General features: G+C 39.1%; 3 protein-coding genes across 3 annotated transcripts; 1 reads left to right on the top strand and 2 right to left on the bottom strand.

The window, feature by feature from the left end:
- Window positions 1-2023: 2023 nt before the first annotated feature.
- Window positions 2024-4217, bottom strand: snai2 (snail family zinc finger 2). The gene is made up of 3 exons (XM_063885177.1): window positions 4012-4217; window positions 3302-3823; window positions 2024-2933 (listed from the first exon to the last, which is right to left on the bottom strand). Exons 1-3 carry the CDS (start codon window positions 4088-4090, stop codon window positions 2752-2754), a joined length of 783 nt encoding a protein of 260 aa, XP_063741247.1. The 5' UTR covers window positions 4091-4217; the 3' UTR covers window positions 2024-2751.
- A 4156-nt stretch (window positions 4218-8373) lies between these two features.
- On the top strand, window positions 8374-44474 carry sntg1 (syntrophin, gamma 1). Its single transcript, XM_063886663.1, has 19 exons — window positions 8374-8817; window positions 16915-17158; window positions 17828-17877; window positions 19594-19728; window positions 21082-21138; window positions 21323-21380; window positions 21468-21511; window positions 21907-21948; window positions 22217-22319; window positions 22949-23031; window positions 23303-23433; window positions 25027-25156; window positions 28904-28942; window positions 37697-37813; window positions 38968-39039; window positions 39592-39744; window positions 39922-40014; window positions 42416-42526; window positions 42663-44474. The coding sequence occupies exons 3-19, from the start codon at window positions 17851-17853 to the stop codon at window positions 42843-42845; spliced, it is 1578 nt and encodes a 525-aa protein (XP_063742733.1). The 5' UTR covers window positions 8374-8817; window positions 16915-17158; window positions 17828-17850; the 3' UTR covers window positions 42846-44474.
- A 3310-nt stretch (window positions 44475-47784) lies between these two features.
- pcmtd1 (protein-L-isoaspartate (D-aspartate) O-methyltransferase domain containing 1) lies at window positions 47785-60081 on the bottom strand. The gene is made up of 6 exons (XM_063885962.1): window positions 59862-60081; window positions 54038-54494; window positions 52929-53031; window positions 52535-52706; window positions 50744-50867; window positions 47785-50419 (listed from the first exon to the last, which is right to left on the bottom strand). Exons 2-6 carry the CDS (start codon window positions 54342-54344, stop codon window positions 50043-50045), a joined length of 1083 nt encoding a protein of 360 aa, XP_063742032.1. The 5' UTR covers window positions 54345-54494; window positions 59862-60081; the 3' UTR covers window positions 47785-50042.
- Window positions 60082-64059: the final 3978 nt, after the last annotated feature.

The following is a 64059-nucleotide window of genomic DNA, read 5'->3' on the forward strand; positions in this document are numbered from 1 at the left end:
CTATTTATTTAAAATCCTGGTAAGCAAAAAAGGAAAAACATTCTCTGTTTGTAGCTTTTTAAGAGTGAGTATTTTTTGGTCTTATAGGAAACAATGATACAGAACTATGTTGTTGCTTTTACCAAGTTTAACAGATTGTTTTAGCCTCTGATTCCTGTGTGTTTTTTGTCTTTGTTGTGATTTAGTATGTTTTCTTTGAGTGATGGTATCTGTCCGTGTTTTTACCTCATATGAGATATCATAAATGAATGGGCCCTTGTTGAAAACAATCAGCAGATTTACCAATAGGGAAATTACTTACTACTAAATTGCTGCTCTAATTTTCACTGAAGATGATAAATGACTTAATTTAGGTCTAAAGAATATTTCATTTTAGTTGAGTTTTGGGAAATAGCTAGTCAATTCTCCCTTTATCTTGGCTGTTGCAAAAGTCATATTTTCTCCCAAATGAATATGATAAATGAATTTATTCAGGCCTCAAAAATGTTTATTCTAGTTCACTCATGGGAATGAACGATTTAATCTTATCTTCACAACATTTCATCTGAGAGAATCTTTTTTAATCGAATTGCTTTCAAACACCCACAGGCTCTTTACCTGCGTTTAGTGTGAACAACATTCACAACTTAAACACAACAGTGTCACTATTAACAGCTTCCATACCTCACAAATATTTGTTCTCACATTCTTTAACACATCCTCTGATATACATACGCTTTAAAGAACAATAAGTTGCTCCTCACTTCCCCTCCCCTTCTCCTCCTACTATCATCACAACGATTAAATCAAATATTCATGTTGGAGGGGAAAGCATTTAACATGTTGTTGTTATCTGAGAAATCAGTCATGCAGCTAATTGTTCTTGTAAAAGGGGAAATACTGCAAGATTGTGAACCTAATTGGCATAGTAGATCCTCTCTGACACTGGTATGATAAAGAGTTGCCTATGGAATAAGAGTTATAAGCCAGAAAGGAAAAAATGCCTCACTATCTAGCAGTATTGGAGTTTTGAGTGCCCTCTTGATGGCACTTTGCTTTTATGTGGCAAATGATCTGAATAATAGAAACTGCTTCCTGTAATGTTTCCATATTATGTCATGGCTGAGGCGTATGCAGCATCAGTGGACCTGGGGTTTGTATCCTCCTGGTTGCACCTGCTTTCCAGAGAGGTTGTTGAAGAGCCCTGGAGCCACCTGGCCCGACACAGATCGCAGCGGCGAGCACCTGGAATATCTTGAGGATGACTCACAGCGAAGAAAATGTACCTACAGGGGAGATCAGCCCATCGCAGTGAGAAAAACAAGTGTCTATTTGTCAGATCACATCTTCTGGGTCAGCGACTTTTGGGCATAAGGGCAAAATGGAACACACTCTGGGCTTTGTTAGAAAGACTTTGACTGTATCCCTTAAGGCCTTTGAACTTTTTTGTACTCTAATCTCTTTCTGCTGCAAGTAGACAGCATATGGAAAAAGACAACAAAATGTAGCCTGAGGAAGTCTATTTAATCCTTCATGGCAAGCATCCCAGAAATTCAAGGGAGGTTGTCAAGGAGGTTGCTTTTTGTGAAACATATTAAAATCTAGATATCTGAGTTTCTTGTGCTCATTCTTATTATATACGTTGATGACACGATATTAAGATTATTTTTCAGAGAAGATTGACACCCTCACCTTTAAACTTTATACACACTTAGGTAAAGAAAGTCATGGGCCCTCAAAGGGTGTAACAAGTGAGTGCAGATCAATATAGCCAGTATGTGTTAGATTTCAAGATTGTTTGATGTCTGGACAGGTTCACAGGGAACAGGTTCAGGCCTGATTCAGTGCTGAGTCACCTCTCTGCTCGCTTTTACATCTCCATAACATGAGATGGTGCAAGCTAGATTAAATATCATTTACTTTTGTGTAAATTATTCCATTTGACGCGTGAGACCATCAATGAATGCTGCTGAGTGCTGCTGAAAGAGCTGCTCAAACAGGAAAATGATTCACAGAGGAAAAGCAACTTGAAAGATGCCAGAAATTATACAAAATGTCATGAAACTTTATTTCTTAAAGTGTCATGAAAATGTGAAAATCATTCAGCATCACAGTTTTTACTGCAAATATACAATCATCTCAGTCATACTTACATTCAATATATAAAAATATAACAGGAAACTGTTGAATAATACATATTATTGCCAAGTAAAAAATTGAGGCACTTGAGAAAATTGTTTTGGTATTTGAGTGCTGGCAAACTGTTTCTGTGCAAAAGTTATTATAGTAATTTCACCTTTTAAAAACCGAGTTTGCACTTGTTCCCTAAGTAACAATGGCTTCAGTATTCCTCTAGTTACATGTATACTGTCATTCATAATGCGCCTTTTGGTATCGTTTGTGTGGTGCGTACAAAAAAAGTGGAGGACTGCATAACAGCCATTGAAAGACATTGGTACAAAACACTGAAGATAACATAGTGAAGGCATATAAAACATTCTAGACATGCAGGAAAGTGCATGAATAGCACAGGTAGGCGAGTACATGACATGACAGAGCTCTGCACCGATTGCAATCACAAACACTGCTCGAGACGGAAAGCACGTGAGCACAAAGCTATTTCTCACTTTGAAATGAAATGGACCGCTCTTGGGAAAAAGAAAGTCTGCATATTTGGGAACAAACCCCCTTTCGTTGGATTCCCTGACAGTTCTCCTGGAAATGTAAAGAAGAGCTTTTTTTCTCTTTCTGGTGTTTGAAAAGTATCCCAGTTCAGTGTGCTACACAACAACCAGATTCCTCATGCTTGTGCAGAAGAGACATCCTGGAGAAGGTTTTGGAGCAGTTCTTGCATTGGTATTTTTTCACATCCGAATGGGTCTGCAGGTGAGCCCTGAGATTGGACCTGTCAGCAAAAGCCCTGTTGCAGTGAGGGCAGGAGAACGGCTTCTCTCCTGTCAGGGGGGAAATGAGAAAGAAGACATTGTCAAAGATAGGCCACAGACTTATGTGAATAAAAATGTTACAGAAGGAATATTGGTCTGTTATTTCTGACTAGTTCTAACCCTGCATTTTCAAGATAAGCACTATATTCTGTTGCTTTTTGTAACACAACATTTGTCAGGAGAAAAAGCTAAATTTCTCACAAAAAGGAAGGAAGTAAAGTAGACTTTTCACAGCAATTCCAGCCCCACTACAAAACTGTAGTGAGCTGTGAAACATGCTTTAAAGGCTGTTCAATCATGTACAAGGTGAAATACAAATAGGCTGCAAAAGCCCCAACAAACACAGAAGGCCTCTCTGTTGTTGCCCATCCACTCACCGGTGTGCGTCCTGATGTGTCCTTGGAGCAGCCACGGTCTTGAGAAAGCTTTCCCGCAAATTTTGCAAACGCAGGGCAAAGTGTGAGTCCTTATGTGCATTTTGAGAGCTCCCAGGCTCACATACTCCTTTTCGCAGTATTTACAACTGAAAGATTTCCTCGTTTGGGCGTCGCAGTGCAGCTGTTTATGCTTGAGCAGTCCAGAGTACGTGGAGTAGGACTTGCTGCACAAACTACATTGGAATTTCTCTGCCTCCACTCCGTGAGGATCTGTCAGTTTGGGCAGCATCTGCTCGTCTTCATCACTCCTCGGGCTTTCAGAGCCGCTGTGGTCTTTAGAGGAGGTGTCGGAGAGCGATGAGGGGTATCCGGAGATGGGGGAGAGGTCACTCGGGAGTGGAGAGAGCGGTAAACTGCTGGTAGTCCACACGGTGATGGGGCTGTACGCTGCGGGACTCAGGATCTCCGGATGGGGGATGACAGGCAGAGGAAGGCCCCGGTAGATGTGCGGCGTGATGAACACTGAAAATAAAGAAAGTAAAATGAGTGATCATGTGTGTGATGTCATCGCTTGAGGAGTGAGGAGCAGAGATTTAAAGTTGGCGATACGTTTTAAAACTTTTGCAAAGTAAAAAAAACAACAACAACAAAACAGCGACTACGTGTCGGAAACATAAAAACACTTTTAAAGTTATACTTTGAAACTTTACCTGTTGGGCTTTCCAGCTCACTATAATTTGGCTTCTTTGCAGAGTTTATGTGTTTCTTGACCAGAAAAGAGCGTGGCATCTTGGAAAACAAGTGGACAAGTTTTGACAAACTTTTTTCTTGGAGAATAAAGCGGCAAGTTTACTGTGATACGGAAATCCTTATTGCTTAAGTCCAGTGGAGTGTCATGGTGCGGCGCTGCGCTCTTGGAAACAGTGCAGTGAGTAGCTGTAAAGTGCTGTAAATACTCCCCATCAGGTGCATGGGAGGAGCCATACCCTCCGTTTACATATACTGGGAACTCAAACCAATTAAATCTCGCTATTACCACGGAGCTTAAAAATGCGATTTTAGCCTATAGCAGCACGTGAACCACCCAAGGGGCTGGGTTAGTGCCATTTACTCAGTCAGACAGGTGCCTTGTGCCTTGTACACTTGTGTCTGTTGCAAGAATTGTGCATGGCATCATACTAGGCAGCAGAGCAAATCACCAAAATTAAACGTTTTTGAACCGTTTTTTTTAACAAACGTCCTACAACTACAGAGATGAAAGAATGAAATGCAAAGAAAGGAAAGGAATAAGAGCCACAGGGAGAGATAGTCACGATTATTTATAAATGCCATTGCTAATGCAATCACTGCACAGAGTGTGCATGGTGCTACTGATGATTGTTGTGTTACAAACCTCTGGGGACTTGATTATCCTATGGGTGGCGTATTAAAATTGGAGAATTCTTCTACCAACACCAGCACCCCTCATAAGGATGATAACGACACCATTTATCATCTTTTAAACACAGCATTTTTATACAATTTAATTGGGCAGACAAATTCGTTGCTTCATGCTCAAACCAACAACTGGACCAACCTGCATGATGCTATCCACATTGTCATTCTGGGGCTTTTCCAGAGGATGGCCCTTCTTTATGCATTTGCGTGTGGAGAAAGCCACACATTTCCTTGCCAATAATGCAATAAGGCAGCCCTCATGAAATGTAAATTTAAGAGTAGTTTCCTTTCAAGGTCAGACATGATACCATAATCGAATTTATCTCAGCTTCTGCTTCTGCTGCTGAACTTAACAAGCAGAGGCAAACTTAGCAGTCTACGCCCCCTTGTGTTCAACTCAGTTCTTTTGGGAGGGGTGGGAGTTGAACCTCCAAAAGTAACAAGGCAGTAGAAAAAAAAACACACAAAGGCAAAGGCTTAGCCATGGTGATATTGAAAAGCAGCTCTTGATTGGCTAGGTCAGCAGATATGAAAAGCTCCTTATGTCTAGGGCAAGCCTTAAGTTAATTGTGAACTGCTTATCTTATCTAGAAAACATAATTGCAGATCATGAATAGTTTCCCTTTGTGCCTGCTTGGATTATAAAGGGAAGGGAAGGTTATCTGTGCATAATAACTCCTGGCTACTGTCACACATTCAGCATGCTGTACGGCAAGTAGGATGTGAGAGGAGGTGTTTGGTGGTGATCCAGCAGAACATATTGTGCACCGTGAACGATAATGCTTTGACATCAATATTGGCCTCCAACAAAACCATATCCGAGAGAAGCAGACCATGCATGGCCAGGTAAAGAAATGCCTCTGTGCAGTTTTCATGCTTCAGTACTGTTCTCTGCATTCAGAGCAAGTTGATGCTTTCCTACTGACGGTAATGAAGGGGGAGTGAAAGCACAGCGTGCCGACTCAAATCATATCAGCAATTCTGAGGCTGTAGTTTGTGAACTCGAAAATTAATTAACAGAGAGGAATCCGTGTATTCTTTGGCCCTGCATTGTGTCATACAAGGATGGCAACATGCTTTTAATTTCTGGTCAAGCAGGTAAGAGGATACGATTGCTTTTTTGAGAGGCACCAGCTGCTGCTAAATGGAACATCCAGGTGTTATACACTAGACAGTTCAGACATCCTAATCTTCATTTATGTTCAAGCTGATGAGTTTAAGATGATGTTTTCTAGAATTTAAATGGGTTATCTAATAATAACATCTTCTTTTAACAAACATTATGAAGAAACGTTAACGTCCAAAATGACAGTGTTGATGAACAACTGGACAAAGAAATGATTTTGTATTATGTTAATTGTTTGTTTTCTTTTTATTCCTGATATTGTAATCCTGTTTATCTTGTCTAGAGTTTTTTGAAGCTGTCTTTGCATAAGCTAATTCGCCCCCTACCTCTCCTGCACAGGCTTTTGTTTACCTTGAACCCACATACACCTGAGTATATGGAGGCGTAACTGTGTTTATGTGCGTTTTAATATGAATACAATGAGTAGTGTATCTGTGCAGTGCAGGAGATTTCATGCCCCCCCAAAAATGGTTTAAAATCCAATGTGTTTTTAATCAATTACAATAAATATTCCATAGAAAGTAAGCAACATGATGTCTACCAAGAATTTAAACTAAAAACTCAGCTCAACATGCAGCCTTTATACTCACCTCTAACACTGTGGGTGTAGTCTGATCAGATTTTCACGACAGCCTTGGCCGCTGTTATCCCATTTTGATTCAAATGTTTCTAATTTTTAATTGGGGCTTCACCTTTTTCTAACTGAGCCTTAACTACTACTAAACAAGTGAAAAAAGCTAAAACACCAACATGGAAATGTCTCATGTGAAACATCCAAAAATTAATCAAATTTGGCAGATCCTTTTTTAGTAATTTCTCATTTTGAAAAATGTATTGAGAAAATGTGTTTTGCAGGGATGCACCAATCCAACATTTTTGGTTTCTGATGCAGATTTCTCCACTCATGGTGTGCCAAAAATAGGAACTGATTTTTTTGCAAAATGTAAAAATCTGTATAGCATTTGGAAGTCATTTAAATCATTTTTATGTTAAAGGCTATCTTAAAGCAGCCCCTCACTTAAAGCAAGAGACTATGGCAATCTACATCTATTTGCATCTGTACCATGTAAAGTTGCCTTTTAATGCCTCAATTGCACATTCAAGCATCCATTCCAGAAACATGTTATATAAAAACAAATGTTTTCATATGAGCAACCACCTGGGAAGATTTAATGGCGATACAATATAAGTTAAACATTTAAGCAAATTCACCTGGGATTTCTATATTAAAGTATCTAATAGCAAAAACATAGCAATATAGCATCAGATCTGTATAGGTCAGATTTGTCAAAGATACAATAAAGTCAACTGTTAGACTCTACCAAGGCCTCTGGTGACACCTGAGGGCTAGTAGAGCCATAATCTGGGTGTGAATTAGCTTTGGTGTTCTGATGGATCACAGTTAAGTCATTAGGATGGACACGGATGGAAAGCCTCACGTGGAATTACAATTGTTATACTTTATGTGATTGAGCTCTTCCATTAAATCATACCAGCAGATAAGCCTGTGCACGGGCTGCAGGACCAACAGGAAGCAGCATGCAGAGCTGCAGGTTTCCACCATTCCTGAAGCCCCCCTTTCAGAGTGAAAGACTTGATGTACATTGGGTTCCACACTTGAATGTTGCACTATGCCTTCAGGCTGTCAGTGACGTGCTGCTCAGGTTAGTATGGGAGCATGAAACGTCAGAAGAGTAACCGTGCATCAAACAGCAGGTCTTCAGCTGGCGTAATGACAGCATGGAAACTAAGGCGCACCTGGTCAACTCGCACAGCTGCTCACGCATTGGCCTTAGGTGAAGAGTCCAAATACTAGATTGCATATGTACAGTGGGTTTTCTGAGTCATATATTCATTCAACCAAGTTTTTATATATTAATATTTGGTTTTGTTTTTTAAATATTTGTCTTTATATGTTCTCATTAAACTTACTCCTTATGTTAATATTGGCACCACCAAAGTGTGCGTGTGTGTGTGTGTGTGTGTGTGTGTGTGTATGTGTGTGTGTGTGTGTGTGTGTGTGTGTGTGTGTGTGTGTGTGTGTGTGTGTGTGTGTGTGTGTGTGTGTGTGTGTGTGTGTGTGTGTGTGTGTGTGTGTGTTTATTAATAAAACACACTGAGTCATGAGAGGCTGACTGCTTAAGTTGAGAACATCCACAACCTGCTTTATTTACTCTCGTAAATGCAGTTTAGCTGAAGGAAGTTGTAATATGCTTCCACACAATTCACACACTTGCCTTTAATGTTAAAATAACTTTGAAGTGTTGGCGTTGAAAGACATTAAATATTATTTTTCTTTTCTCTTTTGCTGCAGATCTCAACTGTAAACGGGCAAAACCTTGGGATGACTCTCGAGTGAGTACACACATACGCACGCACACGTTCAGGACCGCAGTGCAAGCAAATGTAATTGGCTGAAAAAGGAGAAACGCTTTGTGAGATGTTTGTGCTCTGGTTTAATGCGAGAGAGAGCTTCAGACGTCACTGGAAACAGTCAAAAAGTAGAAGCATTTAATATTTATGGATCCGGAGTTGTGCGGGTGCCTTGGGTAAACGAAGTCGATTGACGCGCGCGTTAAACCAGCCGCATGTGATTTCCAGCTTCAGTCATTTTGGCAGCACGATGCGAGAGGGAGACCAACACGGAGCTGTGAAACTGGACCCTCTGCCAGAGATGTCGACGGAGAGGAATCCCTGAAACCGCCGCTGCCCAGGAAATATGGACTAATGTTCTTTTCTGCGGGCTGTTTTTCTCTCGGTTTTTTTGCACATCGCTACAGAGTATAGTGGACCAGGATGCCGTGTGGGCGATGCTGCCACAAGGGATACATTGTGATTTCGCAGAGATGTTTTAGCATCCGTTGCATAAATTAAAATTAAGAAAAGCCTGACACGAGGGACTGTGGCTCAAAGGGATCTAATAAGACATTACCACCTGTTACTAGAAAATCAGGTAAGCCTCTCAGACCTTTTTCTGGCTTTTACATTTTGCACTGCCTCATGATGTAGTGCACGACGAACGTAGGTAGGTAATTATTATGCCAAACACCCATGAAACGAAACATTAATCTCTTTACATTGTACTTTTTTGAGATGTAATCTGGTGTAATGCTGCACACCAAGATTTATGTACTAATCACCATATGATCCGATGCATTAAAAGCATCCCATCCTGTATTAGGCACATTTTGGGTGAAGGGCTACACTGAGCTGATCACTTCACTAATAATGGGCCCCTTGATGAAACACCTTTTCATTATTTTGTGATTTGAAGGGAGTATCTGGTCTTGCAGAAACCTTCACATTGCCTCAGTGCAGGTACATGAGCACCCGCAGTTCCTCCAGCCAGTGCAGTGGCAGCAGACCTCTTTTTATCCATAGTGCTGTTTAGCAGCATTAAGTACTCTCCCTGCACTGGATTCCAGTAATAGGCTACTTGCCCCCCCCTTCTTTCTTTTAGAAAATAGGGCACATTTATATTTTAAACGTGACTAAACTATTAAAAAAATGCTCATCTTCTTCTTGGAAAAAGCTCCAAGGCCACGTCCATCTGTGATAAACCTGAGAGGTATTTCAGCACAGCCTGCTGCTGCTGCTCCAGTGTGCTTTATTAGACTTGCAGAAAGCTCCTGAATGTATGTTGCCTCTTTAAATGCAAACTGCTGTGGCAGGGTGTACATAGGCAGGCGTTTTTTCCTCATTATGGGCTGCAAGATGACAGACAATCAGTACAGTTTGTATCTAAGAAGCCTGCTGAGATGGAGAAATCTGACTTTACATCAATGATTTCTCTACTCGTACAAGCATATTGAGAGAGCTTAGCCGGTCCATTGGTGGTCATAGGTCAGGAACAATCTGTCTGATGTTGGAGGTCTCACTTCCTACCAGAGGGAAAGACTTTGACATGTCATTGACAATTTTATGCCCTAGCACACGCATCCCATCCCCCCTCCTTCTGCTTGTGTCCTAAATCAAAAAGCAGTTTGGCCAAGTGACAGAGGTACACTGGCAGAAAATCAGGCCTGAGTAAAAGGGTGTCAGTCATGTCCGGTCAATATGTCAAGCGGTGGGTACAGAGTGCCAGGGATAACTTGTTTGAATCCTCCATACAGTGTTGCAGTCTAGATCTGCGGGTAATTGGGGGGGAAAAAAAACAGATTGTCACAAAGTTTTCCCCAGCTAGGGCATGAACTTAAACTGGCATCGATCATGATCTGGAAACAATGTCTACACTGCATAACAAAGAGTTCCTCCACACTTTATCTTCTCTACTTAAGTAATCAATACTCTGCTGATCCTCCTGCAACTGAATCCCATCGGCCTGTTTAAGAATCCGGATTAGTTAAACGTCTTGAAGTGGGAAAGCTTTTCCTAAGGCGATACTGGAAGCATTGGATGTACACATGACATCAATTATGTATGTTAACACATTTGCAATGCTGTTACACTCCCCTAGCATCACCCAGCAGCTTGATATGTAACAGAGTGGTAATGAATACTCAAGGGTGACACTTTCCGTATTTTGAGTGATGCATAAATTCATTTTACTATTGTCATGTGGCTTTATTCACTGACCTATTTTGATCACAAAAAAGACTGCTTTACAGAAAATGATGCGCAAAAAAACTTGACAGGAGCTGTCAGGAAAAAAGGAGGAAAAGTAGCAATGAGATTAGGGGAAGCATAAGACAAAAACTAAAACAGGATGCTGAATATTTTTATGAATTTAAAGAAAGCAGTCTACAAAACAGAGCAATCTTTTTTCTTTTTTTTTTGCATTTTCCTGCAGCGATTGTTCTATCTAGAGGGCAGCTGGGAGAGCCAGTATGTCACTGTAAGGCTGGACATCTTCATTACAATCTAGCCCCAGAGCCCCGTGGCAGAAAGGAAAATGCATCACACCTGATGTTGCTGTGGGGCTTTTATAGCAACTGTTTGGTCAACCATCCATACAAAGTGCTCCAGATGTTGAATCCACACAGGAGTAGCCATATGCTTTTTTTTTTTATTGCGATGTGATGTACGAGTAGCACAGATAAACCCAAACTGCCATTTATCTTTATAGAGAGTGCAGGAAAGAAATATTAGGGGTCTGTGCCACAAAGTCACTGACTGTCATGCAACAAGAAAACCATTAGTCTGTCTTAGCAGAGACTGATGGCTAATGAAGCGAATGCACACCAAAGTCTCATGGGGCGGGGAAGACAGAAGACACAACTCTCATTTATATGCGCCTCATATACCAGCCCATCTGATTTAGAGGTTCAGCACTGCAACACAGACCAACGCACTGAGAGCTACACGCAAGTGATAACTGCCCCTAAGTAAAGCAATAAGGGATGAGATTACACACTATAATTTATGATACTAGTAATCTGATTAACATACAACTGGAAAAACCCCTCAGAGATAACATGTATACATCCAGCACTGCATGTATGTTCATTCCTTAATGCTTTGCAACGTATACAGGTTTGGACAATTTCAGGTCACATTGATTAATGTCGATAGTCTGCTTGTTCGTTAAACCCCCCTGATTCGACGGCACACTACAGAAGTCACTCAGCCCTGATGGCAGGCAGGCTTCCTCTGTAAATTACATTGTTGTGTTTCTATGGAAAATTTGCGATTCATTCAACCTGTAAATTGTAAAACAGCCCTGAGCAGCAATTACAATTTTTGCTCCTGATTGCAGAACAACCCGTATGGTGCTATAGATTCAGTTCACTATAGCAGTTTTGAAGCATTCGTTAAGCATTTATGCAGAGCTGAAACAATTAGTAGACCTACATAAATGTAAATGCTTACTATTTTAATACATTTGAAATAGTTGTTTAAACACTGCATGGATGCTGTATACTTATAGATTACAGCTTCTCAAAGATGAGGATTTGCTGCTTTTTTTTCATTTTATATCACAATACGGTCAATATGTTTGTGTCTTCAAACTAGTACCAACATGTACATGTTATGTCATACCTTGCAGCTTGAAATGATTATCATTTAATCATGCCTACTTTCAAGGAAATTATGTAAACACACCATCTTCATTAGTTTCTAACTGCAGCTTTTATCTTTAATAACATTTACTACTATTTAAGGTTCATGTGATCTACAGAACTTAATTTATACCCCCAAGACATTCATTTGTTTCGTATCACTCAATGTGAATTCATAAATAATTTCCCGGGGCAATTTTGATATATTATTTCTATATTATGTTCTATATTTCCCTGCTTTATATTTAATAAGTGGGCAGCTGTGTCCCTCGACTGTGTTGCTTCATTTTAACGTAGCTTAGCCTTCAGCAATATGCTGAGCTTTTTAATCCTTTCATGTACTCTTCACACAGCATGGGGCCATTTCCCGGCCCCAAAGTCTTCCCCTTGTTGGTTTAAATACCAACCTCCCTATATATTGTAACATATAATTATAATTAGCAGTGAATTATGTGATTCAATGTAGTATAAAGGGTGCATGTTGAACTTAATTGGACCCACATGAAAAGTAAAATGCTTGACTTGCCCAGTCTATTCGTATGTTAAAGAAAAAAGAAGATTGTAATCCAATTAGGATTCAAGTTATTGTCAAACATGCTGCAGGACTAGTTTCTTCTAGCTTTAGTTAAATATCTATTTTTGCTTCATGATGTCAAGTGATTTAATGTTTTGTGACATGATTCCCTTTGATTTAAATTGGCAATCCTCTGATATTTGGTGGCTCCTTGTTGCCAAAAACATACGTCATAGTCATGAAGGTCAAGATCTCAGTCTATAAATGTGTCTGTCATTAATTTACTCCTCTGCCTATCATTCATGACCATCTGGCCTGGAGAGCTCCTCCAGCCTAGGGACCCTTTTCTGTCATTGAGTAAACTGACAACCTCTGACTAAGTGATATGTTTTATGGATATGTCATATTTTATTCCATGCATAACATTTACAGTACAGATTAACCAATATAATGTAACATTTACCCAACTAGAAATCCAAATAAGGAGTCTGAGGAAAGCGAGCGATTTGGATAATTTGGAGCAGATTATTTCCTGTGAATAATGAATCAGGGAATAATTTTTCTCTTATTTTATGAACTTTTAATGCAATTCTCTCTCTGTATTTTTAATATTCATACTGAATAGGCCTACTGTTTGAGTGTTATCTTCTTCCTGATGCTTAGCCGTTGTTGTCTTAGTTCTATAGATGTTTTGATGGCTTACTTTCTAATGCAAGAAGAGGCTGTTTAGCAGAGAGGAAAGGATTGGGTATAAGATATGTTCCTTTCCTAACCATGCGCTTATGAGTTTTGAAAATGTTGTACTCTGTACTAGTAATCTTAACAGATTTCCTCAGTTTTCTAAGAAAAGCTGTCTTTAACCCCTCTAAGTCATGAAGTCATCACGACCATCTGTGAAACCTTGGCAACCCCTCATCTAGTTTTTGCTGGTGCTCAGATCTTGACTTTCTTATCGACTGTATTTTTATACAAAAGCTGATGAAGAATTGAAAACATTATGAGATACTCTTTCTGTCTTCCTATATTGATTCATTTTAACTGAAGCTGATAGAAATGAGAAAGAAGAAGCACCTCTAGCGGCATGCAAAGCTGCCTTGTTACAAGCTCTGTACATACAAAACTGTTCAAACAGCTGCCTCTTTACACGAGGTGAGCACAGCAGGAGTGGGACTGACAAATGAGTTTATTCATTTGTCAGGTGAGGAGGAACCTGCAAACCATACTCCTTTTTTAACACTCCAGGCCATGTACAGCTGAAATGAACAGCAACAGAGAATTGATCGCAAATAATTTTGATAATCAAAGGGAGGAAAAAGCATTTTTTTGACAAACGCGCAAAGCAGTCCGTTATTCCATTAACTTAAATCTAAGGGTTTGATGCTTTTAATGTGACTTTAAAATTGTTAAGTTTCAGACTGTTTGTTATATATAACAGAATATTTGAAGATGCCTCACTGGGCTGTTTCGATGGACATTTTTATCCCCTAGATCTCATGCCGAATAATGAGATTAGAAAATAAAATGCGGATTAATGAATAATGATATTATTATCGTTTGAGTGTGTATAATTGCTACAATCAATTGTTTCAGCTTCTTAAGTGAAAATATTTCCTGCTTTTATATGTCAGTAAATTGTGTATCTTTGAAGCATTGGTCAGATGAAAAAGGCAATCTGTCCTTGTCACCTCGGGCTCTGGGAATATAGTATCAACATTTTTCACCATTTTCCCGACATGTTATAGCTGAAACCCTCAACGGATTATAGGGAATCGTTGTCACATTAATCAGTGATGAAAGCAGTTGTTAGCTGCAGCCCAAAGACCAAGTGTTGAATAGTAAAAGCATACCTTTTTTTGGCCACTCATTTATCAGTGAATAGGTCGTATTTTATTCCCCTGAGGCAAAAGATTACTTCACCTGCACTTTAATAAAAAAATCAATTTCAACCCATTTTTACAATGCACCTGCTGTACCTAAAGCAAACACAAAACATAAGCTCCCAAGTTTGAAACACAACACTCGAAGAACACTCTTTTTAAAAAAAGATTTTATCAGGGCAACCAGTGCTTTTATTAAAGTGATATTGTTGAAAGGGGGAGACAGAGGGGATGATACACAGGAAATGGGGCCAGGCTGGATTTGAACCTGAAAACTAAAATAACTATGGATATTTAAAAAAAAACATAAAAACAATTATATTGTCACAGCAAATGAACAAACCAATTACATTCTTCAACCTTAACGAAAAAGGTGCAAAACAATTAAGTACTTCAATCAGATTGAGATAACAATTATTTCTTAGCTTTTTAAATCGAGATATGTCTTCATAACTGAAAATACGAAAGAAAAGAAGCCCTAGCATCTTCAAAAATGTACCCACAAGTTTGTCTTCAGAGGTCATTTGTTGGAAGGTAAAACATTGCAATAATTTATCAAAAAATTACTTAAGTGTTGGAGTGTCCTCTCAAGATAGCAACATACATAAAAAGATAAGTAATCATAATTAGTGTCCTTTAACGCGTGTTTTCTACATAGATTTGTAAAAGATACAGACCACACACAGGAAAGTGTGCACTGACTAGACCGGCAACACCACTGGTTGTGTTTTCTAACATAAGCTGAACAGGTCCTGTGAAACTTTGTCAGTGTAGCGCTGTTGATTATGAGCAGGACTCTTTTGGGGAAACCATAACATTTAAGTAACCTAATATCTGCTATCATCCATCTCACAATTCAAAAGCTGCACTCCCTGGCACCATATGCTCCAGGTCATAGAACAAGTGAACAGTACAGTAAGTGAAACCTATCTCAATTTTTTCGGGTAGTAAAACTACATTTGCATGAGCACTCTGCACCTGCGCTCACAAACAGCCATCCATCATCCTGAACGGGCCGCAGCTGTCCTCCGGATCTAAGAGATGGAGATGTGACATTAGAATCTCCACATCATCCAGGCAATCTGATCCTCTCTCTCTCTGTTTCTCTGCCATTGTGTCAAACACAAGAGCTTTATTTGAAAAACATTGCGCTGCAAATTGTTAGGATTGGAAATATCTGATGGCATGGTTGTGGAAGGAGTTGCGCTGACTCGACTTAAAAGGCACAAAAGGTTCGGCCAATTTAATCTGGATTCTCACACAATAAAAAATAAGAGGAAGTGCTGGCGCCTGACAGGATGTTCAGGAGGGCACCTGCTAAGACAAAGTGTTCATATCACAGCGGCAGACACATTTTTCAGCTGACCACGTGAAGACATTCATTTGTAAAAGCAGCTCCACAAATGATGTCAGGATTTCTCTCACATCCATTACAGAGCTGACTCATCTCCGGTCCGACAGCCCGGTGAGGAGAGTGTGGCGGCAGGTGGAGAAAATTGTGATCTTATATCTCATATTGGATTTTCAAGTCAATAAAACTTCTAACATAGATATAGAATAGGTAAAAAATACATGGAAACACTCCACATATATTTTTAAATGCATATAAATAATAGCTTTCTCAGTAGTACCGCACACTTTTTTTTCCGCATACATGATCATATAAATAATACACAACCTAATAGGGATGTCAGGGAACTATCTAGAAACCATCTATCTTAGTATGGATCATTACATACAGGAGTCTTTGCCAATGAGTTGATTGATTGGTCCGTGGTTTAATATATAAATGTCAGATAATTGTTAGAAAAAAAAGGTGACGTCTTCAGGTTGCTTGTTTTGTCTGAACTACAGTTCTGACCCTAATTATAGTAAATCAGAGACATAAAGCAGATTATAATAGGAAGCTGGACAGATTTATGGCATTTTTCTCTGTAAAACGACAATAATCATAAACATTATCTATCTGTCGATCAGGATCCAATCAATTGGCCCCTTGTTTTGAGCTTTTCCATCAAAACACTACTGTTACTGTAATCAGTAGTCAATGGTTAATGCATGAAATAAAGCCTGAATCGAATATACTTTTATACGTTTTTTATTCCTAAAGCACAACGATCATAGTGGCAACGCTGAACAAAAAGGTGGCTTTGAGCCAACAATGCTCGCTAACGAAGACGACTTCTCAAGGGGGTGCTTTGGAATTTAATAAACACTTTAAAGGAGTCATTTGTGCCCGGCATACATAAATTGAAGAATATGACTTAATTGCATTTGACATTCAAGCAAACAAATCCACAGGTTTGTACGTGTGAGGTGTTGGAGAGGATGCTTCAACATAGCTGAATAATGGGATTTAGTGTTTCCAGATTTCCTTTGAATCCCCTTTTTTTTAACATGGTTTTTATTTAGGAATCAAGCTGGGATTCTGATTCAACATGCAGTCGTGTTATTGACATCACTGATATCTTTGTGGTTGATAACAGTAGATTGCTTCAGTCACAGTCAGAGGCATTCAAACAAAAAAAAATCAGCTCTTATTTTCAGCTTCATTTGAAGACATTTGTTCTTTTATTGCAATGAACAGTATCTCCTCTCCTGCAAATGGGTCTACTATCAGAGTGAAACCTAAAAACTGCATCCTCCTCCTGTTACTGCAGCTCGGACACCCATCAGGGATTGCCAGGAGTGAAACCTCACTACACGATCGCCTCATTCTGCTCTTCAGCTCCTGCTCCTCTACTCCCACGGCTGACCAGGAGCGGTGTCAGCGCTGCTCTCCAACCACCCGAGTCTGACAGCCATGATTCGGGAAGGCCCTCTGCTTCGACTCAGATCAGAGATCAGCTCAACGCTTGATGGCTAGATCTCACCGTACAAAGCACTGGGGGCCTTTCTGCTGAGGTACATCTCCGACTCCCTCTGCAGCACAGGTTCTTTAATTCAAGTGGAGCCATTTTTGCTCGCTCTGTTGATGTTGAGTCAAGTGTCAGTCTTGTCTGATTAAAACTGAGTGGAACCGGTTTATGTAAATGAGGCTCCCTCATAACATTTCCTCTAGACTGTATACATGTGTGTCTGTGTGCATAGAGCAAGCCGGAAGTCTAAAAACAATGTGCCATTTATTGGTAGTGTCAGTGTTTTCTTCTAAAACAATAAGACCCAGGTTGTGGTTGGATTTACTGTGTTATTGTCTCGTACTGTGGTCCAGATTTATGATCTCTATGACAAGGCATCAGATATGGCACACAGTTCATTTCTGCTGGCGCTGGATTGGATATTAAAACATTTAATAGGATACCTGGGATCTCACCTTTTCTAATAAATTATTCATTAAATCTTAATGGTCTCAGATTCCCCCTGAGATTGCTTAATATTCTTTTTTATACAGTTAAGTTAAATTTGAAAAGGCATACATCTGAAAACTCTGTATAAGAAAGGCAGATGATGAAAATAAGCATCCTGCTAATAAATAATGCCAGAGGAAATTGGCTTCACTTTCTTTGCTGCTGTGAGTGTTCGGTCATGTCATTAAGCAACAGTCTAACTCAATCTTATTTTTCTCTATTGCAGTATCCCTCACTGCGTAGTAGCACATGGATTTCAAGACTTCAAATGAAGAGGTTGGTGTGATTCAATCAATTGAACGTTTTGACAGTAAATTGAGTATGATTATAGAAACAGCCCTGGCATAACATCCCTGAAGCATGCGGCTAGAGCGCAAATGTAACAATTGAAGAATTGAAAGGAGGTGTACTTTTAAAACATTCATTGTTACATCTGCACAAATAACCAAATTGCATCATAAAACCTTAGAAAAAATGTAAATCAAAGTAAAAGACCGGCAAATCGATCGTAGGAAGAACAGTTCACACTACATGATGAACATGCAAAGAGAAAACATGGTTTAGATAGTAAATTTCATCCAAGTATTTCAGGACTGAAACAACAAATGTGGCCAGAAATAAAGGATGAAATATACTCAAGATATCTTGCTGTTAAGGAAAAAGATGTTGCTGCTGCTCATCAGTTTCCGTTTCTGAAACTCGAAAAATAATCTGCCGTGTTTGTTTTGTTGAGCATTCAGGTCAGCTGTTTGTTTCCTTAAGTTTGTTTTTTCTGTTTGCGATAAGGACGATTTCTTACGATAAGGAAAGCCCTATATGAGGATGTATTCAAGGGAATATCCTAAGCAAATGACTTTTTTTCTAGGGAGAGAAATAGGAAATACATAATCATGTGCACGCTTTCAGATCCACAATTTAGATAATAATAGAAGGGCTGATTGGTGGGGAGAGTAAAAGATTAACATTCAATAGGATCACAGCTAAGGTCAATTATGTACTAAACTAGCGAGACAAAAGGTCAAACAACACTGAGTCACGTGAGCCCTTTCCGACCCAGCAATATACAGTTATGGCATTGCTGCCCTCATTTTGCTCCCATAATGACTCTCACACACACTTACTGTACTCCAAATCATGTGAATTAATGCGCCGCTCATTTCATTTCTCACGCTGCAGCTGCAGGCCGAGGCTCATTTCTTCACATTGTTCATTATGGTCGAAAGATAATATTCTCAGTGAACATACTTTAATGCAAGTTTCACCTGCAGAGATACTACGTCTAAGAATAGCGACCGTGCAAACGTCTTCTCTTGTTAAGTGATGAGCGCTGTATCCCAGGTGACAGGGATGCTGACACTGGTGTGTCTTATTTCTATTAGTAGTCTTGTCAGGTGAAGGTGCTTCTTTCATTTAGACCTTTTTAAGTCAAGGACAGGACAGACATTGCAATTAGCCAGGGAGGAGGAGGCATATGCAGAATGCACATTTATTCGGATTAGCATGATTTAAATGGATCACTTGAAACAGTCACAGTCCTCTTGCTTGTATGAAGCAGTGAAATTCAAATGTGGAGGGTGAGCTCGGTTCCAGCCACTTAATTTCAAAGGTTCTTAATATGCCATCAGCCTTATATGTAGAACAAATGAGGATATCATTTCCTCTGTGTGTGTATACAAAGCACATGACTCATGAAAAAGCTGCTTCTCAGAGGGTCTTCTCATTATTTGAAACATAAATCAGTAATTGTCCTATGCTTTTTTCCTTTTTTTAAATGTACTTGGAGTGCTGAATATGGTTATTTGTTCCAGCATTACCATTAAAAAGGAAAGTAGTATGAAAAAGAAAGAGACAAACATCGTCCTAACTCTGTATCCTGATTTTGATGTTGATCCTGCAGCGAGTATTCGGAACAACATTTAATTTCATGGCCAGTTAATTTAGTCGTGGAGGGATGATGAATGATTTTATGTCTCTGACTGTTTTGTTTCCCAGACAAAGACTGGGATTTATTTGATGCAAGAAGGTAATGAGGAGCCGTTTAATATTCGACTACACTTGGCCAAAGATATTCTGACCATTCAAGAACAAGATGTCATCTGTGTGTCGGGAGAACCTTTTTATTCAAGTGTAAGTATCCTTATCAGAATAACTAAATGTACCATCATATACATTGAGAGCAGTTACATTTGCTGTACAACACATGAAGGTTATGTCACAGAGATACTGAGAGACACTCTGAATGACTGCTTTTATGATAGATGTACATCAGTTAATCTGTTCCTCGTAAATCAATGTAGCTATTAAATAGTGATTAACCTACTGGATCATGGTGTATTATATTCAAGCCACACTTTTCTTCACATGAATAAATTCTCTGAAAAAAAGCACAAAAAAAACAAAAGCATTATTCATTCAGTTACATGTTGCCGGGTAAAGCTTCAAAGGTAAATGGAGTGTTCTCTCAAACATTATTACTAATTTACGTAAAGCGCAATGACATGCTACGGTAATAAAACCTTAAAACATGTTAGGAAGTAGTAATGTAGACGTACAACCAATTCACACCTCTACATTTAAAAGACAGCCATGCTGTTTGCACCATATGTGTTGAAAGGCACTGTCAGGCATCAAATTCCCCAATGTTCAAACAACATGTTTATACCCGTGCCACAGACCTGAGACAATTAAAAATGTTTAATCTTTCAAAATGTGCAAAACAAAGATGTGTCTTTTAGATAAACAATGTATCGGCCCATATCCCTAGATCCATAGAGTTCAGTGGAAGTAAGACCAAGGAATATTGGACAAAAAGAAGGCAAAATGTCCGATCCAAGCTGTACAAAAGTCTTGATATTTTGGTACAGCACCTTTAAATGTCTCTCATTAACACATTCTACTATTTCGTCAGCACCCAAACTGAAACGTGTTAATTAGTGCTTCAGAGGTGCTTTTAAGTAGATTTGTTTTCCTTTTTTTGTCATAGCCATGCAAGCTTCTTTTTCAGTCTTTATGTTAAGCTAAGCTATCCTGAGGATGGCTCCAGTTTCTTATTTAATGCTTAGACAGTACACTGTTATCTTCTAATGTATTCCTTGACAAGTAAGGAAAAGAAAGCGTACTCGCTTAAATTGTATTCTTCTTTAATAATTAATTTATGTAAATTCTGCTCCTAATCATTCATTTTTGCAAACAAACGTTTGTAGTTAAAGAAAACATTTAATTATCAAAGCCTCCTACTTTATGCATAATTATAATTGGGAGAATAAGTTACTAGTTATTGTTATTTTCTAAATGAACCTCACTGAAGCAAATAAGGATGCATCACTTATTTTTATTGGTTTTCTCTTGCACTATTTTATTTCTTTTGATTGAAATTGATTTCTAATAAATCCAAACGTTCCCTCTTGTTTTGTTGTAAGAGCTCCCACAGCTTCAGCATCGTCTGTACTGATTTCTGCTCTCTAACTGAATCTTTTCCAGGAGAGGACTGTAACGATTAGGAGGCAGACAATTGGAGGGTTCGGCCTGAGCATCAAGGTAATTTAGATCATAGTTGATTGGGCTGCTTCTCCTGACTGCTTTAAATTAAGTCTGAACAAGGCTTATTGATCATTTTCTTGTCAAACTGCACTAACAATGTTAGCTAAGGGAACTGCTGTGGGTGTCTTTAACTCATTCTGTGTTTGTGATACCTCTTTGTAATTTAATCTTATCTCCTTAGGGTGGAGCAGAGCATAAAATCCCTGTTGTGATATCAAAAATATCAAAAGAACAAAAAGGTACATTGTCTTTTTCAGAAAGTTTTTCAACCTTGTTCATTTCCTCCCCCCATAGTTTGTTCTCACAAGGTCATTTTTTATTTCCAGCTGAACTCTCTGGGCTGCTTTTCATCGGTGACGGCATCCTTCAGGTAAAATGCCGAATGTCTTGTTTACCCATCTCATCCTACTCAAAATAACACATACTGTCTCTTCAATAATTCATGTGCCACTCCACAGAACTGCATGCCTATAGGTAAATGTCACACCTCACGTCCTTCATTTATTACATGTATTCCTGCAGATAAATAAATAAATCTCACATCTCATCTCCCTCAGCTCGTCTGATGCAGAGCGAACATTCACAAGCCAGCCGTCAACACTCTGTATTAATGGCAACATTGAATGTGACTCTCTTGTTTACAGTTTTCGGCGCATATGCCGTAACAGTTATTGTGCTCGCCTCATTAATCATTTTGAAGTTAGTGCTAGATTGATGCAATGCCAGCGGTATTGTTTAGGGTAACCCTGTTATTGTTGTTTTCAGATAAATGGAATAAACGTTAGAAGTTATCGCCACGAGGAAGTGGTAAGCTGTCATCTCATATCTCATATTTTTCTTCCTCTGCAACTTTCAACGGCTTATCTTGTCTTACTTTTGTATCTTCTTGACATGTAACGCCAAGTGTTCTTGTATTAAATGAACCTACAAGAGATATGTGTGTAAATCTGTTATCTTGGAAGTCAATTCTTAGTGAGAAGTTAGCACACCATTTTTCATCACAGCAAGCCTCCACAAAACCTCAGAAATTACTGCGCCTGCAACAAAAATATCTGTGTTTTTCTCTTCCTTGCAGGTCCAGGTTTTGAGAAATGCTGGTGAAGAAGTGACTCTAAACGTGTCTTTCCTTAAGAAGACTCCTGCCTTTCTCAAACTACCCCTGTGTGAGGATTGCACATGTAAGAAACCTCTACGCACACTCTTTAATTAAAGTATAGGCCTATAATCACCATAACCGCAGTGCAAAATAATTAACCAAGAGTATTTATAGCTGGTATTCATTTCAGTCAAGGATTGGTTGTCCTGGTGACAATAAACTCAGGGATGAAAAGGCACTTCGAGACCAAGAAATGTTAAATATAGTTGCCTCCCGATTACAGAATTGGGGGTTTCAACTAAATAAAGATGCCATTCTGCTAAAGAGAGGGTGGGGAAAAGAGAGAAACGGACATATCTCCAGCTTCACAAAAGATTTCTGAAGACTAAACTGAAAGAATTGACGTTGCTCATTGTTGTGCAATTGATTGCTCTTGCATGGGAAAGCTTCAGCCCCGGCCTTTAGACATGAAAGCTTTCATAAAATCCTTTCATATGCGTATATAGGCCGGGTTGACTGGCCGTCCAACCAGTCAACTGAATACAAATTGGCACAGAGCAGAAGCCCACACGGAAGGAGAACAAAGCAACCCACTTTTGTTGTTATCTGTGATTCACTGCAGTTGGAAACCTTGAAATAGATGTAGCTCTAACTGTGTCTGATTTATTGATTTTTTTTTGGTGTGTTTGTGTGTCCCTGCTGTACATTTAGGCATCCCCAGCGACCAGAGTAGTGGGACTTCCTCTCCTCTGTGCGATAGCGGCCTGCACTTAAACTATCATCCTAACAACACGGTACTTTTTTTATTAGCCAACTCTTGACTGACTGATTCTATAACTATCCATCTATGCAGCAGTGCCAGAAAGTTGTTTCCGTGTAACTGTCACTGCTCGCTGCGGCTCTATCTTTATCTCTTGAGGAGGGTGAATCAGCTTTCCTCGCTCGGCCTTGCCTGTGCACCTGCAGCAACAACAGCAGCAGGACTCTTGACGTGTTGATTGTATTGAAATGTGCGAGGTGGGAAGCAAAAAATCCTTTTAAAATTACGTTTCACACTTTCTGCAGGACACGCTGTCCTGCTCGTCCTGGCCCACGTCCCCCGGACTCCGCTGGGAGAAGAGATGGGTGGACCTGCGCCTTATACCCCTGCTGCACTCACACCTGTCACAGTACAACCCGGGCTCTGATGTCTGCAGGTGAGCTGCGGGACTTCATCTTGAAGGGTCATTGGTGACTTTTCTCACTTGCAGAGCTGGTGTCTCGCTGTAAGGCTCGGCAGTCTTGTAGTGCTGAGATCTTTTGTAAAATGCTTAAAGGGGATTTCAAATGGAGCAGCCTATCATTCTTCATCTGTAAAGATATATTCACTTCTCCTACTTAGTATATCCCTTTAGACACAACTAAATAGGCAAACTAGTTCTGCAGTAAGACATATCTGCTGAATAATGGATGCTAAAAGGAATTAAGATGACAGTAAAAAAAATATAGGAAACACTGCCACACTGGATGATAGAAACAGTAATCTTGTGGATTGACTCTTAATGGACCACTTGTGGTTTGGCATGTTTTAGCCCATTTTACTGCAAATTGCTAAAGGATACCATGAGCTTTTAGATTGATTAGCATTGTAGTGGGCAATGGATTCAGTTTCACTTCATGACAGAATGAAGATCAACTTCACTTCATTTTATTACATCAGAATTAAATCAGGTCAGACGAAACATTTTGTTTGCCTATTATTTTTTATGTGGTTGTTTTTTGAAGAATTGCAGCTGCACTTTATTACTAGTTTCAAGGCATTGTTTAGCTGTCCACAACTTTACTATTTTAGTTCACACCCACTGCTCGGCTAATGTTGTTTTCTGCCACATCAAGCAGCAAAAAAACAAAAAAAAGCTTTTAGAAAATCCTGTACACTACCTGCTCAGCACCACGCCGTGGGTCTCAGCAGCTAGCAAAAACCTTGCAATGTAGGTGGGGCATTAAGAAACTAAAAAGCCAGATATTTCCCTCAGGATCCTTTTCTGACGGCCAGCAGGGGGCGACTTCACTGGCTGCAAAAATAAGTCAGATTGTATAATAGAGCATGAGAAAATTAGCCTACTTCTTACTTGGTTTGTTGCCCTAGTAAACATTATCCTGACAATTTCATGGCAGCAATTGGTAGTTTCAAGTTTTGCAATCCGGCATAATGTTCATTTTGTAAATATAATCTCCTTCAGAGCCTCAAGACCATAAGTCAGGGTAGTCTGTGTAGCTTCTATGATTGACTGGTCGCTAAGTTTATGAAAGTTGATTGTAATGTGTGGTCTCCGCTTTCAGTGCTCTTTGTACTTTTGCTAATGACGAACTCCGAACTCGAGGTTTCAAAGCTGATGGACCGATAGGGGGCTTGAATACATCCACTTCTTAGATATGGTCAATGGCTATTGCAAGTTCAAAGGAATAGTTTCAGCATTTCTTTCTTACTGAGTTGTTAAATGAGAAGTGTTCTGAGCGAGTTTTCAAAGAGACTGCCCAAAATTGTACATGCTGGGAAGAAATGGAATGAAAAAATAACGTTGACCACCCGAAAATAAAGCAAAGTTGAGGAAATACATGATTCAAGGTAGATTCTGGTCTTCGCAAGTTGCTTTTCATCCTCTGCTGACATAAAAATAATCGAATGGCTTCCTTGAACATCGAAAAACAATAAAAAATAGATACATTTGGTATGTTATTGGTGGTTCATGGGCTAAAAAATACCAAATCATCCTGTAATCATTTTGTTTTTCTCCTACTTCTCTCAGGAAAAATGCTTTTCAGCTCATAGCTGTGGATGGAGTTTGCAGTGGAGTTGTTCAGTTCCCCACTGCCGAAGACTGGTTGGACTGGCTTCAGGCAATAGCAAGCAACATTTCCAATCTCACAAAGCACAATGTGAGTATGAAATAATAACACGTGTTAACTCTGCCACCTCTCGCTGTCCCCTATGTAAACCAATAAGGTGTTGGGTTGGGAGTTAATGCAAACGTCTTTTCAATGTGTGGATCATCTAACAGTCCCTTTGCAAATGTCACTGCATAAAGTTCACCCGTACTAATGTCTTTCCACACTTTGAATAAGTAGTCACTTATATCTAAGAGCCTTAGGTCACAATAACTGCCACCGTACTACTACTACTAATACTAACTCCCTTTATCCAAACCCATGCTCTTATTATCTATAATTCACATTATACGTTAAACAATAATTACTGCAAGAGGCGGACAAAAGACAAAAAACAATATTGTATTTTTCCTCGGGTTGTGAGCATCTTTTTCTAGCTCTAAAAATAAAGTGTATCCAGATGACGCTCAGCAGGGTGACAACTACAGCTAACAAGCTCCATCATGTGTGGTGGCTCATAAAAATCTAATTTTGACAAACTAATCAGCATATTTAGGTCTGTTTCCATGTAGCAAACTGAAAGTTAAATCTCTAGAGAGCATGCTCAGACACCATCTAAAAATATGTAACTAGAGAGTAGTGTTGGCTCTCCGCACGTAATGAACACAACACGGAGTGAGCAGCAGTGATATATGGGGATTGGTAATTATCATGTGTCCGCTGGTGAGGCTGTGTGTGTATGTGTATGTGTGTGTGTTTGTGAGTCTTGGGAAATAATGGAGGCCTGGTTAATTGGAGTGGACAAAGTGAGGGACGTAAACACAACACTAATCGCTCAGTGCCAGGATGACCTCAACAATGGAGGGTGTGCTTCTCTCTCTCTTGCTCAGCCCTAACTGAGATGTGAGAGTGAACTAGCAAACTACATGGATGAGGGAAACCCAGACTTCAGGAAAAAAAAGAGTCAATAGTGAAAACGATGTGATTTTGATATGGCCGAACCACCGGGGATGTCAATAATCATTACCCTTGTTTCCTATCGTTTTATTCTTAAACTACTTGGGTCTTTTTAAAGGAGGTATGCCACTTATTTCCACCTGAATTCAATGTGGTCTGGCCTCCTTTGCATTTGATGTTCTGGATTTAGCCTTTCCTGCTAATGCCAGTCTTGCATAGGCTTACTTTTCACCGCAGTTAAACTGTCCTTTTGCAGCAATTTGATAATATGCTTAGAGTATATAAAGTGGATTGAAATATTACAACTGTCTAGAGTCATGCTAAGTGCTTTGTGAGGCTGTGACAAATGCTAATTTCAACATACTAAGATGCTGATGTTTTGCACATAGTGTATATTGTGTCATGTAAACCATTTCAATTTAGAGTGTAGTATGCTAACATTTGCTAATGAGTACTGAAAACTGAGTCTGATGTGAATTTTATTGGTTCTGCTGATATTTGGTGGTAAACAAAAGCATCGGAGCTGGTGATGCAAAGTGAAGGAAATGCCAGAGAGATTACAATTCATCCTGAGGACATAAATGTCAATAGTTACTAAAGTTTTCAAAATAAAAGTGTCAACCTCATGGTGACACTTTAAGAAAATAAGAGTCCACACATTTTATGATTTCATATTTTCTAGTTTTTTCTGGCACTTACATACGTTGAATGAAATTGTTTTGTCATACGATATGTGTTCATATTTTGTGTTTGTGTGCTTTGTGTTTTCCTTTTACTGCTGCACAAAAAATTGCTGTTTTGGGACGAATGAAGTGATTTTTATTGATTTATTTGTCATGCAGATCAGTGGGGGTCCCTCAAAGACCTTAAAAACAATAACCTGTAAAAGTAGGGAATGCATTTGAAGGTCACATTTTTATCAAATGTTCACCTGATTTAAGATGAGATGAGATTAATGGTAAAACATAATCTCTTTATTAGAGAGAGATTTCTTATCCCACAGCAGAGTTACATCAGCAAAGAGGATAGTGCAAAGACAAAATGCATTGTAAAAAAAACCAAGACATAATAAATATTAAACCATAGAAAAACCTAGTAAATAGACAGACTGAACATTTGACTTCACAAAGTCAAAACAATCCAAAGTCCTATTAAATATTCATAGATAGCCCTCGATAGTAAATGTAGGCCCTCGTTATTAAACTGGAAATCTTGCAAATAAGATGAACAAACGGACAAACATAACACAAACACCTAAAAATACATGAATATCAAGGACATAATTAATAGAAGGTACATCCTCTGCTTCCACAGCAGTTTTAGTCTTCTTTTTAATAGCTGTCATAAAATTGAAATGAGCTGTTTTTGTAATAAAATATTTAACTGTTTGTCATTAAAAAATGCTTCCAGTTTTCTGAATGATGATGCAGGATGGAGTTCTCTGCTCTCTGCAAATGTAAAATCTGCACTTTAACTTGAATATCTGATAAGATAAGAAATTATTGTGTCAAATATGACCTTAGATATTTGTCAAATAAAATAAAACATGTACGCAATAACTGGACAGAAAGATGCATTAATGTTACAAAACACTATCACCGGACTGGGATGTTAGGAACATGCTTTTATACTTTATCTTATATCTTTTAAAATGTATTTAAGATTAGATAAGATATATTTATCCATCCCAAATTGGGAAATCTTCTTTGCAGCAGCATGAAAAACAAGTTTTGCACATAATTAGAAATAAAAAAGGAGTAGAAAATAAACATTTATACAATATAAAAAATAAAAGTTGAAGAAAAAATACTTTAACTTTCTGACAGATAACAGGATTGAAGAGCTTAATAACAGCAAAGAAAAGTGGGATATTATTTACATTTAGTGTGCAAGAATGGCATGTTAAATTAAATGAATAATGAACAGTGAACAATGCTATGGATTAGAAATAGAAAGTCTTTAAAAGTCATGTCCCAGCACCTGAGATAATGTACAACACAACGCAAAGTAAGGGTTACAAAGTACAGTAAATATTCGTTTGACTTCAGGTACTTTTCAAACCCAGTGAAAGTTCTTCTATAGAGTACAAGATGCATGTTTTGTTTGTTACTGCAAACAACGGGACCTTTTCTTATTTGTGTCAAAGGTAGTTGGACCGTGCGGTCACAGTGACTTGTCCTGACCACACACAGCTGAATTTGAACAAACCCACCGTCACCCGGCTTACATCTCCACAATTATCATGCTGTTTCGTTTCAGTTCCTCCACCGAAAAAACTAATTGTTTCCTACATGGGGCCAAACTTCTGTTACATTTCAAAACATCAGTGAGTGTTGAAAACTGTCGCCTGTATAGAAGGACGTGGTCAGGCATGGATGGCTTAATTTGGTGTCCTGCTGCTAGAAAAATGTGATATTGATAGTATAGTGTGGATTACGAACGAGTGATACCTGTGATCTGAGCAGAATGTTTTAATTTAAAGCCTGACTGCTCTCTCGGTAGTTTCCCCTGCTTTTATTATCACAGAGAGAATGGTTTTTTATAAATGGATTTCTTTTTTGAAAGGAAGAGCCTGGAGTCCTTGTGGAAATGACTCTATCTATCTCATTTTGTAATTTGCATGCATTGAATAAATGAAGTAGCTCCAACAGTATTATTGCAAGTGATGTGGTTAACATGTTAGCACAGACGCCGTGATGCATAGTTTATTTCTTCTTCGAAACGTTGTCTCTGATTGTGGGTCCCTAAGGAGTTCCCTGGACTGTTTTATTTTTGTCTACCAGTAATTACTTTTTGCTTGAGACTTTAATGAGTTATTGATGTTCTTGTTGGATTTAACAGGTGAAGAAGATTAACCGGAATTTTCCAGTTAACCAGCAGGTAAGATGATTTAGATTTCTGACTTTAACTAACTTTGATTTGTGTGTTAAATGTATTAATCCCAAGTGATTCTAACATGGTCTTTCAATCACAGGAAGGGCATGGGATAATATTGTTCACTATTGCTGTGTTGTCTTCACTGCAGTGTAACAACTGAAGCTATCCAACAAGTTAAACTCTGATGCAATAACCAGGAGTCTGTGTCGTAGTTAACATTTCACTGTTGTTTACTGAAGATTCCAGCATTACATGGCAGAGTGAAAACTGCAACAAAACAAAGTTTGACATTTTTTAACATAAAGTTCAGCTTCACATGAAGTCTTATGAAATATCCTTGTAAATACATGTAAATAAAAACGATCTTTTAAGACTATTATTACCTTCTCTTTCAACTTTAAACTTAACTTAATCTATCAATTATTTAACTTAACAATGAGTTTTACTTACGACTTTGCTTCTAGCATCTTTCACGGTCAGGAATTCTTAAGTATTAACTGTTTTCAACAGATAGGAACTGAGTGGGAAGTAACTGATGACAAGGCAGGAAGTGGTAAGGAAGTTACAGGAAATTGTATCAAAGTAAAAGTTTGTATTCTTTCTCAATGTGTCAAAATAAAAGTCAAAATATATCGCCCTAATGGCGACACACTCCCCGCTGTGACCACTGTGAGGTCACTATACTAGCATGAACATTACATTCAACTAAGATCTACAACTGAAACATCAGTTCTTATGAAGAAGCAAAACCGTTTCCGTCACTGGTCTAAGGTAAGTCTTTGGTTGGCCTTGGTTTGCTGTCTTTAGTTCCACCTTACGGACTCTTCCATCTGTTCCTGGAATGGCCTTTGTGACCACTGCCAAAGGCCAGTTGTTGCGGGCAGCTTGGTTGTCTTTGAGGAGGACGATGTCACCGTCTTGCAGGTTCTGGTGGGACCTTGTCCATTTCTTGCGGCTTTGTAAGGTTGACAGGTACATTTGTCTCCAACGGTTCCAGAACAAGTTGGATAATGCTTGTACTTGTCTCCACTGCTTCGTGAGGAGGTCTCTGCCTGTGAAGTCACCTGGAGGTGGTGGGACGCCCACTTTCTGCGTTAACAGCATCGATGGTGTGAGGATGAATGGATTCTCGGGATCATTCGATACTGGAACTAGTGGTCTTGCGTTCAGAATTGCTGTCACTTCTGCCATTAGTGTGCACAGAACATCATGAGTTAGGCGAGTGCTGTGTTCGCGGAGCGTCGAATCCAGGATTCTTCGGGCTAACCCAATGAGGCGCTCCCATGAACCCCCCATGTGTGAGGCATGAGGCGGGTTAAACACCCAGGAGCATCCTTGATGTTGCAGATACCTCTGCACTGTGCTGTCTGGTTGATCTGCACTCAGCCCAAGTTCTTTGCAAGCCCCAATGAAATTTGTGCCGCAGTCTGACCTCAGTTGTTTGGCTGGTCCTCTTATGGCAAAGAAACGCCTCAATGCGTTTATGCAGCTTGAGGTGTCCATTGAGGTAATCACCTCGATGTGAACTGCCCTGGAGCTCATGCAGCAGAATAGTATGGCCCAGCACTTGCTCTGAGGTTGTGTCCCTCTGGTGCGTCTGGTGGAGACGTGCCAGGGTCCGAAGACATCCAGTCCCACATACGTGAAGGGAGGGCAGGTTGTAAGGCGTTCTGTGGGCAAATCTGCCATTTTTTGTTCCTGCATCCGTCCTCTAAGTCTGCGACAGGTGATGCACTTGTGAATAGTTGAGTTAACGAGCCGCTTGCCTCCCAGGATCCAGAGCCCAGCAGCTCGTACAGCACCTTCTGTTAACTGGCGACCCTGATGCTTTACTTGGGCATGGTGGTATCTGGTGAGAAGCAAGGACACATGGTGTTCTTTTGGGAGAATGACAGGGTTCTTTTGTTCAATGGACACATCTGCATTCTTCAGTCTGCCTCCAAGGCAGAGGAGGTCATCCTGTAAGACTGGGTTGAGAGAGCGTAGGCAGCTGCTTAACGGAACTTGCTTTCCTCTCTCCAGAGCTTCAAATTCCTTCACAAAGGTATTCCTCTGAACAGCTCTGATGATGACTTCTCTTGCTTGGGAAAGCTCATCCACTGAACGAGGTAAGTCACAGTGATGCCATCCCTTGCACTTGCCTGTCGGAGTGCTGAAGGATCTCCCTATATGAATAAGGAGTGCGATGGCTCGTTGGAGAGTGTCGAATGTGGAGAACCTTTCAAAGCGCTCTGTGCTGAGAACTTTCCCTTGTAGATCAGTAATGTAGCTCTTCACCGCTGGACGGACCTCTGCATCTGACTCTGGTGAGACTATGCTGAATGACTGAGGTATGACTGAGGCAGGGTCTGGCTGAACAGAGGGCTTGCGCAGGAAGGTTGGTCCGTTGAACCACATTGTCTTTGTGAGGTGTGCTGCTGGGACCGACCGCGACGCCAGGTCAGCCGGATTGTCTTCGGTGTTCACGTAGTGCCATTGTTCAGGGATGGTAGACTGGCGTATACGCTGGACCCGATTATGGACGTACACATAGAACCGTCTGGACTGGTTGTAAATGTATCCAAGGACAACTTTGCTATCAGTGTAGAACTTTGTGGCATCCAGCTTTAGATCCAGTTCATCCTGAATCAGCTCAGCTATTTCCACTGCTAAGACTGCTGCACACAGTTCAAGTCTGGGAATGGTCGGGTCTGATTGAGGGGCAAGTTTGGCTTTTGCCATGACAAATCCCACGTCTACTGTGTCTTCTTGGATGGCTTTCAGGTAGGCTACGGCACCAATGGCCTTCACAGATGCATCGCTAAAGACGTGGAGTTCTACTCGCTCAGCCTTGGCTGGGCAGATGCCTGTGTACATCCTAGGTATATGAAAGTGCCTCAAGTCTTGAAGCGAGTTTCTCCAAGCTTCCCACTTGCCTAACTTATCTTCAGGCAATGGGGTGTCCCACTCCGATGTCTCAGAATTCAACTCTCTGAGAAGGCCCCTGCCTTGGATCGTAACTGGAGCCAGAAACCCTAAAGGGTCGAAGACACTGTTCACCATTGAAAGAACCCCTCGACGGGTGAATGGTTTGGTGTCGGTTGACACAGAGAAGGTGAATGTGTCACTTGCTATTTCCCACAGGAGCCCCAAGCTGCGTTGGGTGGGTGACTCATCTCCACTGAGGTCTACATCCCTTTTGGCTTGTACGCAGTCCTCACTTGGGAAGGCTTCCAAGACAGCCTGACTGTTTGAGACAAATTTGTGGAGCCTCAAGTTAGACTCAGCAAGTGAGGCTTGAGTCCTATGAAGCAGCCCAATAGCCTCTGCATCAGTTGGGACAGAACAGAGGCCGTCATCAACATAAAAGTGCCGTTCGACGAAGTTGACTGTGTCTGTTCCATATTTTTCTGCGCCATCTCTGATGGCTCTTCTGAGCCCATAGATCGACACTGCAGGAGATGGGCTGTTCCCGAAAACATGAACTTTCATTCTGTAGTCAATGACCTCGTTGGCTACGTTGTTGTCCTTGAACCATAAGAATCGCAGGTAGTTTCTGTGCTTTTCGTCCACAAGGAAGCAGTAAAACATTTGTTGAATGTCTGCCATCACAGCGACCTTGTCCTTTCGGAACCGCATGAGCACTCCTAGAAGGGTGTTGTTCAGATCCGGTCCAGTCAAGAGCACGTTATTCAAGGAGATCCCAGACTGTTGGGCACTTGAATCAAACACTACCCTGATTTGATCGGGTTTCTGTGGGTGATACACGGCAAAGCTTGGTAAATACCAGCACTCTTCTTCTCTTAGCTCTGGTGCCACCTCAGCATGGTTGTTTTTCAGCAGTTTACCCATAAATTCCACGTATTGCTGTTGCATTTCTGGCTTTCTTTTGAATTGGCGTTGGAGTGAGCCAAACCGCTTGAGTGCTTGCTCGCGGTTGTTGGGAAGCTGTTGCCTAGGTAGTCTGAACGGCAATGGAGCAACCCAGCTGTGTGAATCGTTTCTGTAGACGTCTTTGTCCATCATTTTGAGGAAAGTTTCATCTTCGATTGAAGGTGCTAGCTTATTGTCCTGTTCCGTGCAGTCAAACACATTTTGACCCAGACTGTGTTCCTTAGCTCTGGGTGGTAAGGCACTGTTTCCTGGCAGTCTGTCGTGAAGTTCCTCTTTAATGTGCAAAAGGCTTGTGCATGGCTGGAAGAGTGAGGGCCGATGACAGTCGACCATGGCCGTCCGGAAGGAACTGACGTTCGGCTTGTGTGTGCTCCCTAGACAGACTTCTCCGACCAGCACCCAGCCTAAGTCAAGGCGTTGTGCGAAGGGTGCATTGGCGGGGCCATTTATTTGTTCCCTTACTTTGTGTGCTCTGATTGCGTCTCTCCCTAGCAGCAGGAGGATTTCAGCAGTGGGGTCCAGCTTTGGGATGTGTTCTGCTACCTTTGACAGGTGAGGCTGATGCAGAGCGGCATTTGGTGTGGGAATTTCAGACCGATTATCAGGTAAGTCATTACACTCAGTGAGTGGTGGTAAGGGAATCCTAACTTTTCCATTGAGGGACTCCACGATAAAATCTGATGCCCTTCTGCCGAAAGTGTCTACTATACCAGAACATGTTTTCAGTTGGTAAGGATATGGCTTAATGTGGATGTCAAACTTGTCAAAGAAACTGGACTTGGCCAACGATCGGTTGCTTTGGTCGTCTAACACGACGTAGGCCTTGATGGCTTCCTCTGGGTGGTCTTTCTGGTACACTCTTGCCAGGCATATCTTGGAGCATGACCGTCCGACTTGTCCTGTACCACATACTGCTGTGCAGCTTGCGCTAACCTCACTGGTGTCGTTTACCTCTTCTCCCTCCCCGCCATGCTGTGGCGAGGTCAGAGGAGTCGTGAGGTGCGGTGCTGGTCCTGGGTGCATAGCTGAGATATGTCGGGTGCTGTCACACTCAAAACACTTAACAATTGTAGTGCAGTCCTTTGCCATATGGTTGGTTGAGCTACAGCACTTAAAGCAGATTCCGTTTTCTTTCAGAAATACCTTTCTGTCATCAAGAGTTTCGGCTCTGAAGGCTTTGCACTTCTTCAGTGGGTGGGGTTTTGCATGTATTGGGCAGATCTTACTCGGATCACTAGAGACATTTGACTCTGTGGGAGTGACATTGATCTTGTGAACTGCAATGGGTTTCTTGAAGGTTTTAGGAAAGGCACCTTCAGCTCTGACAGATGACATTGTGGTGGTATTTAAAAAGGCAAAGCTAGGGTCATTTCTCTTCTTGGCCTCATAGCATATGAGTTTCGTGAAGTAATCAAACGGTGGGAACCGTCCTCCATTTGCTTCTTTATACTTAGAACCGGCCGAGATCCATTTTTCCTGGAGTCCATAAGGCAGCTTGGTCACTATGGGTTCAATTCCGCGTGTCGTGTCTAGGTAGGACAGGCCTGGTAAGTAGCCATCTTCTTTAGCACACTGCACTTCCATAAGCAGGTCAGCTAGCTCTCGTAGCTTCAGATTTTCCTTGGCTGAGACTCTGGGAAATGCATCCAGTCGGGTAAAGAGGGCCTTTTCAATCACCTCTGGGGCTGCATAACACTCCTGAAGACGTTCCCAAGCTTTCCCCAGTGCTATTTGTGGACTTGCTATGTGCACTGCACGGAGACGTTTCACCTGGTTGCTGGACTCTTTTCCAAGCCATCGCGTCATCAAGTCCAATTCCTCAGTGGCTGTGAGACCAAGTCCTTGAGTGGCATTTTTGTATGATGACAGCCAAGCACGATAATTTTCAGGTTTATCATCAAACTCGTACAAACTTGTATTCACTAGGTCACGCCGAGCTAAATATTGTGCCAGGTGTTCAGTTGCAGGCATACTTTGAGTATTTGTTGGCTGGGGGTTGAAGGATGGAGCTCCAATATTCAAGTCACTGATCTGCGAGGTAAGAGTCTTGGGAATAACCCGCGGACCTTCTCGGGTAAATGGATTCTGGCTGACTGACTCTTTGGCTGCTGGTGGCGCATAGTCTAAGTCATAGTCTGTAAAATCCACATTGTTTGTGCTGTCGTATGAAAAAACAGGCGGCTGATGGCGTGAAACAAAGGGGTTGTTCGGGCTATAACTGAGAGTGGCATAGGTAATTGGTTGAGTTGGTGGCGAACTAGCCTTCATGGCTGTTTGTTGGACGGAGTTAGTGGAATGGAAGTGAGTTTGGATGTATTCACTTGTCCGTTCAAGTTTGCTTTGTTCTGTTGAATTTGTTTCATCCAGCACAATATAATTGTTGCTTCCTGAAACTGCTGATTCCCAGACAGCTGCTACGGCTTCAGCTTCTGCTGCTTCACGGCAGATGGCTAGTGTTTCAGCCTCAGTCTCTTTTTTCACTTTTTCTATCCTAGCTTTGGCTTCTTGCTCAGCATATTCGGCACGCACTTTAGTAGCTGCTGCTTTTGCTCGTGCACGAAGTAAAGCATTGGTTGATGAGGCAGATGAATGAAAGCTGCTTCCACTTTTTCCTGATTTATTAGATGTAGTTTCCATCTTGACTCGTTATTCAATGCTAACTTCTCAGTCTTTTCACTGTGTTGTCTTCACTGCAGTGTAACAACTGAAGCTATCCAACAAGTTAAACTCTGATGCAATAACCAGGAGTCTGTGTCGTAGTTAACATTTCACTGTTGTTTACTGAAGATTCCAGCATTACATGGCAGAGTGAAAACTGCAACAAAACAAAGTTTGACATTTTTTAACATAAAGTTCAGCTTCACATGAAGTCTTATGAAATATCCTTGTAAATACATGTAAATAAAAACGATCTTTTAAGACTATTATTACCTTCTCTTTCAACTTTAAACTTAACTTAATCTATCAATTATTTAACTTAACAATGAGTTTTACTTACGACTTTGCTTCTAGCATCTTTCACGGTCAGGAATTCTTAAGTATTAACTGTTTTCAACAGATAGGAACTGAGTGGGAAGTAACTGATGACAAGGCAGGAAGTGGTAAGGAAGTTACAGGAAATTGTATCAAAGTAAAAGTTTGTATTCTTTCTCAATGTGTCAAAATAAAAGTCAAAATATATCGCCCTAATGGCGACACAATTGCAACAAAAGGAGAATGTTTGCATCATGAAAGTCCGTCCACTGAGAGATAATCAGAAAACAACCGTCAGTCTGTTCATTCACAGTTGCATTTTTCTTAACAGTGGGGTTCCTTTGTTTCTTATTTACTTTGGTTTCTGCCGCATGAAAACATATTAATTCACATGGTAATTCTTTGAATAAATAAAGCGGCATGAGATGTGACTGCTTGTCCTAAATATTTCACTTGATGGTTTTGCCATCCCTAAAAAAAACAGAAAAGCAAGCAAACGTTTTACTTTGTTTGCAATCACCCTAAATTAAAAGGGCCCTTTTGGGGGTTTTCTCTTTACCATAGTGTGTTTTATAAGTTGTTGTGCTTGTAAATGGTCTTCAGAGACTGAAATCCCAAATTTCCCTCCAGAGGGAGTTTCTCTCCCACACACTCCCCCACTGCCTGAAACATCTCCATTGGACTCCTTTGTTTACTTATGCGACCTCATGACATCACTGGGTGACACTTGCACTTCTATTGGCTAGCACTCCAACACATTGTACATTATAGCCTAAGGGGAGGGACATCTAGTTGATCAATCACAACAGAGCCAACCAATCAGAGCAGTCTGGGCTTCAGACAGAGGGTGAAAAGAGGTGCTGCAGCACAGGCAGTATGAGAAGGTTTAGTCTATGTCTTAAGTACGTCTGTGAATCAGACCATTATGAGATACATATCAAAGAGCAAAAGTGCTTAAGGATAATATGGTTCATCTCTAAAGCCCCTGAGAACTAAAGCGGAATAATTATAACTAAATGAGCAACAGTCCAAGTTGCAATTTGAAGAAAAAAAACATCCTCATTATTTATTAATAGTTGAATGCTGCAAACTCTAAGGGTGTGATTTGATCATTGCATTGTCAATAAACAACAGACACAACACAACCAACAAATGTAGATACAAATATTGTTAAATATTTTATATACTGTTGTTTATTTAATCCATTTATCAATGTAGAAATCTCATGTGAAATAATCCAAACTATGTGTGTGATTTTTACAATTTATAAGCATTCACAACAAACCATAGTTTTAACATTAAATTCCAAATGTTTATTGTGTGAATCCTTTGAACTGATGATGTGATTGCTGCATACTTGCATAAACAGCACAGATTTGTCAGCGTCCATTAATAAAAGTCCAAAAGTAGATCCAAAGCAACACCACGCTTTTAAATTGAGAATGATCCTATTGATCTCATTATTGACGCATAAACCAAAGCTTAGTATCAGAAGTATCGATACTTTAAGACTAGATCTGGGCACCTCTTACAAAAACTGCTAGCAGAAAGTGTGTACACTGTAGCACACTGATTGAGATTGGATTGATAAAACAGGTTTTAACAATTCTTCCTTTTAATTTTAGAGAAGTATCAACAAATTGTTATATTTTCATATTTATTTATTTAAGGAACAATGCCAATGTTTACCATGAGTCCGCTTTGTAGCAGTATGTGCCAGATTTAGTCATATAGGCTCATTTTCATCTGCACTCCCTTGTAGGTTATGTAATTAAAAGAAAACACATAACTACACAAAGGCAAAGACAACAGTATCCAAGCAAATTTGAGCATATTGTACATTTGCTTATGATCTCTCTTATATCGGTCCTTATTCCTCATGATCACGTCTTTTTTCCCCCTGTTTGACAGATTATCTACATGGGCTGGGTCGACGAGAAGGAGCAGGACTCCGTTCAGGACCGAATGTATTCGCCAAAGTTTCTCGCTCTGAGAGGTTCCTCACTCTTCAAGTTTTCCGCTCCTCCTGTGAGTGTTCACTTAATCTGTATTTGTTTTGTACTAACTTCGTCTTTAAACTATTAAACTTCTGTGTTTGAATTGAGTGTCGCTCAACACCACGGGATATTTTTCATTCCATGTTAATGTATTGTTGAGAGAGAAAATGCTTTCCTGTTAGGAATGAAAGGAGGAAGCAGCTCGCTCAAAACCCTTTGTGCTACATTGATCTTCCTCTTGATTGATGATGATCATTAAATCTGTTTACATTCTGCCAGCCACTTAAGTGATTATGACAAGAGGGATAAGCTGTCAATGGTATAGTGGAGATGGGAAAAGATTGATAGAAAACTGGAATCGCCTGCTCGACTTGAACGTGCAGATATAAATGGAATATGCTAATGTGAATGGATGGAGGAATATAAGAGCCTGCTTGTGCAGACGAAGTGACAGTCTTCTTCCTGACTGAAGATGTGTTAGTGACTTACAATTTGAAACAATTTTTACAACCATTCATCAATAATTGACCCAAGGCACAGTGCGGCCCCTGAACAGTGATTGTCCAATCACAGCTTAGCATCCATACCAAATCGTTTTTGAACATGTCAAAGCACAATGCTGTTAGTGTGTTATTTGCAGATCAGCCAACTGTGCAAAATCATGTGGCACTTTTACATTTTTTTCCTGCTCTCTCTGCCAAAATGCTATCATATCTCAGAGCATTGATAGCACCTCTGTCTAGTTTTTTATTTGGTTTGGGTGAATTTACACTCTAGCAATTCCAGACAATCTTGTGTTAGCGGTTGTATCTCATCATATATCTTTTTTCGTGTAAAAGTAAATCTTATCTTGAGAGAAACAAACTGCTCAGCTAAATCTGCTCCGACAGTAAGCAGGAATCCCACGTTTATTTCTATGTGAAATCGAAGAACCATTGTTGCTAAAATGTGTTTTGAATTGTAGTTAATAAAGTGGAAATCTGCCAGTATCATCATTGTAATCTGTTAAATTGAGATGTTGACAAGTGTGGCAACAGAAACAAAAGGTGGTGCGGTTTCACAAACAGTCAAATGTCATTATATTTAAATATATTTCCATTAGCTTTACTTTTAGTTTACCGCTTTCTTTCTCTGTAATCAAGCCATTCTATAAATCAATCATAAAATGTATGTGTTATTTTTCAGGTGACGACATGGGACTGGACCAGAGCAGAGAAAAGCTTCACTGTGTATGAGATAATGTCCAAAATGCTAAAGGTAAAACAGTCATTTAATTTCTTGAACATTAAGAGAAGCAACTCTTATTGCATTGGATACATTAAGAGAATATAAAGCAGAAAAGGGAGAAATGCTCTTATATAACTCTCAGATTGATTTGCATGTGTTCTACTTCAATCACAAAGAAGCACTTAAGGTTCAGATGGTTTTGTTCACTCTCTGCAGGATCATGGTCACCTTCAATTTGATTGTGAGAATTTATCTGCATTTCATTTTCACCAAAGTCATGGTGGCAAATGAGATTCTTATAGATTTGCACTTTAAATCAGATGTAAGCTGACCTACTGCTATTTACACTGTGCCATTTGGGAAACATAAAGCTATCCAAAAATATATTAGGGAAAAACATCCTGTTGTTCAGCTGTAATATTCATTACTCTCAAGTAAGTGTTGAGGTAAATGATTCAAGTGCTCTTAAAGCTGCAGTACACAGTCTACTCTGCCCTCAGAGTGAATAAACCTCCCTTTGGCTTCAGGATCCTGCAAAGCTGTTGCTTAGTCTTATCTGCACATCACTCTGCCCATCTGTAGGATAACGACCTTCTGGACAAAAGGAAGCACTGCTTTAGCGTCCAGACGGAGACCGGAGAGGACTTGTTCTTCAGCGTTGAACTGGACTGCGAGCTGCTGACCTGGGAAAAGGCTTTTCAGATGGCCACTTTCCTGGAGGTGGAGAGGATACAGGTCCGCACCTGAACAGTAGGCAACGTGCAGAGGGAATTGTGATGATTTTAATCTAGCTCACGGTTCCAGCTCAGTCGTTTTAGTGCACGGATTGATAAAGCTCATATGACAAAAAAAAGAGGCTTTTGTGTCCTCATTAATTTCTTGTGGGTAACATCTTGTTCTCCTTTTGTGTAGTGTAAAACCTATGCCTGTATCATGGAGAGCCACCTTATGGGACTCACAGTTGACTTCGGCATGGGCTTTGTGTGCTTTGATGCTGCTTCAAAGGTGAGTGTAAGACAGTATTGAAACATCAATTAAAAAAAATGAGGGATCCTTTCAGTGGGAGATTTCAAACAATTGCATTGTACACAGTGTGAGGAATCTAATCATGATGCTTCAGCCTCCCTTTTTATTTTTTCTTAGTGCTACTCACTTATTCTGCTCTGTGTGCATTTTGGGAGTATGAGCACATTTATTTTGACGGCTGTTTCCCTTCCCCCAGCTCAAACCTCACACTCCTTCCGGCAGTTCATTTTGGCCTTTACCCAAGTCTGAGAGCCATGCAGACTCCACTGGTGCACATTATGTGGCAGGACACAAGCACTGCCATATTGTTCTCTAAGATTTTGGCCCTAATTCCTGCAATGTGGAGCAACAATGTCCCCGCATGGTTGGTAAAAAATGTTGCCAGCGTATTGTTTAGAGAGAGAAAAAAGCTAAAAACAATCCATAAGTAAACTGAAATTGCAGACAATACAGAACACTGGGTGGGATTACTTTGTGATTAAAAGCTGTTATTGACAAATTTCAAATAGCATGTTAGAATTAGTTTCAATCGAGAAACAGCACGACGTATAACTCTGTTCGACAAGTTGAGCTGTAGATCGGCTGTCTTGGGACCTTGTGGCATTTCCCTGTAATTTGTTTTGTTAAGCATTTTAGTATGTTTTGTTGAAACATATGACACAAGGGTGACTTTTTTTATTTGTTTATTATATTTAAAAGCATTAAACACAGCATTGCTGATTTTGCATGTCCAACCTTTCTATGTAGAGATTGCATGTTCTTTCCATGTGTGTGGTTTTATCCGAGGGTACAAATTGTATAATTAATGAATTAATAGATATAGCATTTACTGTTGATATATTGAGACATTTAATATATCAAATTATGTTTTCACAGAGCAAACAAACCACTCATTAGAGAGGTCTGGTAGGAAGCTCTGACACCGGAGACTTTTGTTAAATTAACAAGCCAAATATTCAAGCCAAGAGACACAGCAAGCACACATAAAGAAGGTTATGCAAATGTGACCACTGTCTTTATTATAGAGTATAAAAAATAATCAAGTTTGTTTGTTGGAGAATATTTTTGTCGTCTTTATTAAATGGTAGCACATAAATGATTGAGAGATGAATACAAATCATCCCACGATGTAAACTTCACTATTGCTTTAGTGAAACATATTCACAACATTATTGAAGTGAAAACATTCAGATATTTGGGAACTATTTGTGCTTTATTAGTTAAAAAATAACAAAAAAATCCTCGCTCCGGCTGCCTCTCATACTGTTGTTAAAACAAGGCAGTGCCAGGTGCATGCTGCTCCTATAATGCTGCTTAATTCTTACTAAGGTAAACTAAACCAAGCAAAAGAAAAACATCTATATACTAACCTAATAGAAACAAACCAAATATGAAGACCAAATCAAATATCTAAAACTAATAAAGAGAGCCTAAAAACCCTCATTATACAGGAGGGTGGGCGCTGTCAGCGTTATGGGATTATGTATTATTATATTTGATTTTTTTACTGCTCCATTAAAGTTTAAGACTTAGTTTAGTGTTGCAGCTGGTCGAAGTGAAGCTAAATTATCCTGATTAATTTATTCTCTTGGGTAATGTAATCTACAGAAATACATCAACAGGTTTTGTATTATAATTACTCTTTTTAAGTTAAATCCTATCCGTAAATCAAGTAAAATAGGGTAGAAATATAAGGTATAAATAAAGCATTATTAACCAACTTCAACCAAAATAACACAGAGTTTTTTCATGTCTGCCACAATACAGATATAGTTTCATAGTAGGCTGTTTTGATTGACAGGAAAGATATTGAGACATTGTCACCTCTGTCACAGTCATATTACATTTTGTTAAAGTGACACTCCCTGCTAGACTGGTATTTTTTCATTAATGTTGTCTCACTTTATTCTTTGCCAAATATCCCAGTGACACTTCCTGTGTGTGTTATGTTTTAACATTCATTAAGTCATTGCCACTTAATCAGATTGGTGTCACAGTAATTATTACGGTGGCATGAATACATATTCATGTGAAAGCATGGCCAGCTGTCTACCTGAAAGTCATCCTGATGTCGTCTGGCTCACTGTGCAGCTTTTGTTTATTCAGTTCAACCCTAATTGAATCACTGAGGCTCTGCTATTTCAGCTAAAATAACTGCGGTTTGTTAAATTTCCCAATGGCAAAAAATAAACAAGCTACAACGACTTCTATCTGGCTTTTTTGTTGATGTGCCCCATTTCTTCCTGCGTCCATGAGGATTTTAAATGTAATTTTTTCATGAAATCGTGACATAATAATGAGTTCTGTAAATCAAGATGTATAGTTGTGATTTAGTTGTTTAAAGTAAGGCTCATTTACATTTTGTAATTTCTCCTTTAAGGCAGTTCTGTGGAGATACAAGTTCTCCCAACTAAAAGGATCATCTGATGATGGAAAAAGCAAGATCAAGTTTTTATTCCAAAATCAAGACTCCAAATCCATTGAAGCAAAGGTAATTCACTTTGACATATCAATTCTGCATTTCAATGAAAAGGTCATTCAACAAGGCTTTCAAATCAACAATGCTATTGGAAAATGAATTACTCTCATATGACTTGAGTATTGATTTTATTTTCTTTCTCTTAAAGGAGCTGGAGTTTTCAAACCTCTTTGCCGTGCTTCATTGTATTCACGCTTTTTTTGCTGCCAAAGTCGCCTGCCTGGACCCGATGTTTGTGGAGAGCCAAGGCAATGCCACTACCACTGGGTTTCCTTCTCTGTCCACTATCTCCTGTAATTCACAGACCCCTAAACTCAAATATGCTACTTGACACAGACTGCTCTCCCAGGACCCTGTCTGAAAAGGATGCTGCACTTAAGTCGTGTCTGTGGCCTAAAATGGCGGACAGGAGAACTGAAAAACATTCAAATAATGGCATTGTGAAGGACAGCTGTTAGAGCGGTGGAATAAAAGACCTCTTTCAGAGTGATATACTTGATACATGGAAGATGTTTCAGATTTCTGGGATTTCTGGATTCATTGTGGACCTACGAACCTCTACTTCACGAAAAGACTGTGTGGACACGACATGTGCAATTATAAAATGTTTTAAAGTATTTTTTTTCCTTCTCTTGATCCTCAGACATCCTGTATCACAAAAATATCACAAAGAAAAATGAAGGTATTTTCCCAAGCCTTTCTATGTCATTTTTATCACAATTTGAAAAGTTAAAACAAATCAGTTTTCAATTAATCACTCAATTTGTCCCAGACAGTTAATCACTTGACCTTCTCTGTGGATTCGTTTGGGCATTGGATATGATGATGTGATATGATGACGCTTTCCATATTTCCATTTCTTTATGCTTAATTTAAGTTAAAACTTCTGCCTTCATTCATATATGAATTAGCGGTCAAATTGAATTACATTTTTAATTCCAACATAAAAGCTTAATGGAAACACGAAACTGATTTTAAATCTGGGTTTTGACTAAACTTAACTACACTGAAGTTTGTTGGCAGCTTTGGTTGGATTAAATGAACGCTTTTGATGTATTTATGTACGAATATGCTGAGTAACCTCATATATTTTTCTCTGGTTATGACACGTACCCACAGGTTGAGGTCAGAATAAATCTATTTCCTGAATGAGTGGATAGACAAGGCTAGTTTTTTTTTTGTATGGGTAAAAGAGTGATGCTTTGTTAATCACTAACCACTGTACTAAGTCTGACCACCTTTAAACGTGATTAGAAAACACCTTCCATAATGTTTAAAGCATTTCCTCCCAAAACGTGATTATGTAAATAAACACTGACATTCAAATGAACTCAAACAATTATGAATTATGGCGATTACTTGAGGGATTACTCGTATGGATTACAGCATTTGTTAATTTGATGAGCACCAGAGATGACCAGATGCTTTATAACCTCGGGCTCTCATCCTAATCTTCTCTATGGACCAATTCAGGAGAATGAAAATCAGCTATGATGTATTCTATAAATATTTGGGACTTCAGCTTGTAAATATGATAACTTTTCATTGATGATTTTAAAACCCCACCAAGAGGAAATATGTAGCATCAAGGCCTCCAAAGGTTTTTCGATGGCCCTTTGAACTTCACCCTGTCTTAAACAGTTTAAAAATGTGTTGTCGAGTGACAACAAAACTATCATATTCAAAAAGAGTTCAGGTCAATTAGCGCAATTAGTCATGCACTTGCCTTCCATTTTACAAAGTAGACTCCAAACGGAAGAGGCCCGTGGGTAAGTAAACTCTGGAGGATAGCAAATTAAATGGGGTCAGTAAAGTGCTCCGTGCTGTGCGGGCTTGTTAAGCTGACAGGAGTGTCTGAGGGAGAGAAATGGTGGTGCAGTCTATGCAAAGAAAGTCTGAGAGATGCTTTTGTGCGTTAAAATCATCTCGGTTGTATACCCTTATTACACAGGATCTAGAGAATAAGGTTTATTTTATTTTTTGCAGATGTTTTATTAACACATATGCTGTATAATAAATAAATAAATGAGAACTTTTATAACATGGACCACATGTGGCGGGTTTTAGTTTTCGTGTATGGATATTCCACCAATTTAACACATTATACAAAACATATATTTTTATTGTATTCAAAAGTGTGGTGCTATGATATCTGTACCTTAATTATTCATTTTTTAACATAAATATTTAGAACTTTTAAGTAATAGGCATAAAACACACTTGATTACACTTGACTGGCTGACATTGATGTTGAAATAGACTTATTCACATTCATACTCAGTTAAAAAGATTGATACCACTTTCATACATGAGAGTGCTTAAAATGTTCTCTAAATCTCAACAAGACAGCCGAAAAAAGCACATCTCCCAAAGAATTATCCTTGACTGCACTTGACTGGTGCATTTTGTGAAACCATAAATGATAATTTAGTTAATAAAGTTGTTTGCACTTGCTGTTGACATACTTTCAAAAAAGAGATTGACATTTAAATATGTATTTTCTACGTAATATAATTAGGCCTATAGAACAAATTCACTAGCAGTGTGTGTGGAATAGCCTTCAACAATGCAATGCTAAATAATGACTAAATATTGGTGAGCGTTAGCAACCTTGCATCTGGGCACAATTTTAAAAAAAGTATCTTTCTGTTTTAATACACCACATTGTAAGCACGTTAAATCACCCAAATCAAGCACACCCATATTTTGCGTCACCAACAGGTGCATGTTTTGTCCGGCTAATTGCTAAATGCTAATAGCAATTAGCCAATCCTCCAGCAGTGATTTCTAAATTCACTCAAGAACTTTTACATTCAGTGAGGTGTGTGTGTGGACTTCCTGCTGCATGTGATGATAGGCCTACTCCCTGACAGACAGGTAATAGACGGGTTATATTCTGCATCGAGAAAGGGTGAGCAGAAACGTTGTGCAGGAGTTTCCTGTGCGTGAGGCTACAGACATGTGAGTAAAATAAACACACAGTTGTGACGTATGTAAGTTGCAACCATAGCTGGCGCTAGGGCATCAAGTATAAGGGAGCTAAATGAACTGCACACACTATGAACAATCAACTTAGGTCTGATAAACAGTAACATAACTGTTTTAGCTGTCATCAAATTAACTAAAAAAAAGCTAGTTCATTGCTAAATGCTAATAGCAATTAGCCAATCCTCCAGCAGTGATTTCTAAATTCACTCAAGAACTTTTACATTCAGTGAGGTGTGTGTGGACTTCCTGCTGCATGTGATGATACTCCCTGACAGACAGGTAATGGACGGGTTATATTCTGCATCGAGAAAGGGTGAGCAGAGACGTTGTGCAGGAGTTTCCTGTGCGTGAGGCTACAGACATGTGAGTAAAATTAACACACAGTTGTGACGTATGTAAGTTTCAACCATAGCTGGCGCTAGGGCATCAAGTATAAGGGAGCTAAATGAACTGCACACACTATGAACAATCAACTTAGGTCTGATAAACAGTAACATAACTGTTTTAGCTCTCATCAAATTAACTTAAAAAAAAGCTAGTTCATTGCTAAATGCTAATAGCAATTAGCCAATCCTCCAGCAGTGATTTCTAAATTCACTCAAGAACTTTTACATTCAGTGACGTTGTGCAGGAGTTTCCTGTGCGTGAGGCTACAGACATGTGAGTAAAATAAACACACAGTTGTGACGTAAGTTGCAACCATAGCTGGCGCTAGGGCATCAAGTATAAGGGAGCTAAATGAAGAGGAAGGGTTTTTCCTGTTGCCAGTTCCTCTCTGCTTTAGTGTCGACAGAGCTGGGGACACCTTTTAATCTATTTTAAATAATAATTTTAAGGAGATGGAGCTTCCCCTAGCCTGCTAACAGCACCACATATGGATGTTACTTTCTCCAGAGGAGGACTCAACTTTGCGTCAGTGGTGGAAAAAGTGTTCAGATAATTCACTTCTGTAGAAAATAGTAATACTACACTGTAGAACTAACAGTGAAAATACAAATCAAAGTCCTATATTTAATATATAAATGTAATAAATATAAAATATTACTTGGGTAAAAAGAACTTAAACTCAAGCTGTTAGATAAATGCAGTGGACTTAAAACAACAGTATTTACCCCTTAGATGCTGTGGAGTAGAAGAAGAATAAAGTGGCACAAAATGAGAAAACTCAAGTAAGTCCAAGTACCTTATCTTATTTGCTTTCCACCATGGATAAACTAAACAGCTCTGTTTCCCTTGGTATGAGTATTTGCGCTGTGGCTGTGGAGTTTGAATTGTTAAAATGTTGATACATGTCTGCCCTGTCTGCTCTGCTGATGTTTTATGCAGCTGTTTACTAAGTGTCATGTTATGCAATTGATGTGGCTTTATATTGCTTTTTGTACCCGCTGCGATGTCCTACTATTTTTCTTTGTCAATTTCTGTTTGTGTTATTGTCCTCTATAGTTTTGTCCTAGTTGTTATGATAATCAGTTGTGTGCACATACTTCAACTTGTCATTATTGACTGCCATTTATAAAGAAAAATGGTCTGTTGTTGGTTTGAAGAGCGGAAGTCTGTGGTATAATGTGCTAAGCCTGATAGCACATGTTTTTTTTAGCCTGAATTTGTTCTGGTTTTGTTTTGAGTTTTTCTTGGTTTGTTTGCTATATAATCATTGTAATCATCAGATTTTTTTTCTTCTATTACAAATGTTATTATACCAATTCAATTGGAAGACATCTTCTTATAAAATAGATTTAGTAATGCCTTGTGAGAATAGTGTTGTTGGCAGCTTTTATTTTATTTAAATCATGCATATTGTTGTTGTGTCCAGGTAGATCACCTGGTAGAGCGGGAACCCCTTTTTACCAAGGCTGAGTCCTTTCAGCAGCGTCCTCACATTTTGTGCCGTCTCTCTTCCCATACCCAAAAGGCTAATGATTACAAAACAAACAAACAAACAAACAAACGTGTATCTTGCACTTATTTTACATCTTTGTTTTCCTCTGTCAAGGCAGGGGAGTGTGCTATAAAGGTAGTGCCAGATTAGGGCCTGTTTACGTTTCATATTTTTGCATAAATCTGTCAAAAGCCATAATGGGAGGCAAGTGGAATCTCTATGTTAGCAGATAGAATCAGCAGTGACAAAAAACAAAAAAGGTGATCACAAGCTTGCCAAGGATGTCAGATTTGCACTAGCACTACTGTTTGGGTTTCCACCTCACAATTTTTAGGGAAGTAAACCTAACATCTTATTCAAACAAGTCACAAAGAGAGCAGTGCAATGATTAGAAGAGGCGTAATGTGATTGTGACCTTTATTTTTTTTGCCAAACATTTATGGAGAAACAACACATTTTTTTTTAAATGAACTGCACACACTATGAACAATCAACTTAGGTCTGATAAACAGTAACATAACTGTTTTAGCTCTCATCAAATTAACAAAAAAAAGCACAGACTCAATTATGACTTGGTCTTCACCTGTGCTAGTCTTGTAGTCAAAACTCGTTCACATTAATCACAGCAGTCCCATTTACTTTGGTGCAAGGCGTGACCTGAGAGTCGAGGTTGTAGGTCCGCTGCTTTCAATCCTTAAAGTGCTCTCTAATTAGCAATTATGTTTTAGATGATGGTACATAAACTGTTGCATGCCTGTAATTGGTCATGAGAATTTTAATGGATACTACAGTACGCAAATCAAATGGGACTTTGTTGTTATTGGTAATTATAAACTGAAAAATTATTCCATTATGGCTCACTTGCAAAGCTTTCCTATGAATATAAAAAAAAAAAAAAAAGTTACAGGAAATAATTGTTACCTCTTCACACACAAACACTACTAATAGAATAATCACTCCCATTTTCAAACAAAAATATTTGTCATTACAGCAGAACAAAATTAAGACCTAAAGCACTAACATTTTATCTATTGAATAGACAGCAGTGGAGTTTTGATCTACAGAGTTCCCAGTGTCAAGATACAGTACAGCAAGAGGGCGCTACAACAAACTGAATGCAAATTAAACTGAATGCAGATTCACATGATAAAAAAACATTAATATCACGTGTATATTAAATAGAATTAATACCAACAACATTCAATTCAGCTTCTGGAATACTAAATGAAGCATTCAAAGTAAGATGAATGAAATCTCTAGAGTCTGTGAACGTAAAGCATTTAGAAAAAGTGTGACATCTGTCAGTTATGTGCTGCTCTTTTTATTTTTTCACTGTGGAATGTGTTTGTAAAAATATACTATCTATTGAGTAAATTTACTGTGCCAGAAAACTCACAGAAGTCCTAATGTGATGGGGGATGTTGGCACTTAAAAGCCACCACTATCATGGGAGTTCTGCAAGCAAATTGTACTTTGATTAAACAGGATTTACATCACGAGATCAGTCCACAATACAAATGTTTTTTATTCACTTGAGGACTGTAGACTAAGGTGCTTTGTTGAACATACAGTCCAGGATACAAAAGGCTTTCAAAATACTCAGCGATTTTGATTCGCATCGCTGTCTATAAAAAAACCTATACTAATTTGAGTATAGATTTGAGATTTGTCTCAAGGCAATCTAATTGATTTTTGAAATCCTTCCCCACCTTTTTTTTTTTTCTTTTTCAAAACATTTCTCGACTTAATCACTAGGGACATCACCTCCAGTGACCAAGTGTAAGATGTAAAGCACAGTCAGGAACACCCAGCACATTTACATTATATTCATGCATTATTGACTAAAAATCTTCCTATTAACAGTCCCATTTAAACAAAGCTGAACATGTGAACCACCACCAGAACTCAGTTTTATCATTATGACAAACCTCCAATATGATAAAGTAATATAATATTTGCATCAACAATGTAAAGGGGAACAATGTAGAGGAGAGGGCCTACAACAAAAGTTAATGTAAACACCCTGTAGAAAAAGATACATCAAAAAGTGCCCTGTAGAAAAAATTAACCAATCTAGTCTCTCGATGATTTCACTTAATAGGAAGGTACAAATCACACTGATTGAAAACCAAAACTCAGTAAGAGCAATAACATAAGTGCCCCATTAATGGTTCTGCAATTATGTCTTACTCTTCAACTGAATATGCTGGCCTTATTTGCCTTGCAGTCTTTTGCTCCTTTTCTGGTGCTCATTAAATCCCCAGACAAGTGATAGTTAATGTTAAAGCTTCTGGAAAAAACTGCATGATCTTGTTTTAACAAATATAATAAGAACTTTTTAATCTGCGCATTTCTGCAGAAATCCTGAAATTGTAATAAAATCTGAATCTCAAAATGGGTTTCGGAAACTAACCATTTAGTATATATATATATATATTTTTACACCATTTTTAATATATACAAATCAAAAGAAACTGTCAGCAAAAACTAAGGATTTGTGACAATCATAACATTATTATCCAATATTATCTATGACGCCGCTTTCTGTTACAGTTTTGCCATCAAGATTTAATGGAAATAACGCTACATTTGTTCTGAAAAAGGGGAAGAAAAGCATTCAGGAGGAGCTGCATTCATAAAGAGTGGACATGGAGCAATCAGTCATTTCTCTCTGTAGAACAGCAAATATGCTTTCAGTGACTCCGGCAGCGGTAAAGCCATTATTTGGTCTCTCAACATGTTCGCTTGCTTGACAATTTCAATTTCGCCGATGTCTCTTTCCTCCTCCTCATCCTCCACTTCTTTTTGTTCTTCCTCAATGTGTTCCTCCTCCTCACTCTCCACCATTTGGGGGATCAGCTGATTGCCTACAAAAACGTAGGTGTTGATGCGTCGCCGCTGGCAGCGCCTGCGTTTGCGCTTCTGGGGAACTTTCTGCGCCGTCTCCTTCCCTGCACTGTCGTCGTTGTCCAGGTCTCTTAAAGTGCGGCGTATGTAGACCCGAGACAGGTCCTGAAGGCTGCGCACAGTCACCGGGGCTGAGGAAAAGAGAGATGACACTCCTTCAGGGCAATGCGCCACAAAAATAAGATTAATCTACACAACTCCACCAGTCCTTCAACTAGGTCAGCATAAACAAGTGAGTCCATCAAAGAGAGGACTGCGTCTCATTATTTTAGGAAAGGGTACAACCGTTTCTATGGAGCAGCTGCAGGGCGGGCTTTACAAGTCAGAGCAAATATTTTTGCAGGAGACATCTCGTCACATCATCTAGAAATATTGCCTGCTTTACACTTCAGGACCAGTTAGAATAAAACAGAGTTTTTGTTTGGTTTAGTTTTGTTGAGGCAGGAGAAACTTACGCAGCTCGACACTGTCAGGTTTCTCCCCATCAGCTCTGCTCTGCTGGACTAGAGGGGCAAAGGACACCGCCAAGATGTTTTTGCTCTCCCATGAGCACTGGCCAGTCCTGGTTATCTGGGTCAGCTGCATAAAGAGCAAAAAACTGAACCTATAAAATATGAAATTCACCAGCGAGCAAGAAATCCCGACCTAAATCAGAACCGTTTCATGAAAATACACTTTTTGCTTATTGTGCATTTTGTGGAGATGCCACCTGAATAAAGCTTCCTCTATGGTTTGATTTTCTACATAAACCAATAATACAGTGTTGCAGTTATCCATGTACAATTACAGAATTTGCTTATTAAATATCATTAACACATCTGAAGATCCTAATCCAGATTCTACTTGTTTATCATGGTTTGCAGATGTACATACACTGTGTTACCAAGGGAAACCTTGCCCCTGGAGAAGAAATAAGCATCTTAACATCCGCATACATGCTGCAGTGTTAAATAGGTGCATTAAAAATTTACTTTAACTCCACTGTAAATTTAATTTCCACACTTGCTTTGAAGGGGAGCCAATTACTGCCAGAGGGCTTATAGAACAATCTCAGAGATAATCTGAGCATCAACAAGAGTGACGGTTTTTTTTTTTTTAAGTCGCTGAAAACAAACAAGACACTAAGTATGTTTGATGTTAGAAAAACTGTAGCAACTAATAGTTATTTTCATGACCCATAATAGTTTCAAGTGAACAACAGGTCCATTATGACTGAAGATGCCTAGAAGGTGAATGTATAGTTCATCCATTCATAGCCATCGTGTACTTCATTCAGGGTCTCTATGCAACTGCTTTTTCTTTCATTACAGCAATAATGCACATGCTTATCGTTTTTCACTAAGGGCAGTCCATCCTTTCATGCTTTATAAATCCCCTACCAGATTACATCTATATCATTTACTTCATGTGGGAGTTATATATCCACTATGGATGTACAGATGAAATAGCTTGCTACTCAATGCTGCTCTCTCGTACTGAGTCTCGTATTTTCAAAAAGCTCTTTTCCCATTACTAGAGTTTTCCTATTGGTCCACTCTTGAGAGTATTTTTTGATGTTAGTGCAGACATGTGAGTTGATATGGTTGATATGCAACACTTTTCTGCTGTTTGGGTCTTGCAAGGATGTCTGATCTACATTATGCGTGCAGGCTGCTTTCATTCTTACTAAAGCCTTCCACCTTCTTTAAACACAGAGCATAATATTGCATTGATTTCTTTTAAGTATATTGCACTCTTTGAACTCACTTTAAAGTGCACTGATGCGTTAAATAACTGACAACATAATCCAAATACCAACATCACGGGTCACAATATCTAATCTGAGTCAAGCTCTGCCGCATTTCAGATCCGTTTTCCTTAAAAACTCCTTAAATTGCCCAAAATCTTAAACCATGAATCTGTCATGATCTTTAACCTCCTTACTAGAAATGGAGTTCCTGACAACCATTTTCTCCATCAACTTCCCAAAGGATTCTGAATGCGCTCTTACAGTTCATGCCCCAGTCCGTCCACAGTCAACACTCCACCATTTTCAATAATACATTTATTCATACATCCCTGTGTGTGTGCTCCTTGCCCGGCCGCTCACATCCAGGGCCAGTAGTGGCTCAATAATTCATGTGAAAGTTGCATAAGCAGACTTGTAGGTCAAAGCTTTTTTACTGTGTTTTGATTCATGTTAGCATTTTGATTAGCAGTCATGGTGTGATGGTTCTGTATCATTCTGATGGCTTTGTAGCACTTACCTGATCCTCAATAGGCATCACCAGAATGCCTCCAATTTTGAGCAGTACTTTCATGTAATTCTCATGGTCTTTCTGCACTCCTGCACCACAATAGATGCGATCGTATTGGTGACTATCTGTTGAGATTTCAAGGCAATTCCCCACCACAAAGACGGGTTCACAGAACTCAAACCTTTGGAAAAATAACAAGTTAAGTTAAATCATATTTAACAACAATGGAAAAAAGGTTTTCTTTTTGTCAGAGCTCATCATCACACTTGTGATCTGTGCTTTTAGTATGAAGCTTAGATGAGCAGATTTAGAGAGAGTACAAGTATTTTATTTGCAAGACTTGTAGTCCACAAGAAAAAAAACTTAATTTCATCTGTTACTGTTTAAATTTGCATTTACTTACTTATCAAAGCTGTCACTAGTTTTTATGAAATCCTCCAGTTTCTCTCTGGCGTATTCAACCACGTCTGTATGGAGCTCAACTCCATGGTTCACACCAAATGGCCCTTGGAAGAAAAACACAACAGGAAACGTATTTTCTTTTACAACTATCATAACAAACCCAGCATCACCTACTGCCCATTGTGATTTCATAAAGAGCTGAAACAATCACATTTCTCTGACTGACAGAAGAAATGAATGTGCTTCTGGTTTAATAATCACACAACCTTGTAAGTAATTTCTAACAAAAATGCCCAATTTGCTGATTTTATTTAGCATTTTGTGTTTGTTTTGTGATTTATAAACCGAATATACTTGAGTTTTGGCTTTTTGGCAAAACAAGCAGTTGGTAGATGGTCCTTTGGGCTTTAGGCAATTGTTATGTGCATATTTTACTGCTTTCGCCCCACATTTTACAGACCAAAAAATTAGGGAGACCAATCAGTAAAATAATTGGTTGTTTTGTTATTTGTCCACTCGGATTATTTTCATCTGTTAATGTTTTATCCTTTCTTTCATGCTAAATGACTTTTTTCCAAGAAAAAATATGAAACTTAAAAACATAAGATTTTAAAAAGCACTTTTACATGTTACAGTTTATAAAATCATATCATTTGTAGTCGCAGACAGCCATACAAACAAGTACTATCCAAATGTTAACACTACTACTAAAATAAAATGACTTTGCTCACTCATTATGTAAATGTATCTTATGTTTACATTTCGTTAGTGGTAGGTTCGTCAACTAGTGTTTACTAACTTATTATGTACATTTATACTGTGTTTATGAATGAGACACTTTGTATACATCTTTCACTGTTGGTACGCATATACTTAGTGCAATGCCCTATATACAGTACATGCTGCTGTGACAAGTACATCTAGTCTAGACTGACTAAATCAGGAAAGTAATCAGATAAATACAAACAGATCTTTGCAGTCCTATAATCACTGATGCGGAACTGTAGGCACACAGTCTACCTTTTTGAAATATTTGTTTGACCTAGATTCTAGAGAACATCTGAGCCCTTCCCACACATGGGAAAACACAGCTGGGCACACAATACTCACCTATGATGAGGCCAACCATTGTGCTCAGGTAGCCAGTCCCACTGCCCAGATTGAGGAAAGAAAGTCCCGGCTGCAGTTTGAGGGCCTCCATCACCTCGGAGTATATACAGGGAGCGGACAGGTGGATGTTGCCATGCTTCCACGCCAAGTCTTTGTAGGCATTGTCCCGGTAGCCGTCCAGATAGTAGTCACCGCGGTCTATGGCGCGAAAAGCCTGTTCAACCTTGTCTGTGCGAATGTACTGGGCCTCCTTCAGATTATCAATGAGGTCGTCATTGTCCTCGCCAGCGCTCACGGCTCCCCCCATGGTGAAAAGAGAAGAGAAACTCGAGGTGCCAAACTCGTACTGAGGGTCAGTGGTTCCTCCTCAGAGTTGCATGGAGATGAATGGCTGACCTAAGGGATGCTATTACTCCACAGACGTCGGTTCAGACTGCGGTCATGTCCAGAGAGTGACCTGAGAAAAATCACATAAAAGCGTTATGGCAACATGCTTGCCAGGAGAAAAAGTAAAGATTGATTTTATATGCTTATAGTAAAGATTGACTTCTCTCCGACGACCGGGTTTGTCTTTTTGATGAAGGATTAACAACTTTGAGAGACAGACGGATAATAAAATATTGTAATGGTTTTCCAAATGAAGACTTAATAACACCAACAATATACACTCACAAAAAGTTTGTGAACCATCCAAAGATGCAACGTTAAGGGATTTTAATTTGACGATATAATGTGTCGCCTAATATAGGAAACCTTAAGTTAAGTACTTTAACTCCACTGTAAAGCTAAATCACCCGAACACACAGTTGTTTTATAGGTCTTTTTCACAACGAACATTTTGCTGGCTCACGAGCCTGGGATTTTCCTCCAAATACAAATCAGTGTGTGTTGCGAAAAAGCTACATCCGTCATGCTAATATGCACAGTGTAATGTGGTGCGTACTGTACACAAGGTTTATTAGAGATAAAACGATTAGTTTAATTGATTTAGTTAAACGGCAAGAATTCTCTGCTTGACTTAACGTGGTCAGGCTGTTTTGAAAGTTACTTACATTGTGAGTACTGTGCTACGGGCTTCTCTGTGTATTAAGTAGCACGTCATAGCAATAAAGAGGAAAGCCCTGCAACATGTCAGTAATTAAACATTGTATTAATGTTTTGTTGACTGAAATACCCCTCACTGGCTTAGAGTAAAATCAGACGATTCAGCCAAAGGAGACAAGTCTTGAATTCCCTCTCTGCCTCTTCAGCATCTCCACATCTGACTCAGCTAATAAAGATTAAATTCAGAGGTGACTTTGTAGCGGGAGGCCTCGTAAGGTAATTTTCTCTCGGCTCTTTCTCGCAGGCAAAAAGAATCATTGATTCGCTCACCATCACTGATTGTGTAGCAATGTATTTTTTATTCTAGTTTTTCCCCTCTACCCTCTCTGTAATGCATAGTCCTTTTGAGTAGAAATAATATCCGCATGATCATATAGGCGAGGTATTCAACAAGCAAATTGCTTTTAGGCACTGATGTAGAATCTTACCAATGATAATCGAGACTCTTGAAACAGAACGCATCCATCACCCACTCCTTTTAAGAGGACCAGACACTGTAGGCAATAACGTTTGTGCTATAGAGAAGCTACTTCACCACAGAAAGAAAAATCTATTACAGATCATGGCTGGCTTCTGTGACCCGGCTGGGGACAACGTTCTGAACCGGCAGGGTGACGAAACCTGTAACAGATCCTGCGTCAACACAAGATCAACTCTAGAGCTGTAACCAAACACCAGAGGCCTGTCTAAGCAGCACAGTGGCATGTACACACTCCTGATCAGCAGGCAGTGTGAGGGAAACTGATAATCCTCATGGTTACCAACCCCTAAAGTGTAAAGTCAGATGTTTTATTAGCTCTGGGAGCAAAGAAGGTGACGTCCATGCCTCTGTGGCAAAACAGCAGAACAATATTATTCTTTTTTGACAAAAATAAATCACACGTTCAGGCTGCAGGATGGCTCAGTGGTTAGAGCCATATGAGGTGGTTTGAATACCTAGCTGGCAGAACATTACAGGCAATGTCCTCCACTCTGTCTCCCCCTTAAACCTACAGTGAGAAGTGTCATAATAGCATTTATAATGGACTGACAGCTTATCTGTAATAATTTGTGCTTACAAAAGACACAAATACATCATTTTGATTAATGGTTACCTCATTTTTTCATAATAACTTTTAATACACAAATCCTGCCTGCAAATGTAAATGTCTTGATGCCAGTGAGGGAATGATTTGTATTATATTCACTGCACAAAATGTGAGCATGTTATGTTCACATTAAAGGATATAATACTATATCAGATCAAATACTTGAAAATGTGTAATTGATGAGATCTGGCTCTATGGAAAATACATACCGGGACACTTTTCTCTGCAGTGTCACATGTATTATTAATACAAAGTGTGAGAAAGTGTGCTCTACAAAATGCAAATCTCATCGAAGTACTCATTTGTTTCGCTGCAAAGGTACCTGAGTTGAATAATGTTTTTGAAGTCTTACACACCAGAGTATTCCTCTGTGCAAAGAAGCAACTGAAAAGGAACGGTGTCGTGTTCATCTCCACATTAAGTGAGATCAAAAACTATAAATATTACAGTAGGAGCCAACGTACCAAGAGATACATTTTGTTTTATTACAAATAAGGTTTGGACTTGTTTATATTTCTTTTGTATGGGTAATAGTTTGTATTATAAAATATTATTGTGGGATCGCAATGGGTTAATGTGTATGGCCTCACCTGTTCAAGTGGGTGAGATATGTGTGTATGTGTGTGTGTGTGTGTGTGTGTGTGTGTGTGTGTGTGTGTGTGTGTTTCCTGAAGTCACTACAATTACCTTTGTGTATTTTCTAGCACAACTGTTTTTAAACGTTTAAAACATGGTGATGTTTGCTCAACACATTTGTGGTCCTCAGAGGATACATCCTTTAAATTTAAACAACCTACTGACCTCTAGTCTTGACACCAGGGGTAACATTTTACACATCATTTCTCTTGCGTATATTGTAAAGGGCAGATGGTCACTGCAGAACGTTACTGCTTGTTATAATTATTTTGACCCCCATGACCATGGTCTATGCTTTCTAACTTATATTAAAATGAAACATGCATCTATAATCCAGCTTGTACGAGTCAGTTGTTGTGAAACGGAAGGTTTTAGTATATTCAAAGACCAATTTCTACTTGTCATCAGTTGTATGTGTATCTCTATATTTGTACGTTTTTGGGCAACATTAACAGTCGAATCAGAGCAGCACTATTTTATTTCAACAGCTACACAGGATGTCCCAGAGTCTAATGAGTCACTCGCTACTACAACGCCTTTCTTTAGTACCATCTGTCTGGAATATGAGAAACGCTGCTATGAAAACCTCTGAAGATTTGTATTCTCAGCAGCACCTTTTGATTTGGTAACAAAATGCATTCTCCTATGACTCCACCCCCAGCCTAGTGCTAGGGATCTTATGATGCGATCACACTGAATAGAAAGTGTATTCGCATCTCTATTCATACAACTTTGACCACTGGACTCTGAGTTAATTATCCTAAAAACTGCCAGAGGATGCGACAGCTGAAGCGTTTCTTGTACCACGCTAACAACAGGAACCGACTGCATGGGGGCGTTTGTCAAAACACACATTTAAAACTGTGAGAAGAACTGCTGTTGTTTCTCTTATTCTCTTCTGCACCCTTTGGAATCTGCATGTTGAAAGGTCAGACAGTTTGGGGATAAATGTGACACAGGCATTTTTAGCTCAAGCAAAAGCGTATTTCCCTACGTGTGTGGCAACGAGGTGAACCTGCACTCGTTTGCATCTTGCATTGTTTACATGTTAATCAAGTCATGCTTCAAGTGTGTGTACAAATATATTGGTTTTATTTTCTGGAATGTTTGCTGCTTTTTAATTTGTCATAAATCATACTTAATTAAATGTATTTAGGTTTTATGAATATATTTTAGCAAAACTATTACTATACTATAGATTATTTATTAAAAAGTGTTAGTTGCAGCCCTTGCTTAGGATTTGCTATCATGTAGATGCTTCAGAAATAATAGTTATATCTTTTTCAGTTATGGGGATCTAGAGTTTACATTTAAATGACTGCATGTGTGTTTAAGTGACATCTAGTGGTGAGGCTGCAGATTGCAACCAACTGACAACCCATCTGCTAACTACTCCTTTTTTACTTGTCTGTCAGAAACACCTACGTTTGCCTTCAGGTTACAGAAAATGAGAAAGCCCTTCTCTGGAATCAGTGTTTGGTTTGTTGCTCTGGGCTACTGTAGAAATACAACATTGTGGGAACCGTTAAGAGGAGCTGCTTTCTCTATTAATATGGAGGTCTTAATCTAAACGAACACACAACTCTTATAGCTTCAGGTGATTATAAACAAAAAAACAACAACATACTTTTATAGTATATAATATAGTATTTTATTTAATTTCTGCCGATAAATCCACATGAATACTACCGACAAGTTCTATAATTAAATATCCTTTAAGTTTTGTTTGAAAACCAATTTTTTAAAAATCCACAAATAATCAATAAGCAATATTAGACACGTATTTAACATATTAAAGATGTATTAGAGTAAGAGACGTGTTAGATTAAATAATAAATGTAATGATAAGTTAAACTAAATGTATGACCCGCAGACCCACTTTATAAGAGATGTGTTTGATTAAAGATATATGATAATGTCAAAGAATGACTTTGTAAAGTCTTGTACCACAGACCCCACTTTGAGAAGCACTCAAATAGTTGAGTTTCTCTGAGAAAAAAACTACAATAAAGTTTCTCCTATGGCAGGAATGTTGCTTGATTTTATGCAGATGTTTTAATTTCTAACCTCAAGTGGATACATGTCTACAGATGTTCTTATTATCCCATAACTGACACCTGATGAAGCCAATCAGTCCACTATGTGGTCACGTGTTGGGGTTGCCACACAGACAGCAGCCGTCAGCCAATCAGCTGCCGGGACGCTTTCTTCGCACTGCGTGTGACGATGAAGCAAAACAACAACAGCTTTGACGAAATGTTGTCAAGCGCTATTAATGTCGACTGTTTCCTAAAAACCTGCCTTGCCACATATGTTGGGAATGAGGCTACATAGCGAGCCAAGCATCCATTACACGAGCTGACACATAAAAAACAGAAGCTGTGTGTTTGTGCAGCTTTTGTTCCCACTTGTCGACCATAATCGCAGTTTCTCTCTGCAGTGCGATTAACCTCAATCTTTAAACAGCGACAAGCCGAACCAGTTCGTCAAAACAGATGCTAAAATATCCCCGCTTGCTCTAACCAATTACTGCAGAAAAAACACAGAGACAAACTAAAATAACGAAGCTTCTTCTGCCTGTTACAGAAAACGCTTTTGACAGAAAAAAGTCTCCTAAAAGCCAGGAGACACAACAAATAAAAAAGACGGAAAACCGTGTTTTGTGTGCATACATTGCACCGAGTGGCACATGAAACACAGGTTCACATTTGAATGTTTTTATGTTTAATTGTGTCGGGACAACGCCATATGAGTTTGTAATGAACCTGGCTAGCGTTAGCTTTAGTGGGCCTGAGTGCGCCATCATCAAAACAGAGACAAAGCAGGTTAGGTAAGCTCACCTCTTTATCCTGCCAGCGAGCAAACACACCAAAACAGCCAGTGTAGAGGGTTACTTTTAATAAAGCTAACACACATATTACGCTATCAATAACACAAACCGGCGATTTCAAACGCACACCCGTTAGTTTGCTTTAAATATACAGAAAAATACTCACAATGCCGTGTCGCATTAACTCACTCCTTGAAAGTGGATGCTGTGTGCAATGCGACTGTCAGACAGTGACTTTCATGCAGTCTCCTTTCTTTCAGAGGCTGACTGCAGGGTAACTGTGCGCACTAGTTGGCTTGATGAAACAGTAAAGTAAACTGCAAGCCGCTGTGTCGAAGTGGAAGAAGAAAGAAACAGCTGAGCAGAGGATGTAAACACAGGTCACGTGGTTTGAAATGTTGTCGGTGGAGGGAGGCACTGTTGCTCATATCTATCTATCTATCTATCTATCTATCTATCTATCTATCTATCTATCTATCTATCTATCTATCTATCTATCTATCTATCTATCTATCTATCTATCTATCTATCTATCTATCTATCTATCTATCTATCTATCTATCTATCTATCTATCTATCTAGTGATGTTACTTGCTGAAATGGATCATTCTGCACATGAGTACTTTTACTTTGAAGACTTATATTCTGATATTTTGGTGCTTATACTTGTTTACTTTTACCGAAGCAAGATTTTTAGTGCAGAACTTCTACTTATAGAAGTTATTGTTTCATTATAGTATGTAGATACACACCATACAAGTAATATATAAAGTATTTCTGTGATAAAGTGGGGTAATGCCCAACAAATACATCCAGTAGACAGAGCAGATGTTGTCAGATTGGAAGAAAATACTGAAATAAATATCTATTGATTCTAGCGTTACTTGTGGCGGGTTTTTAATAAATGTCCACTTGTGTCTCCTGTATCAAATAACTTTATTCTTGTAGCTTTACATTTACTGCACCTTTTTAATATAAAAAGTTTTCAGGAGCCAATTATTCATTTTAATGAGGTAGTGTACTGCACTACAGAGATAAGTACATCCATTGCAGAAAAAAAAGATTGAATCTGACTTTACTTTGTGCAGTTTATGTTGTAATTTTCCATTTAAAGACAATCTAGTTTGACATCTTTTCTTTCAGGCATTTGAAGATAGGCTTGGTAGGTTACTTTACTTAATTATTTTTACTTTATTACAATATACATTAATCTCACTGTGTTGATATCCGTCACACCACACCGCTGTCACTTTTGTTATTTTGTTTTTATGTGCTCTTGCATAGGTTATCCTCTTTATCCTATCTATCTTCTGCTGCGACAACCAAGTTTCTCATCTATGGATCACTAAAGTCTCAGCTTATTTTACGAGACCGTGTTTGTCTATATATAAGTTAAGTAACACATACAGCATACAGTCACAGAAATATACAGTTGAGGCCAAAATTATTAGCCCCCCTTATGAAATTAGACACAACTCTTGATTTCTCCCTGGAAATGACCATTAACAACAAGTGTTTATAGTGTATTTGTTTCCAAAATAACAAAGACAAAATGTCCACTAAGTTTGATTAGGATATTTTATTCATACACTGAGTTGAAACGAGAAAGGGCAAAAATGAGACATCTTCAATTATTAGCCCCCTGACCATTAATAGTCGATAGTATACCCTTTCTGAGCCACAACCGACATCAACCTCTTAGAGTAGTTCTTTACTAGGTTAGCACAGGTCTCCTGAGGGATTTTGGCCCATTCTTCCATTGCAAATTGTTCCAGCTGGTCCAAATTGCGTTGTTTCCGAGCATGGACATTCACTTTGAGCTCCCGCCACAGATTCTCAATAGGATTGAGGTCTGGGCTCTGTGCGGGCCACTCCAGGACCTTGGTTTTGGTATCCTTCAGGAACTGTTGGACCAATTTCGATGTATGCGTGGGGTCATTGTCTTGTTGGAAGACCCAGCGACGACCTAAGGCTAGACTACGAGCAGATTTCTGCATATTATCCCTCAAAATTTCAACATAATTTATTTTTTCATGATGCCATGCACCCGAACAAGACTCCCTGTGCCTGAGGCTGCAAAACAGCCCCACAGCATGATGCTCCCACCACCATGTTTAACTGTGGGAACTGTGTTCTTAGGGTTGAAGGTCTCTCTCTTTTTTTCGCCAAAAACTCATCTTTATCTCAGTCTGGCTTTGATGTGCCGCTCTTTGAGTAAAGGGGTTCTTCTGGGACGATGGCCCTGAAGCCCACCACGATGGAGAGGGTTAGGGTTAGGGTTAGTGAGTAATAAGTATTATATACAGACCTTTCTCCTGCATTTTGTTTTTTAAAGTTTCCTTAGTCGGTAGTTTAATTGCGTAACATAGACATATACAGCTCACTCACATGACCATGTAATACACCAGAGTGCATGCTGTTTAATGGGTTGATCCTAGTTTTTAAGTAATTGAATGCTGCACCTATTAGTGGAATCATTACTTGGGTCATGCAGGGTCATAACAGGCCTTACTAATGAAGGACTGCATTTCCACTCCAAGTAAGGCTTGTCTTTGGCGTCATATAGATGATATGTAACTTCCATTACTGTATAATGCAAACGCCTCCTCAGGTCATTACAGTGCTGAATTAGGACGTGACCCTATTGTCCTCAATATACAGTATGTGTCATGACCTTAAAGTAAACTCAAGATATATTTGGCTATGCTTCTTTTAATATTATTTCTATGAAACCAATTATTTATAGCTGCATGTATTATTAGACAAAAGTAAACAGACAGTGTTGACTACAGCTGGGTTAGATCAGGTCAGAGTGTGTATGTGCCCATCAAGTTTCATCAGCACCCGTTAGCACCACTGCTCTGTCAATCTGCACACACTCACTCATACAGTCTGTGGTACACACACACTCACGGCATATACATTACAGGAAGCCGTGGGCCCCTTGTGGCATGACAGAAATTCTGTTGCTGGTGCTTTTGAGTGTGAGCCTAGAGCCTCCTTCTTTGAATGCTGAGCTGTTACTTCATATCAAATTAAACTGTATATTTAGGTGAAATGCTGCCTTTGTTTTCAGGCAGGCCTTGCATATTCTGACTCTACTTCCACACTTAAAGTAATACAAATATACAGAGTACATTTACCAATACATCTGAACCATCCACATAATTGGAATCATTGTATGTGTAGCAGGATTACGTCCTCTGATCAAAAATGGATTTAGAAGTTTATTTTAATCTGGTTTGACTCCTGATATATTGGAAAAGGGTTCAGAGCTCAAACCTAACTTCAGTTTTGGGAACTTACTGTTTCTGGTGGTTTTATTTATCTTGAGAGTGTGTTGAGTTTAAGATCTGGTGTGAAACTTGTGTTTGCTTGTTTCCTGAGGGATATGTTGTTGTTTTTTTTAACATTAAATATAAGGTTTGTATGCTTTTAATGATACTTATTTTATATCTGTTAGTACTTCTATTGATCATGTGTTTACCAAATTTGTTCTGCCTTTTATTTAATTATTGGTATATTGATTTTCTTTAGTACCCAACATTAGCCTATTAGAGTTGTTGGGATATTCTGCTTTTCCTTGTCCTATGTGATAGTACACTGCATACCTTAGAGCTTTGAACCTTTTGACAAAAGAAAAGTGAAGACTAAAACTCGGGTTCAGGAGATTTTGATCTTCCTCCTGAACATTATATAGAATCCACAAATTGAGGAAAATGGTGGTAGAATAAGTGATAATATAATCATCTGTTGCAGTCCTAAACTAAATGCATTGAAGATGATTGTGTTGTTTGCATTATTTGTCCAATTTATTTCAAGTATTTTCTGGTCAGTGTGAAGATAATATGAAGGTCAGACGGGAAGGGTTGACATGCCCTGGACGTAATTATTACACGGTCAGCATCTTTTAGTAACCTGATTCCATAACCACTCCTCGTTATCCTAGATGTAATACCTCATATTTAACACTAGGTGTAGCTAATGCTAAAGGAAAAGTGAGACCCTACTGGATCCTTCTGGGGTGACCAGGTTTACTTTTGACACACAGTGAACATCAGAAGCTTAGAGAAAAACACACAACCATTTGAAAAGTTTATTTCTACCATACACAAACTGTACAACACAGCGCATATCTGTTTATTATGAAATAGTAAAAGTAATAGGAAGTTTCAATTTACAAACTACTTCAACTGAAAAAAAAGCATTACATTTTAATGTAAAAGAAAAGAAAATACAATACAATTTCATATCTTACTAATATCGTTCCACAAAAAAGCATTTCACATTACAAAACATCAAATACTAACAGGGAAAAATAAATATTATTCACAAAACTTCCTGAGCAAACAATGTGTGGTTTA

The sequence above is a fragment of the Eleginops maclovinus genome, chromosome 6 (genome assembly GCF_036324505.1).
Source record: "Eleginops maclovinus isolate JMC-PN-2008 ecotype Puerto Natales chromosome 6, JC_Emac_rtc_rv5, whole genome shotgun sequence".
In the NCBI taxonomy this organism is placed as follows: Eukaryota; Metazoa; Chordata; class Actinopteri; order Perciformes; family Eleginopidae; genus Eleginops; species Eleginops maclovinus.

Bases quoted from the DNA above. Each gene is read 5' to 3' on its own strand.
- pcmtd1 (XM_063885962.1), bottom strand. From the start codon at position 54,344: ATGGGGGGAGCCGTGAGCGCTGGCGAGGACAATGACGACCTCATTGAT. The intron at 52,707-52,928 runs GTAAGTAAATGC...ATTTTTCCAAAG, and splicing joins ACTAGTGACAGCTTTGATAA to GTTTGAGTTCTGTGAACCCG. The intron at 50,420-50,743 runs GTAAGTTTCTCC...TCTTTTCCTCAG, and splicing joins ACCTGACAGTGTCGAGCTGC to CCCCGGTGACTGTGCGCAGC.
- sntg1 (XM_063886663.1), top strand. From the start codon at position 17,851: ATGGATTTCAAGACTTCAAATGAAGAG. The intron at 21,949-22,216 runs GTAAGCTGTCAT...TCTTCCTTGCAG, and splicing joins GTTATCGCCACGAGGAAGTG to GTCCAGGTTTTGAGAAATGC. The intron at 28,943-37,696 runs GTAAGATGATTT...CCTGTTTGACAG, and splicing joins ATTTTCCAGTTAACCAGCAG to ATTATCTACATGGGCTGGGT.
- snai2 (XM_063885177.1), bottom strand. From the start codon at position 4,090: ATGCCACGCTCTTTTCTGGTCAAGAAACACATAAACTCTGCAAAGAAG. The intron at 3,824-4,011 runs GTAAAGTTTCAA...CTTTATTTTCAG, and splicing joins TGAGCTGGAAAGCCCAACAG to TGTTCATCACGCCGCACATC. The intron at 2,934-3,301 runs GTGAGTGGATGG...CCCCCCTGACAG, and splicing joins ACACATCAGGACGCACACCG to GAGAGAAGCCGTTCTCCTGC.